The sequence below is a fragment of the Panicum virgatum genome, chromosome 1N (genome assembly GCF_016808335.1).
Source record: "Panicum virgatum strain AP13 chromosome 1N, P.virgatum_v5, whole genome shotgun sequence".
Lineage (NCBI taxonomy): Eukaryota > Viridiplantae > Streptophyta > Magnoliopsida > Poales > Poaceae > Panicum > Panicum virgatum.
Genome location: NC_053145.1, coordinates 63,373,125 through 63,441,790, shown reverse-complemented (window position 1 = coordinate 63,441,790; position 68,666 = coordinate 63,373,125). Strand labels below are relative to the sequence as shown.

General features: G+C 50.1%; 3 protein-coding genes and 1 long non-coding RNA gene across 5 annotated transcripts; all 4 read left to right on the top strand.

Moving 5' to 3' along the window:
* Positions 1-15,134: 15,134 nt before the first annotated feature.
* Positions 15,135-17,159, top strand: LOC120657362. Its single transcript, XR_005668143.1, has 3 exons — positions 15,135-15,600; positions 15,965-16,584; positions 16,909-17,159. It is a non-coding gene; the product is annotated as an uncharacterized LOC120657362 (long non-coding RNA).
* A 7,981-nt stretch (positions 17,160-25,140) lies between these two features.
* On the top strand, positions 25,141-39,117 carry LOC120657360. The gene is made up of 20 exons (XM_039935662.1): positions 25,141-25,399; positions 26,203-26,514; positions 26,923-27,114; positions 27,227-27,310; positions 28,629-28,688; positions 29,110-29,154; positions 29,224-29,423; positions 33,406-33,972; positions 34,352-34,478; positions 34,561-34,758; positions 34,881-34,970; positions 35,652-35,714; positions 36,004-36,078; positions 36,169-36,219; positions 36,401-36,478; positions 36,885-37,019; positions 37,404-37,511; positions 37,785-37,850; positions 38,159-38,266; positions 38,645-39,117. Exons 2-19 carry the CDS (start codon positions 26,212-26,214, stop codon positions 38,225-38,227), a joined length of 2,511 nt encoding a protein of 836 aa, XP_039791596.1. The 5' UTR covers positions 25,141-25,399; positions 26,203-26,211; the 3' UTR covers positions 38,228-38,266; positions 38,645-39,117.
* A 7,763-nt stretch (positions 39,118-46,880) lies between these two features.
* Positions 46,881-48,872, top strand: LOC120657359 (growth-regulating factor 1-like). The gene is made up of 3 exons (XM_039935661.1): positions 46,881-47,308; positions 47,418-48,344; positions 48,478-48,872. Exons 1-3 carry the CDS (start codon positions 47,092-47,094, stop codon positions 48,483-48,485), a joined length of 1,152 nt encoding a protein of 383 aa, XP_039791595.1. The 5' UTR covers positions 46,881-47,091; the 3' UTR covers positions 48,486-48,872.
* Positions 48,873-53,843: 4,971 nt separating this feature from the next.
* On the top strand, positions 53,844-56,164 carry LOC120657358 (ubiquitin-like protein ATG12). 2 transcript variants are annotated; one of them, XM_039935659.1, is made up of 5 exons: positions 53,844-53,964; positions 54,064-54,122; positions 55,059-55,127; positions 55,211-55,273; positions 55,818-56,164. In XM_039935659.1, the coding sequence occupies exons 1-5, from the start codon at positions 53,940-53,942 to the stop codon at positions 55,875-55,877; spliced, it is 276 nt and encodes a 91-aa protein (XP_039791593.1). In that variant the 5' UTR covers positions 53,844-53,939; the 3' UTR covers positions 55,878-56,164. The 2 variants fall into 2 exon arrangements, with proteins under 2 accessions (XP_039791593.1, XP_039791594.1); XM_039935660.1 differs by having other exon boundaries at positions 53,855-53,964; positions 55,813-56,162.
* Positions 56,165-68,666: the final 12,502 nt, after the last annotated feature.

Here is a 68,666-nt window from a genome sequence, read left to right as displayed (position 1 = left end):
TCTTGTTGTATCCTTTATAGCTTGTGTAGGTTGCTTAGTTAGCCAGTTGGTGAATTGAGACTAACTAGCATTGCATAGGTTAAGGTTGATCTATTTTGATTTAAAAATTTGAAAAAAGCCCAATTCACCACCTTTTAGTCATGGTCATGGATCCTTTACACCAGGGATTTAAATTAGTCCCGGGGTTTTTAGAAGCCAAACAAGATCCAGTCCCGGGGTTTTTAGAAGCCAAACAAGATCTTAGTCTCAAGAGAACCAGGTAAACTTTTTCATGATGGGCAGCCGGCGCAGCGTGAACATTGTGGTGAATTCCCTGACAGATGAAACAGTTTGCCTCTCCTGTAGGGTATCTTAGCAATATAAAACCAATCCGTCGGAGAGCAAATCAGCCGTGTTAGCTATATTTGAAGTACTAAATGAAGTTTATTTAGATTCGTCTAAAGGAAGGCCTTGTTTAGATGAAACGCAAAAAAAATTTGTGATGGAATCTTGCTAATTTAAAGTACTAAATAAAGTCTATTTACAAAACTTTTTGCACAGATGGATTGTAAATCGCGAGACGAATTTAATGATGCTAATTAATCATCTTGTCAGGCAGTACCATCATCTTCTGCAGTTCTCTTCCAGGCAGTAGCAGCAGCTCTATGGGTTCCAGTAGCGCGTGCAGAGGTACTCTCTCCGTCCTTTATTATTTGTCGTTTTGGGTGTGCATGTGACAAATTTGATTCGATTGGTAGAAAATATGTGCAATATTTGTATCTCCAAATAAATTTATTAAAAAACTAGATTAAAAGATCTATCCAATAGTATAAATTATGTATCATAAATATTAATATTTTTATATAAAATTAATTAAAATTATTTCTCGGGAAGCGAGAACAATAGTTATTTAGAGACGGATGGAGTATCTCTGAAGGTGCGTGACATGGGTGAAAAGAAGACCCAGCATGGGCTGTATTTAGATCCGTAAAATAGTGGTAAAAAAGGTCATATCGGACACTGTAGTACACTGTGGCACTTTTCGTTTGTTTGTGGTAATTGTTGTCATACTATGACCTAACTAGGCTCAAAAGATTCGTCTCGCCGTGTACATCAAAACTATGCAATTAATTTTTTTATTTACCTACATTTAATGTTTCATGTATGAGACAAAAAATTTGATGTAATAGGTGAATAGTGAAGTTTGGAGAGAGAAATTTTAGAACTAAACACAGGCATGGTAAGATTAACGAGCTGTCAGGTTTCATCTATCTTGCTTCGACGCCAGAGCAGCAGCCTTTTGCACTAGCATATGTTGTGCACTGTGGGGAACAGCTTATTAGCTTAAACGCTCAACATACAAATCTCAAAAAAAGACTCGCCGTGCAGACGTTCCACGGCTTAAAGATAGTGCGACAACCTCTCGCGAAGCCGAAGTCCAAGCGTGCCCTGTCGTCTAAAACGTCTGCAGACTCATTCGTGATCTTTCGGCTCATCTGAAGTTTTTAAGGGCACCAAACCTACTATTATCTTGCTAATGCTGGTGAACGAGTTCAGAACTTCTGTACCGTAACCTGATAACTTGGATACCTGAAACGAATCGTTTTCAGAATTTCAGGTCGACGCCTCCACCGTCCCTAGTCCCCGGAAACGGCATGGCATGCTTGAGCTTGGTGCTTGGACGTGGACCTGGAGATCGATAGCCCGCGCGCGTAAGACACTATACGGATGATTCGAGACGAGCAGGTTACATAGATGCGGGCACATGTACGTGTGTTCTGTTCATCAACTGAGCAGAAGTAGAAGGCACCGTTCCGTTCCGTTCATGCTCGCGGTAGCCAGTGTCACAGAACCGCCAAATTAAAACTCTAATTAAGCGTAATGGCCGTCATTTGAACACATCAGGCTCATTAGCTTAATGGCTTAATTTGGCGATCCTTTCGCAACCCACGCCCCGATCGAAACATCACCGATAGTCCCACGCGAAGGTGGGCGCAGATGGTACGAGCACGACACATAATTGAATATACAACAAATATACATAGAACTTGACCTTAAGTTTTACAAACCGAGTTTGAATAAATACATAATTCACAAACTTTTCAATACTGAAATCCTGGTTCGTCTAGAGGAACGGGGCCTACAGCTACCAAAAGTGAGCCCTAGAGAGATCCCTAACTAGACGTCCGGCTCCACGACCACCCATCCCTCTGCATCCCGGCGGATGAACTTGGCGCAGCAGGGACAGAAGTCTACATCTGCGTGCCCTGAAATAATGTTGGCAACAAACCCTGAGTATTCTAATACTCAGCAAGGCTTACCCGACCAGTGGGTATAACTTAGCCCACATAGCTAGACATGCAAGGCTTTTGGCTGGTGGTTATTTTGCAGAAAAAGCAACTAAAGTAATTCCTTACTTTCATTATTTTAGCTTCAGATTCTATAAAAATTAACTCTCATCTCATATTCGCGAAGACCTACTATAGCAATCATGGTGATGCAAGCAAAATAATTTGGTGAGCTCAATATTTTATATAAACATTCCTAACTCATATTCTACATTTTTGCTACGGTGTGACAAAGAGACCAAGGCCCTCATAACCGCGAGACACGGCGAATCGATCCGATTTAACCTTGCAAGGTGGACCTAACCAACACGGCACGTATTTGCCCCGTCGGACTATACATACCAACCATTCCCCTCCCCGCCTCGAACTACAGGAACCAGCCCAACGACATATGGTCAGCCGAGCTCAACGTGAGACCACCAAAAGTAAACACATGCATCCCAATTCTCCGCGACTACTCGACTCGCCCCAGGAGTTGGGTGCGGGTTCCTGTACTTTCGAAGCAAGGCAGTACTCGGCTTACCGGTTTCGACTACCTCCTACTCCCGGCATGCGGTTAGTACAGTTCAATCCCCGATCAGCACTGCCACATCCACCGGTCCTTAATCGACACAGACGGGGCTAAGACACCCAGGAACCCTGTCCTGCTGCCATACCTATCCATCATCCCCGCCCGGTCTCACATTTCCATGTTCATTTCAAAACCAATCTCACATACTGAATCATATAAAGATAATAACGTATCTCGCGAGTAACCGGAAATTACTCGACTCCTAACATTCTACATCTCGCGAGTGCAGGAGACCACTCGTCTTCTACCGGTAACGCTAAGCTTAGCACAACTATCGTCCTATACATGCTAGTATAACTCCGGGAATCCTAAGAATCATGCAACTAGGGTTCCAAACAATTCCTGAACTTAATGCACAAGTAGTAGAAACATACATAGGTGTCTTAATTTAAAATACTAGGATGTGCACCGGGGCTTGCCTTGCGCCTGCTGCTCAACACTGGGGCCAGACGGGCCTTGGGCCGGGTGCTCACACCTCTCCTCTTGGGCTTGCGTCGTTTGCTCTTGTGGTGCCGCGATCGCCTCAAAGACGGCTCCCTCAGATGCGGATGCTACACGTATGCATATGTATTAAATGAGTGCAGCCCAAGAATTGTAACTAGTTTACTTTAACTAAAATACCCTGCGGACTGTCCGCGCCCGAGTGGCGGACTGTCCGCCGCACTATCCTACCAACCCAGCAGAGGCAACAACGTCTCTGGAACTTTTTCCCATTTTACCTGCGGACTGTCCGGCCACCCCTGGCGGACCGTCCGCAGTTCAAGTACTCAACCCACCAGAGACGAAAACGTCTCTGGACAATTTCCTAGACTCTACTGCGGACTGTCCGCGCCCTAGTAGCGGACCGTCCGCAGTTCACCCCTGCGAACCTCCAGAGACGACATCGTTTCTGGAACAAATTTGAGCCTCAATGGCGGACCGTCCGCTCCCCGATAGCGGACTGTCCGCAATCAATCTTGCAAAAACAACCAGAGGCAACATCGTCTCTGGACAAAACTAACCTGACCTGCGGACCGTCCGCGCCCCCCAGGCGGACCGTCCGCGATAACTAATTCCTGACCCTCGCCCTAGGCGGCAGCAAGGGCGGCGGCGACGGCGGAGGCCGTGCTCCGGCGCCGGCGACACGCCATGGAAGGGGAAAAAGGCTGGGAAGCATAAGAAACTCACCACGACTCCATTCCCGCAGTCGGTTCGAGTGGAGGGCGACCGGAGAGGCGGATCGGCGGTGAAGCAAGCTTCAAGCACCCCCAATGGTGTCCGGCGGTGGTGGAAAGATTCCAGCCGGGGATAAGCCGGTTTAGGGGTTTGGGAAGGTGGAGGAGGTGACGAGGAAGGTTCCTGCGCGAGGAATCGAGGTCTGGTGGACGGAGGAGGGAGATCGAAGCAAGGGGCGACGATGGCGCGGGAGCTCGAGCTCCGCTCGGCTCTGGAAGGAAAGAGGAAGAAGAGAGGATTGACGAGTGGGTCCCACGCCCATCCAGATAAATATCTGGGCGACGCCTCGCGGACTGTCCGCCGTCACCTCGCGGACTGTCCGCGTGGTGGTTGTTACAATCCTACCCCCTAAAAGAAATCTCGCCCCGAGATTTAAGGAATAGCTAAAGGGAGAGTTATAAATTGGGGTGTACCTTGGTAGACTTGTAGTAATTCCGGACATTTAGTCCGAACAAATTCCTCCGTCTCCCAAGTAGCTTCCCGCTCAGAGTGATTGCTCCATTGCACTTTATAGAATTCACTGGTTTGATTCCGAGTGACCCTGGTTTTGTGATCAACAATTTTGATTGGGTATTCGGGATAGACAAGATCGGGTTCCACTTGTAGTTTCTCAATGTCAAGCACCTTCTCCGGAACACGGAGGCATTTCCTGAGCTGAGATACGTGGAATATATTATGAACCGCGGATAGGTGGGCAGGAAGCTCCAAACGGTATGCCACTGGCCCACATTGCTCAACAATAAGAAAAGGCCCAACATAGCGAGGTGCGAGCTTTCCCTTCACCCCGAACCGTTGAACCCCTTTCATTGGAGATACCCGCAGATAGACATGATCCCCTACTTGAAACAGGGTGAATTGACGCTTCTTGTCCGCATAACTCTTTTGTCGGGATTGGGCAATCTTCAAATTTTCCTGAATGACCCGAACCTGCTCTTCTGCTTCATTCACCATATCGGGCCCAAAGAAAGTTCTCTCCCCCGCTTCTGACCAATTCAAAGGCGTTCTGCATTTCCGTCCATACAAGGCCGCAAATGGAGCCATCTTGATGCTTTCTTGATAACTGTTGTTATAAGCAAACTCGGCCAATGGCAAGCACTCATCCCATTTCTGACTGTAGGTGAGCACGCAAGCTCTAAGCATGTCCTCTAATATTTGGTTTATTCTCTCTGTCTGACCGTCAGTCTGGGGATGATAAGCTGAGCTGCGGAGGAGCCGAGTGCCGAGGGCGGCATGAAAGTGCTCCCAGAACCGGGCAATGAACTGAGCACCCCGGTCCGAAATGATTGTTTTTGGAATTCCATGAAGACTCACAATGCGATCTATATATAGCTGAGCGTATTGCTTCGCCGCATGTGTGGTCTTTACCGGTAGAAAATGGGCCGACTTGGTGAGACGATCTACAATAACCCATATCGAGTCATACCCCTTGGAAGTTTTGGGTAGACCGACGATGAAATCCATACTAATGTCTTCCCACTTCCAGGATGGAATACTCAATGGCTGCAAGGGGCCGGCTGATCTCAAGTGGCTAGCCTTAACCCTCCGACAGGTGTCACATTCTGACACATAACTTGCGATTTCCCGCTTCATCCTTGTCCACCAAAACCGCTGTTTCAGATCCTGATACATCTTGTTGCTGCCAGGATGAATAGAATACCTAGAGAGGTGAGCCTCATCAAGAATTTGTTTCCGGAGTTCTAAATCCTTAGGTACCACCAGCCGGTTCTTAAACCATAACACACCCTCGCCATCTAGCTGAAAACATGCCACACGAGGGTCACTTTCCATGAGCCTCTGCCTAATCCTTTCCATGCCAATATTATCTCTTTGAGCGGCAATAATTTGATCCCGCAGTGTTGGAGGGAGGGTAATATGAGTAAGTGTACCCTCAGCTACTATAGCCAAATTCAACTTCTCCATCTCTTGGCATAGAGTTGCATGCATAGGGGTTACTGAGATACAATTGCAACTTGCCTTTCTGCTCAACGCATCTGCTACCACATTAGCTTTGCCCGGGTGAAAGTGGATTTCCAGATCATAATCCTTAATCAATTCCAACCACCGTCTCTGGCGCAAGTTTAGCTCATTCTGAGTAAAAATATACTTTAGACTCTTGTGGTCGGAGTATATATGCACAGGATTACCCAGAAGATAATGACGCCAAATCTTCAGCGCATGCACCACTGCTGCCAATTCCAAATCATGAGTGGCATAGTTCTCTTCGTGTCGCCTAAGTGCTCTGGAAGCATAAGCTATCACCCGCTGATCTTGCATAAGGACGCAGCCAAGGCCCGTTCCTAATGCATCACATACAAACATCAAGGCCAGAATCATACCTGGCTAAGTCAAAGGCGGAAATGAGAATGCGGCCAAAACTCATACCTGATGCATCACAATAAACATCAAATGGTCGAGTGATATCTGGCTGAGCCAGGACAGGAGCAGACGTCAGAAGTCTTCTCAAGGTCTGGAAAGCCTGCTCACAATTGTTGCCCCAACTAAATCTCACTCCTTTCTTGAGTAATTCGGTCATGGGCCTAGCAATTTTTGAGAACTCCGGTACAAACCGGCGATAATATCCTGCTAGCCCAAGAAAACTTCGAATCTCAGGAACAGAGGTAGGAGCCTGCCAATCCAGGACATCCTGAATCTTGCTAGGATCAACCGAAATCCCTTTGTCCGAGATGATGTGGCCCAAGAACTGGACTTCCTTGAGCCAAAAATCGCATTTGCTAAATTTGGCATACAGCTTGTGCTCCCGCAGGCGCTGAAGCACAATGCGGAGATGCTCTGCATGCTCTTCTTCATTCTTGGAAAATATAAGAATGTCGTCGATGAAAACAACGACAAACTTATCTAGCTCGGGCATGAATACCGAGTTCATGAGGTACATGAAATGAGCAGGGGCATTGGTTAGCCCGAAAGACATGACCAGATATTCAAAAAGTCCGTATCTGGTGGAAAAAGCTGTCTTGGGAATATCCTCAGCTCTAATCTTTATCTGATAATAGCCAGAGCGGAGATCAATCTTGGAAAATACTTTGGCCCCGAATAGCTGATCAAACAGAATATCAATCCGGGGAAGGGGATATTTATTTTTGATTGTGACGGCATTCAGAAGTCTATAATCCACACACAGCCTGAGGCTCTCATCTTTCTTTTTCACAAAGAGTGCAGGACAGCCCCAAGGTGACTTGCTAGGACGGATATAGCCCTTATCAAGCAATTCCTGTAATTGTTTCTTTAACTCCGCCAGCTCATTGGGTGGCATCCGGTAAGGCCTCCTAGAAATCGGTGCCGTACCCGGTTGCAATTCAATGGTAAACTCCACGTCACGATCAGGCGGCATTCCAGGCAAATCATCCGGAAAGACGTCCGGATATTTACACACCACTGGTATGTCCTCTAGCTTCTTGCCCTCGGCGTGGTGCACCGCATGAGTCAAAGACGCTGGATCCCTCAAATTTAAAGTCATACTACCATGAATAGAGGAGTTGATGTGCACAGATTGTGAGGTCGTGTCCAGGGTAACTCCCTGACCCTCCATCCAGTTCATACCCAATATAATATCTATCCTTTGGGTTGGTAACATTATCAGGGCCATAGGGAAAATTTTTCCTTGCAACTGTAGGGGTACTTGCTTAACAAACTGATTGGTGATTAACTTCCCCCCAGGCGAATGAATGTGGTATGGCTTGGGCATGCTTTCAGTTTTTAATCCCAGTCTAACAATACACCCCTTGCTAATAAAGGTATGAGACGCCCCTGAATCAAATAATACTGTAACGGGTTGTTCATTTACTGAGAACGTACCCGCCATCACTGGAGCTCCCTCAGGAATACCCTCGAGGGTGGTGTAGTGCACTTGCCCCGGCTTGAAGTGGGCCACTTGCTGCTTCTGACCCTGCTGGCTCGACTGCTGGCCTTGCTTGGGTGGCATTGGGCAATTCCGTGCAAAGTGACCCGGCTGCCCGCAGTTGTAGCACGGAAACAGATTGGGGCGCACCCCCGGCTGCTGCACCCAGACCTTCTGCTCATTCTGCTGAGGAGCAGGAGGCCTGACCGTCCCCTGTGGCTGAGTGTACTGAGGGGGCCTGTATCCCCACTGCTGCTGTGGCTGGTGCTGAAAAGGAGCTCGCTGTGGGCCCGACTGCACCAAGCGAAACCTCTGAGGGGCACTGCTAGAGGACCCCGCTGCCGGCGCCTTTCTCTTCTTTTCTGCCTTGTGAGCTAGGTGGGCGTCCTCCTGTATGATAGCCCCGTTGACTAGCTCACTGAAACTGTCGAACCTGACCATCGCCAAGCGATCCTGGAGCTTGGTACTGAGCCCCTGCCTGAAACAGGCCTGCTTCTTCTCGTCAGTGTCCACATGGTACCCAGCATACTGTGAGAGAGTGTTGAATGCTTGGGAGTACTGTAGTACACTGTTATTGCCCTGCTTCAGGGCCAAGAACTCGGTGAGCTTCCTTCTAATCACCCCCGCTGGAATGTGATGTGCCCTGAAGGCTTCCCGGAACTGTGCCCAAGTGAAATGGGTGTCCGCAGGGAACATTGCCACATGATTGTCCCACCATGTGCGTGCTGGGCCCCTAAGCTGCTGAGCGGCAAATCCTGCCTTGTCCCCATCATTGTACTGGTGTAGGGTGAATTTGGACTCGATAGTCCGAAGCCAGCTGTCTGCCTCCAGCGGTTCATCCGCTTTATGGAAGAGCGGTGGTTGAGTAGCCAGAAACTCTGGATATCCAGGAGCAGGCGGCTGATGGTGAGGTCCAGGCTGCGGCACTCTGCCCTGCGCCACGAGCTCACGGAGGAGTGCCGTCTGCTCATCGCGCCCAGTGAGCATGGCCGCAATGGCCTGGGCCAACTCAGGAGGGTTCGGTGGTTCTCCCATTCTGCATTCAACCATGACGAGGTTAGTTCCCTCATCCAGATAAATCAAGACAAAACCGATAGCAAATTAATCCTTGCAAGTCATGGCACAATGCCTAAGGTAGGGCTTCAAAACAATTCTGAAGGATACTAGCAGGCGGGGCCAGGCGATCGATCGGCGCCACCAATTGGTCTGACCGAGCTGCCCTGGTCCAGCCGAAATTAGTACGGCGGACCGTCCGCAGTACATGGGCGGACCGTCCGCTTCCCAAAATCCTAGTCGACCGGACTGTCCGCGGAGAGTCTGCGGACCGTCCGCCGTGCGCACTGTCAACCAGATTCAGTTCCACCCGGCTCTGGTAAATTTTTCTCAAGGTCTGGCGGACCGTCCGCGGGTCCTAACCGGACTGTCCGCTGAACATGCCTCGCGACAGTGCCTCCGGTTCGACCGACGATACTCTCGCAACCTTTTACGCCCCCCTACCAACCCTCTCGATCCGTACGTCATCTACAAAGGTCCTTAGGATCGTAGACTCACACCCCCACCAACTCCCACAGAAAAACCCCAAAAACCCTCCAAAAATGAGATGCATGCTCGCCCTACGCACAAAATCCATTTTTATATTTTTAGAAAAACTCGAAATTTAGTCATGCCTGTACCACCCTCGGTGCGTTTCGGCTCTGATACCAGCTGTCACAGAACCGCCAAATTAAAACTCTAATTAAGCGTAATGGCCGTCATTTGAACACATCAGGCTCATTAGCTTAATGGCTTAATTTGGCGATCCTTTCGCAACCCACGTCCCGATCGAAACATCACCGATAGTCCCACGCGAAGGTGGGCGCAGATGGTACGAGCACGACACATAATTGAATATACAACAAATATACATAGAACTTGACCTTAAGTTTTACAAACCGAGTTTGAATAAATACATAATTCACAAACTTTTCAATACTGAAATCCTGGTTCGTCTAGAGGAACGGGGCCTACAGCTACCAAAAGTGAGCCCTAGAGAGATCCCTAACTAGACGTCCGGCTCCACGACCACCCATCCCTCTGCATCCCGGCGGATGAACTTGGCGCAGCAGGGACAGAAGTCTACATCTGCGTGCCCTGAAATAATGTTGGCAACAAACCCTGAGTATTCTAATACTCAGCAAGGCTTACCCGACCAGTGGGTATAACTTAGCCCACATAGCTAGACATGCAAGGCTTTTGGCTGGTGGTTATTTTGCAGAAAAAGCAACTAAAGTAATTCCTTACTTTCATTATTTTAGCTTCAGATTCTATAAAAATTAACTCTCATCTCATATTCGCGAAGACCTACTATAGCAATCATGGTGATGCAAGCAAAATAATTTGGTGAGCTCAATATTTTATATAAACATTCCTAACTCATATTCTACATTTTTGCTACGGTGTGACAAAGAGACCAAGGCCCTCATAACCGCGAGACACGGCGAATCGATCCGATTTAACCTTGCAAGGTGGACCTAACCAACACGGCACGTATTTGCCCCGTCGGACTATACATACCAACCATTCCCCTCCCCGCCTCGAACTACAGGAACCAGCCCAACGACATATGGTCAGCCGAGCTCAACGTGAGACCACCAAAAGTAAACACATGCATCCCAATTCTCCGCGACTACTCGACTCGCCCCAGGAGTTGGGTGCGGGTTCCTGTACTTTCGAAGCAAGGCAGTACTCGGCTTACCGGTTTCGACTACCTCCTACTCCCGGCATGCGGTTAGTACAGTTCAATCCCCGATCAGCACTGCCACATCCACCGGTCCTTAATCGACACAGACGGGGCTAAGACACCCAGGAACCCTGTCCTGCTGCCATACCTATCCATCATCCCCGCCCGGTCTCACATTTCCATGTTCATTTCAAAACCAATCTCACATACTGAATCATATAAAGATAATAACGTATCTCGCGAGTAACCGGAAATTACTCGACTCCTAACATTCTACATCTCGCGAGTGCAGGAGACCACTCGTCTTCTACCGGTAACGCTAAGCTTAGCACAACTATCGTCCTATACATGCTAGTATAACTCCGGGAATCCTAAGAATCATGCAACTAGGGTTCCAAACAATTCCTGAACTTAATGCACAAGTAGTAGAAACATACATAGGTGTCTTAATTTAAAATACTAGGATGTGCACCGGGGCTTGCCTTGCGCCTGCTGCTCAACACTGGGGCCAGACGGGCCTTGGGCCGGGTGCTCACACCTCTCCTCTTGGGCTTGCGTCGTTTGCTCTTGTGGTGCCGCGATCGCCTCAAAGACGGCTCCCTCAGATGCGGATGCTACACGTATGCATATGTATTAAATGAGTGCAGCCCAAGAATTGTAACTAGTTTACTTTAACTAAAATACCCTGCGGACTGTCCGCGCCCGAGTGGCGGACTGTCCGCCGCACTATCCTACCAACCCAGCAGAGGCAACAACGTCTCTGGAACTTTTTCCCATTTTACCTGCGGACTGTCCGGCCACCCCTGGCGGACCGTCCGCAGTTCAAGTACTCAACCCACCAGAGACGAAAACGTCTCTGGACAATTTCCTAGACTCTACTGCGGACTGTCCGCGCCCTAGTAGCGGACCGTCCGCAGTTCACCCCTGCGAACCTCCAGAGACGACATCGTTTCTGGAACAAATTTGAGCCTCAATGGCGGACCGTCCGCTCCCCGATAGCGGACTGTCCGCAATCAATCTTGCAAAAACAACCAGAGGCAACATCGTCTCTGGACAAAACTAACCTGACCTGCGGACCGTCCGCGCCCCCCAGGCGGACCGTCCGCGATAACTAATTCCTGACCCTCGCCCTAGGCGGCAGCAAGGGCGGCGGCGACGGCGGAGGCCGTGCTCCGGCGCCGGCGACACGCCATGGAAGGGGAAAAAGGCTGGGAAGCATAAGAAACTCACCACGACTCCATTCCCGCAGTCGGTTCGAGTGGAGGGCGACCGGAGAGGCGGATCGGCGGTGAAGCAAGCTTCAAGCACCCCCAATGGTGTCCGGCGGTGGTGGAAAGATTCCAGCCGGGGATAAGCCGGTTTAGGGGTTTGGGAAGGTGGAGGAGGTGACGAGGAAGGTTCCTGCGCGAGGAATCGAGGTCTGGTGGACGGAGGAGGGAGATCGAAGCAAGGGGCGACGATGGCGCGGGAGCTCGAGCTCCGCTCGGCTCTGGAAGGAAAGAGGAAGAAGAGAGGATTGACGAGTGGGTCCCACACCCATCCAGATAAATATCTGGGCGACGCCTCGCGGACTGTCCGCCGTCACCTCGCGGACTGTCCGCGTGGTGGTTGTTACAGCCAGTCGGTACGTACGTAGACGACTGGTACCATACCACCACACATGTCCCGTGTACGTTCCACGCCCTCGCTGAAGATGACAAGATTCCGGTCAAGTCTCGCACTACACACAAGTGTTAATCGAGGCTACCAACTACAGTGCCGTACCTGGACCGACTGACCGTATTGGTAGATGCGCCGCCTTCACCAGTAAAACACAAGACTGGATCCGGTACACGTACGTCAGGACTGTTTTTTTACCGTGCATGCAACTTACGCAGTGTACAGGTGCGACTCGATCTCCGTACGTATTGACCGATCTGAATCTTGTACTACCCCGCGGCCGACACTACAAGAAATATGGTGATCTATGACGAAAGTTTTATGACATTTTTAAACAGCGTCACAATTGCACACAATCCATGACAATTTTCAGATTTTCGTCATGAATTTAAAGGTATGGGCCCTAGGCCCAAAACTTAGTGACGTTTTATTGAATTCGTCATGGTTGAGCCCACAAAATATGACGTTTTAATATTAATGTCATAGAAATCGTCAAAGTTATTTTGACTATATATTTTGACATGCATCATTTTTTTTTCAAGTTTTTGCTTCTCTTATTTGATGCTTATTCAAGCTATGCGTTATTTTATGAATCATATTCATATGGCATCATTTCTCAATAAAGGTTAAAGAGGAATCAGCCTATAAATTGGACGCTGAAATGTTGAAGGCAAAAATATGTGGACACAGGAGTGTTGAAGACAAGAAAGACCAAAATAAAATTTGGACACATAAATATTCAAGTAAAAAAACTGCATGCCCAAGATTCGATCTTTAGACCCACCATGCTCATTTTCTAGATGCACTACCATCACACCAAGTGTTTACATGTGGTAATCAGGGGTAACCAATTTTATTTATATGTTTCATCTCGCCCACAAAACCATCAAAAAAATTGAGGCAGAGGAGGGTTCGAACCATGAACACGAGACCTTGAGTGAAACGCATCTCCCATTCGGCTGGCAGTCCACTTGTGTTAGGCTAGAGCAATAGGATATTTAGTACAAATGGTTGTTGTTTTTATGGAAAATAAAAACAAAACTTGCTATCCCGAGGAATCGAACCTGTGACCTGGCTATGGTAAAGACAGAGCACTACCACCGTGCTACACGCTTTGTTTGTGATTGTTGGGCATTACAAATATTTTAGTCTAGTGCCACGTGGGCGATGTGAAGAACACAACTATGATTGATATTTTTCTTTTTAATTCAGGATTAAAATTCGTAACTGGTATTTCTCCCTCGTATGAATTCCAAATTTGATTGTTCTTTTTCCTAAATTTTTCTAAAATTATGTTCTTTCGTGTAATTGCATTTTTTTAAGTCAATTATGATTTCTTTAATCTTCTTCATATAGCTTGTTTTCTTTCATTTAAGCATAGAATAGAAAAAATGGCGCAAGTAGAGGGGTTCAAAACTGACTTCGGAGCAGACACCAGTACGCCTTACCACTGGGCTACGTTAGCCGCTGTATTTGCTTTTAGCATTTTAAGTCTTTTGTATATTTAAAAGTAGGTCCAATCATTTTGCAAACAATGTGTACCCTAATTTTTGCAAAATCTAATGAAACTTTTATTTCAAACTTAAACATCCATAAAAATATTATATGGAAATTTTCAAAATTTTTGGAGAAGTTTTAGATATTACTATCATTATTTTATATTAAGGTTGCATGTAGAAGTTTGAATTATCCCTAACAAATATTTACAATCTTCTTCCATTTTTAAGATATGAGCTATAATAGAACGGAGACACTTAAAATATATTTTTTGGGATTTTTTTAGGTATTATTTGAGATACTTGTAGTTCAAATAGTAATTACTTTCAATAAGCATGCAAAAATTCATTTAAATGGTAGAAAATACTAAATCTGTTCAAAAATTCTTGAAACTTCTACATGACAACTTAGATGTTGTCTAGTACATGTAAAAATATAATCAGGTGTATATAAAGTAATTATCTTATAAGTTAGTTCACAAGGGTGTATTAATTAGTTAGTTAAAAAATAGAAAAAAAACTTTTTTGCACCGAAAGTGGCCATATATATCTACAAATGTTAACAAGAACGTAAAGGTGAGGTTGTGTCCAAAATTGAGGTGTATATGAGAAATATAGGACTTGAGTTGTATGAAACTTCAAAGTTTGAATTGAGTTATAGGAAACTATAAGAGAGATGTATCAATTTGTGAACAATGTATAGTGCCACTTTATTAGAATCATATGAAATTTTTTTGACAAGCTTATGGGCCTAAAATGTAATGGAATATCAATTTGTAGAATTTTCTAACCGAATTTGGATATTATTAATTTTATTTTCAATAAATTTGTGCATAGAAGTTTAAATTATCCCTCACAAACATTTGAATCATTCATCTATTTTTGCGATATGAGCTATAATAGAACAGAGGTACTTAAAATATATTTTTGAGGGATTTTTTAGATATTATTTGCAATACATATAGTTCGATCCATAATTACTTTTGATAAACTCACAGAAATTCATTTAAACTATTAAAAATAGCAAATGAGTTTTAAAATTATTGAAACTTGTACGAGAAAACATATATATAGAATCTACTATATATAAAAAATATATTGGTGTGCATAAGATAATTATGTTTATGTGTTACTTCACAATGGTGCAATAAAATAAAAAGAAAAAAGAAAAATATTAAGCAAGGAAGAAATGAACTAGGCCCATTTTGGCCCAACAATTTATAACCGTCCATCGCTGATCGAACGGATCTCATCGCATCCCCATTCTATAAAACCTCTCTCAGAAACCCTAGCAACTCCAATCCCTCACACCCGGCGCCCGGCCGCCCCCTTCCCCCGCGTCAAGCTCCCTCCTCTCTCCCTCCCCCTCAGTCCGCCTCCCTTCACACCGACGCATCCTCCCGGCGGCCACCAGATCCACCACCCGCCGGCCACCAGATCTACCACCCGCCGGAGGCGACCTCTAGCCCGCGACGCGACGACGCCTCCTCCCGGCTGCGGATCCGCGTGTGGATCCAGAGGAGGCACGGCCCAAGGCGCGGAGCACAGAATCGAGGGCTGGCGGCGCTTCTTCCTCTCCGCTCGGCGCGGATCGAGTCCGCGGGTTCGGCTTCCTCCACCGGCAGCAGTGCGGGCTTCCTCCAACGGCGGCGGCACGGTTCGTCGCGGGCTCGCTGGATCTGCTCAGCTGGGTTCGACCGTCGTTGGCCGCCGCCACCGCAACTTTCTCCGGAACGCGCGCTTCTATTCAGATCCATGTATGCTCTGCTCCCCCATTTGGATGCCAGCCCTCCTGTTATTATCTCCCCTTCCCTTGCTTGTGCGCCCGCCGCCGGGCATCCTCGCCTGCTGCGGCGGCGGCGCCTTGGCATCGAGTGCGACTCGATGATCCTGCCGTCTGCTGCTTGCATCGAGCGCGCCGTGGATCCACTGCTCGTTTGTCCCATCCGTCGGTTTCTGATGAGATTCTCATGCCGTCGGTTTCTGATCTGCATCTGTAGCTCGGCATCTGCGTCAAACAGTTCCTCTCCATTTTTGCCTCCAAGAACTCCGACATTTTGCCTCCAAGTTACGGACTTGTCTACTTACCTTATGTATTTAAGGGTCTTCTGGGATGTGCAGGAATAGGGCATTCGCGTTCTTGTTCGCCGATGGCTCCAGCGAGGAACTGAGCTCGCTGCAGGCGGAGGAACTGGCTGGGCCGGTGCCCTTCGTCATGGCTGGCGTCAGCTAGGTGAATGAGATTCCTCTCCCCACGCACAGCATTATCACTAAGGCACTAACCCAATGGCGTGTGCAAATTTTGCATCCTTAACAAAATTTGCTTGTTACATTCTTAGTCTTACAGAAGGTTAAAAAAAAGGTCTTAACTGTTAGCTTATGTATCTAGAGACGGAGTATGTTAGCTTCTTCTATAGGTGTAGCTACATCAATTATTCTTGGATTCGTGAATGCAATGCAAATTAAATATGCAAAACTGTCTTGTAACTGGCATGTGCTAACTATAAATTATTTATGCAACACATGTGCTTTTGCTAATTTCTGTTGATGCCTTTATATTAATAAAGACTAAGCAAAGTCTTGCTAAGGAAAGTACTGCACCATGGTGCCCAGCATCTGCTATATCTGATGTGCCTTCTTTTGTTACAATATGCTATGCTACTTCAATTGATATTGGTTTTCAGGTCCAGCCGCCCTGGATAGAAAGGTCAAATTCAACCTTGAAGTAGTAAGCAAATTCGGTATGATCCTTACAAAAAATTATATTTGTTCTCTTGTTATTGTGACTGCTTCATGTTCAAATTCCGTTTGCTGTACTCCATTGGAATTCAGACTTCATTGCATCTATTGATCTGATACAATTTACTAGTGCGACTTATGCTAAGTTTGAACTTGGCTTCCTTTATTACATGTTCAAAATCTAGAGGCAAAAAAAGAAATTATTGATGAATATCGCTAGCCTAAGTTGCATACTCTTGCTAGATTTATCTGTTCCTTTTTGTTCTGCATGGCAACAAGTTGCATACTCTTAAACACTGATATTACATTTGTTCTCTTAATTTCAGAAAAAAAAATGGAGAATTAGAGCAGAAGAAAGCCTTGGAATAGAATTAGTACAGAAGAAAATTGAGAATTCTCTGTTCCTTTTTGTTCTGCATGTCAACAAGTTGCTAAGAAAAACTCTTGGATGAAAACTTGTACGTGATGTGTCGGAAGAAACACTTTGTATTTGATGTAATATTGGATGAAAAGTTATTGTATTTGATGTAATACTGGATGAAAGTTATTGTATTTGATGTGATGCCAGTTCTGTTTATTTTTTTGGAAATGAGATCGATGGGTTGGAATTGGAATTCTGAAATGGGCTGAAAAAACTATTGAAATTTTATGGGCTGTGGGCTGGAAATGTGATGGCATCATCCACGTAGGCAGCCACGTCATCATCCATGGAGGCAGACACGTCATTGTCCATGGAGGCAGCAACACGTCATCAAGCCAGGTCATCATCCACGTAGCGATTATCCGTGACGTTTATTTTCGTCATAGAAAATGGGTTTGGGTTGGGCTTTGGGGGCCCGGGGACATTCTATGACGGTTTCAAAACGTCATGGATCAAGCAATCCATGACAAAATTTTAAGGAACGTCACGAGGTGTGATCTATGATGCTCAATACATGACGTTATTTGAGATCGTCATAGATACTGTTTTATGACGGTTTTTTAGTGATCTGTGACGAAATTCAATCGTCATGGATCAACAGATTTTTTGTAGTGCGAATACTAACTACCTGCCCGAGACAAAATTTCCACAGCGAGAACCGGACCAGATGAATGGGGGGCAGCCGGGGACGCCCCGACACGGCCCGGCCGGCGCAGCGAGGGCCATTACTCGCGCCGCGACGAGACCGCTCGGGCTCGAACTGGGCAGTGGCAGCTATAGCTAGTGGCTGGTCTTTCGCCGCGGCGAGCCCATGACCCCGTGCTCATCGTCGCCGCCGGCGCGGCAGGGAAGCCGGTCGAATCCTCCTAGCTGAGGAGTAACCCCGGCGGCATGGGGCGCGCCTCCGTGCGCGGACGCGGAGCGGCAGGAGCAGGATGTGGCTGGCCTGGATGGGTTGGAAGCGCATGCCCATCCCGCACGAGCAGCATGGGCCTGTGGAGTCTGTGCACAGTTCACACATGGCAAGCTGGGCAGCTGGCAACTCCTTGGCTGGTGGACGGGACAGATCTCCTTTTTCCCTTTTTGCGTCCGAGACCTTCTTGAGGTAGTCCTCTGCCTGCGTGTATTGTGCACCCTCCTGCCGTTCCCGTTGGGGCATGGATGCCGCCGTGAGCCAGCCGTACGCACGCCGCGCGCGTCACTGCCGCTTCTATTTTCGCCGAAATGGAAAAGGCGGAAATGAAGGCGCAACTGGAAATGACCAGCAGACGGTCCGCTTGGGATTGGGCTTTAAAAAAAACTGCTTGGGCTTGGGCTGGTTTTGCTAGTTTGGAAGCATTGGGCTGGTGCTGTACAATTACAACACTCGGCGGCCATTGGGTCTCGCGGACCTGATTTTGTAACCGGGCCGACCCGTTCAGTTTAGGCTTTTGATTGATTTTCAGAAAATCGATCAGGACGCATAGCTGGAGCAACTCCAAGAGAAGCTAAAATTTCTAGCTAAATGAGTAGCTAAATAACTAGGTAAACAAATAAAAAGCTAGTCAAAGGGTGAGAGATCCAACAACCTCTCCATTTATCCCTCTCCTCCACTCTAAAAACATGATCTGCCAAGTGGGGCCCACTCGTCATCCCCCTCCTCCTCTTCTTGCCCAGCTCGGCCCTGGTGGCTCCTGTCGGTCCGCGGCCCTCTCCGCCCCGACCCAGCGGTCATCTCCGCCCCCTCCCCGGCATGACTCGGGGTGGCGCAAGGACGGCGACCGCCGGTGAAGCCCGCCGCCCATCTTCCTATCCTCTAGCTCCCCGTCCCCATCTCCCTGCTCCTCGGCGGCGGGGGGCGGGCGGCGGGGGGCGGGCGGCGGAGGGCGCGACGGAGGTTGGGCGGCGGCATTGGAGCGCCCCTCACCGCCGGCTCGGGAGCCGAGCCCGCCGCCGGCCGCTTCCTCCCCGCCATGGCTCGCCGCTGCCCACCTCCGCGCCGAGCTCGCCGCCGCCGCCGCCGATTCGGCCCTACCGCCGCCTCCAGCTCCGGCGGCGGACGAGTAGGGACCCCTGCGCGCGGGATCCCGGCGGGCGAGGCCGGCACGCCGGCGGCGCTACCCCCGGCATGGCGTGCTCCCATCCATGGCATGCCGGGAGGGATGCGCGAGAGGGGGGAGCGTGAGGTGCGGGGGTGTTTGCGAGCCGAGCTAGCTCGCGAAAGGTGCCGAGCGAGGGGATGCTTTTTGCGATCCAGATAACGAACGGGAAAGATAGCTAGGCTGTTGGATGCAGGTTTTTGCTGTTTTTGTAAAAATTTACCTATCCAGAAGTTTTTAAAGAGTCTCTTGGTCTCTTGGAGATGCTCTAAACCCTATTAACGCTGCCGTAACTGAATCCACGGTCTTGTGATCACCCGGAAGATCCCAAGCAGAAGGTTTGCTCGCCGATGCTCCCGGTTTCTCTGCTAAGTTTCTTCAGTCCACTAGATGTTCATGCCTCGCCTTCCCTGCTGTCTCTATCCAAGCAAGGATCAGACGATGTTATCCAATCAGTGCATATCCAGTCTACACCGACCTACCGCGAGGAATCTCCCCTATTGGATCGGTACATCGACGCCTCTATTTTTTCTTCTGCTCCTGAAGTGGTTGGGCGTTGAACCTTGGGAGAAGAAGAGCGGAAGTATTCAAAGAATCGCGACGGCGGCCGTATTCAACTGGGAGTTCGGAACATACCAACCCCTGCTTGTGCAGGTGCTCAACGACCGTGGACAAAATTAGCTGTTTGGTGGAGCATCAGTGTCTGACATCGCGATTGAGCAGGCAACAGCAGTGCCCTGGCCTGAAGACCTGGATGAAGTGTCAGTCTTGTTGCTTTGCTCTGCCAGACCTGCTAACATCAGGATATATACAACAACCATCTTTTAAGGCAGAGCGTGAGAGAGCGAAGAGTTGGTTAGATGCTGAAGGATGCTTATTGAGAAATGGTAAAATGGATTGCGGAGAAGCCAAAATATTGGCAGGCTATAATCTCGTTGGCTTAGACTGATTAAAGTTTGAAGAAACCCATTTTATCCGATCATAGTTGTCAGGCTGATACAGACATATATAGATCAAAGTTAGGAAGCAGTCATGTTCTTTGCATCTGCTAGGCGTAGCCTAATCATGTCAACTGATGGAGGATGACACGGCACTCTTTTTCAGCCCGGAGGCCTTGATAAGGCAACGTCTGATTGGGGATACACGCAGGCCAGGCGAGATGGACTACACAACTCCGAGACTGTGGTTGATAGCTATGCCAGGTCATCGACGATCATGACGCTGGCCGTTCGTGACGAATAAATAAAAATAAAGCAGATCCTTTTCATCAGAAAAAAGGTCCCGATATTCTTGTTTCAAATTGGACAGTGATCGTAAAAGCTAGACTAGGGCGTGGTGCTTAACTCTATCCAATTGTTTGGTCATGCCCCGTTCCTTCGTTCCTCCTTTTTGCAACAAAATCAAAATTAATCGCCTTGGCGTGTATCGTCACCGTAAAGGAGTTCTCTTCTATTGCTCTGCCCTCTCACATGGTTTTGGTGTTCACTTCATTCTGCTGAAGCTGCATGTGCCAGAAGCAAACGTGCACGCATCATGTCGAGTTCCCTGTATGCACACCAGCCCATCAAATGCAGTTGTTGTTCTGAACTTGAGAGAAGGCACGAACTAGGAAGAAAACTCCTTTCCAAGAGCAGAGAGGTGTCGTGAGCGTGGGTCTCAGCTTACGTTTGGCAGTTTGGCTTGGAAAACTGGCAATCGGGATTCAGAACGTGTGCTCGGCAGTCGGCACATGCCATTTTCCGTGCGTGTTACCCATGTCCGCTCCGGCGCCATTCAGGCATGGGCTACCTCAACTGACACGGCGACATCCAGCCGGCAGCCGCCCAGAAACGCGCTAGGGTCCAAAAGCGTCAACTGCTTGCCATCATCGATCAAATCCAAGAAAGCACTGTGGCAGGTCAGATGCAATGCTCGGAGTCCACAGGAATAGGAGCTTTTCTTTTTTCACGAGAAATGGAGTCCCAGCTCTCAACATTAGAACGGAAAAAATCTGAGTTGTTCAATATGATGAATGAAAATTGAAAATAATTGTAATATTAGAACTGCAAATATTGATGATGCGATATCTGACAAAACGATGGCCGAATGGAGCATGGTCGTATCAGCTGCTTCGAGTCTTTGGCTTCTGCGATGTCTCTGTTCCATCTTTCAACGTATTCTGGTTCAAGCTCGAGGTGTTATTCTTCAGACTTCATCAGACTGTATGGCGCTGCGAAATCTAGATGAAGCGGTGCGCATAACAAATTAACAATTTTCTTCCACCCCGGTTCGGCCCGTAGTGGGCCCGTGTATGACGCCCGGGGCGGCGGGCCCAGGCGGCGGCGTGGGCGTGGCCCAGAGAAAACGAAAAAAGAAAGAGAGAAATCGGAGCGAGGAAGGGACATCCGGTGGCCACCCGTATCGCTGTCGCCGTCCATGGCGTGATCATTTGTGCCATTTTGTCCTCCCAAAAGCAAAAAAATGTGCCCGACTCGCCGTGCTCGCATGTGCACGCTGTACGCCTCCTGTTTGAAGCTCCGAATCGATCCGTGTGTCCCGGGGAAAGACAGAGGACCAGATGCACAAGTGACATCCTGACATATAGTACTCCAGTTCCGGTGCTCGTATCAGGGTGTGTTTAGTTGGTGAAAAAATTTGAGTTTCGGTACTGTAGTATTTTTTTTTATTTGATAAATAATATCTAATTATGAATTAATTATGTTTAAAAGATTCAGATTGTGCTAATCAGTTAGACTATTTAATTAGTTATTTTTTCAACTGCATTTAATATTCCATACATGTGTCCGAAGATTTGATATGACAGGTTCTGTGCAAATTTTTTTGGGAACTAAACAGGACCTCAGTCTCTCTCGCTGGTGAAATACTGATACGGTACTCCGTATCTTCTTGGATGGATCCAGCTTCTGAACGTAGGGTAACGGTCTAACGGCTCTGCACAGCTAGTTTGCTAACTTGTCAAAGTGGAGGACTTATGGCACGAGGATCTGGCCTCGAACTCGGTGTGATAATCAAGTTATGTATGATCAGAGGAACACGGTGTTAGGTCAAAAGTTCGATCTGACGTACCCCTCAATCCTTAAAAGTGCCGGCCCTTAAATTACAGTCAATCCGTTTGATTTCTTGACGCTCCATTATATATTTCCACTGGATCACTTTTGGACTTTCTTTAAAAAGAGAAAGAAAAAAAGACAATCTTCTTTAGCAACATGATTCTCGCATGTTTAGGCATTCGCGCACAGCTGTAGGGTACAATAGTTCGTTGATGGCTGCTTAAACAACCGCTGCAATAGCATCACTAGCAGTACTTTGCAGAATTGTGCTACTATATATAGCCAGTGCTCTTTTGCACAGTGTAGAGTTGAACCTGAACTTTTGTAGACACGAGAAACACACCTCCCGTTCGTGCGTGCACGGTTAGATGATATGGTCACCAGAAAACGGAAAGATTTCAAGGTGCTAGCTAGGGCCCATGTCGATATACTGAGTCGTGCACGTGCACCGTATGAATCAACGTTGCCATCAATAGATCAACTATTTCCGGTTCATAGGCTCTTCAGAGCCGGATTGACCGTTCTCCCTCGATCGGTCTTTGCCGCGCTGGAAATCCACATGGACTTGTATTGCGTGCATTACTCGTTTGACAAGTTGACATGTCCTGCTTCCTTGATGTATTGGCCTGTACTGCAGTACAGTACAGAGAAGACGAGTGTGGACGACCAAGGACTGAGTCTGAGACCATTAAGCTGAAGGTAACCTGACACGCAGTGGCGCCATAGGCTGTGTTCACTTCTAAAATTTTTCTCTCCAAACTTCACTATTCACCTATCACATCAAATCTTTTACCTCATACATGGAGTATTAAATGTAGATAAATAAAAAACTAATTGTATAGTTTTGATGTACACGACGAGACGAATCTTTTGAGCATAGTTAGGTCATGATAGGACAACAATTACCACAAATAAATGATGCTACAGTGTGTCACAGTGTCCGATGTGACCCTTTTTACCACTATTTTACGGATCTAAACACGACCATAGAGATAATCGCCACTTACCAAAATCGTTTTGTCTTCTCGACTCTGAAAGAAGAAAGCCAACAGTTTGATGCATGAAGACAGGAAGCATCTGCTCAATCAAGCACACAGAGATACATATCCACAAGGCACTTTGCCGGTCTTGCCCACCCAGAATCCAAAACACAGCTATTGCCGGGCTCGGTAGAAGCCAAGCAGAAAACGACTGGAAAACCGGTATCATACTATCTTGATAAAAAAAACAGCCCGTCCGCGTCGCTCCCGGGGGCGACTCGGGCGGAACCAGCCCGAGCGCCGCCGCCTCCGAGGTAGCGCACCTGCCGGTCTCGCCGCCGCCGGAAGCCCGTGCGGCTGCAAAGAAGGCGGCGGCGGGGCTCCTCCTTCCCCTTGCCCTCTCTTGGTTGCTCGCCGTCCATGGCGATGGTGGCCGGCTCCGGCGTTCCGCGGCCGGCTCCGGCGTTCGGCGGCCGGCTTCGCCTCCCGAGCGGCTGGATCCGCGCTCTACGCCGCCGGATCCGTGCCCTACACAGCCGGATCTACTTCCTCGGGCCTCGGCGCGACGGGGGGCGGCGGTGCCCGCGTGGTGAGCGCGGCGGAGCGTGTTGGCGGCGCCGGCCGCAGCCTGTGATGGGGCGGCGGCGGCACCTCCCGTTGCCGGCCCGCCAGCATCGTGTTGCTGCGGCGGCGGCGACTCCTGCGCTGTTGGGGGACGGCGGTGCTGGCGGCGCCGGCGTCTGGTGCGCGGCGGTGCCGGTGGCACTGGCGTCCGGTGAGCGGCGGCGACGCCGACCGCGGCCTGTGCGTGCCGTGACGCGGCGGCGACAGCGGCACCTTCCGTGTGGCGGCTCCGGCGGTAATGTGCCGTTTTTGCCCTCTTGCGGCGTTTGGTCAACCTGCATTGCGGGGCAGCGCCGTGGTGGTGTGTACCCAGAGCGGTTTGCTCGAGCTTGCCAGCGTCGCCTTGGTGGCGTCGTTGGCTTGCGACCGTGCGATGCTTCAACAGTTACACCATGGTGGTGGGGCTGGTGATGGCGGCCGTCTTTTTTCATCGGAGTTTCGATGTGTGTGAAAATCCATCCCTTCTTGTGACGACATTGATGGCGCCATCGGCGTCATTTCCTTCCTGAAGGCGATGTCGTGCATCTCTGGTTCTGAATTAATTAATGTCCGGCATGGTGGCTTTCTTGGCGTTGGCGGCTTTCAAAGGGGCTTTCTTCTCTTTTTTCTTCCTTTCTCTATTTTTTTGGGTTGTGGGGGCTTGTGTCGATGTCCCAATCCGACCGGAATGAGTTTGTGGCGGCTCGGGTCGATGTCTCAATCCGACCGGGCAGAGTGTAGGTTGTGGTGGCTCGTGTTGATGTCCCAATCCGACCGGGTGTTGTGTAGGTTGTGGTGGCTCGGGTCAAGGTCCCAATCCGATCAGCCAGAGTTGAGTGAGTTCCGGGTGATGTCCTAATTCAACCGGCCGGTGTTGTAGTGGTGGGTTTTGTAGTTACTCTGTGCGGTTTTTAGGCTCGATTTACATATAAATAGAGTTAATTCTCTTCTTCTTATTAATATACGCCGAACCGCAAGGTTTTGGATCTTTCGAAAAAAAATACTATCTTGATCAAGCAATATAATGAACAAAAGAGAACAAAGTTGATCGCTGGAACTAGGCTAATTGGACTCTTCCTACGTACCTTTATGCCCGACTAGTAAAAAATTTCAAAAACCCACACAATTATTTGGATGAAATAAGTTTCGTGCCTGCCCGGCCGCCGCCGTGTACATCGTAGCAAAAAAAAAATGACGAGGCGCCACGCTGGCTCCAGCCAGAGCCGTCCACGCGTCGGAAGACGTGGCGGCGAGCGCACCCGGCCACACAGGAAGCCACACAGTCTGGGTCAACTGTAGAACCCTGCTTCCTCACAGTGGGCCCGCATACGAGGGTTCCCGCACGGCCCCACGCGCAGCGGCAGCAGATCGAGTCCTGGTTCCAGCAGAGTCCCACTCCGCCACGAAAAAAAATCCGCCAAAATCTATCCTCATTTGTCCAAACCGAACCAAATCGCCACCGCTTAAATCTGCTCGATTCATAACGAATCGTCATAGTTAATCGAAGCATTAAACCAGGGAAAAAAAAGAGGGGAGCAGGCGCAAGGACGAGGGAGGGAGGCCATACCATTCGCGGGCTGGTTCGGGTCCATTTGGGCGGCGCCGCACACGCAGCAGGCAGAGATCAGCGTGGGGGCGAAGCGTCAAACCCATCTCCTCCGCCGCCACCGTCGCGGGCACCACTGGTAAGCGATTTGTTTTGGTGTTTTTGCCGATTTTTTTCCCCACCCGGCGGCTCGTCGATCGGAGGAGGCCGCGGCTAGCTTTGATTCCTGCGTCGCCTGTCGCTGATGTTATTTTTTTGAGACATCTGGTGGCTTGGAGTGTGCGGATTTCCCTCCCTCCCCGTTTGAACAGTGCTATTGATGGATTATGGAGTAGTCAACTAGCAATTCCGACGGAGTTTTTCGACCCCTCTGCGCGATTTTGTTAGATTCCCCTCCCGAGGGAGCGGGGTGTGAATAGGCTTATGTGCATCTCCCGTTCTCCACCAGAGATGGTCCCTGTCACTCCTCGAGCTGGGAATGTAAAAATAGTGTAGGATTATGTGGTTTCATTTGATTTGATGTTACTTTTATGAGTGATTCTCTGCGTGCTTAGTGGGGGTCTTTTAGTTTTGTAAAGTACATGCAGTTGGTTGTTTGGTGGCTTTCTGGCTGGAGCCGGATATTAGATTGAGATATAAGCTTGTTTCATGCTGTTCTGTACTTCTGTTGCCTGTTAGCTGCCAATGTTTTGCTGTTTTTAGAAGTGAAATTCTTAAGGTTGTGTGGATGACTGGAGTTTTATTCGATTGAGAATAGGTAATCCAAAGCTGATACTGATAGCATGTCCTACAGTTTACTTGTTGGGTACAACTGGATCATGAACGCCACCTTGGAATTATTTCATGATAGTTTCAATTCCAGTTTCTGTATGGCTATAACTAATACCTGAGCGCTGGGTTACACCACTGAAATGGCAATCTCCTTGCTTGCATATTTATCAGGCATTTAGGATGGTGGACAAGAATGATGGGTCAGAGGGTCTTAAATTCAATACATCACATCTGATTCAAACAACCGAAGAGGTTGCAAGAGCATTTATCGCTGCAGCTTCAGCTGCCACTGCACAGTCTGCACGGCCATCTGTTGTGTATTCTTCCAAAGATGAGAGTGGCAGCCCAATGCAGAAGCTTCATCAGCAATTTTCAAAAATCATGAAGGGTTTTTCATCCTCACCAGACCTGTCCGGACCTTACAATCCGGAAGTGCTCACAACGCAGAAAAGGCAGTGGTCGAGGTTCCAGCTGAAGTCATTGGTGCGCATCTCACTCTACCTATGTTGCATTCCTTGTCAATTTGTTGTTGTACATCCTATGCAAAATAACTAAGGTTATTTAGAGCTGTAAGCTACAATTCATTTATGTGAAGCCCTGCTATTTTATTTACTAGGAAGGAATGAAACATAATTAAATTGGACATCATTTTGAAATTAGTTATTTATTTAACGATTCATAAACTGGAAATTTCTTCATTCCCTATTGTTATCATAGCTCCTAGGCTTTTCAATTCATCGTAGGAATGCTAATGCTATGTTCTTTCTTATCTTTACTCTGCAGTGAGTTCGTATAGGATAGGTCTACAGTGGGTCATTACGCAATAATGATTTGAATGCCAATGTTGTTATGTTTGGAGTACACTCCTTTTAAAGTTGTTTATTGGAACAGGGTAATAGGTGCATCAGAGAACCATCACATCTGTTTGAGAGCATAGTGATTGTTGGGCTTCCACCTCAGGCAGATATCCATGAGCTGGAAAACATTGCACTAGGGACAAATGATGAGGATGGAAAGAGACCAAGAAATTTATTTGGCAATAACCACCACCAAGTTCATGCAATATCAAATTTGGAACCACAGGTTATCATTCATCTTACCTACTGTTTGATGCTGTTTGATTTGATGAATATACTGCATACTGTTGTTTATTAAAAAAAAAGTCCTTGTGTTGATGTCATTTGTTTTCCGTTAGGTTCTTTTTGCATACCCTCCAGAGAAGCCTCTTCCACTCAAGTACAAGGATACCCTCTCTTTCTGCCTTCCCGGAGGTGTACAGGTCTGCCATATCCAAACTACATGCAACTTTAGTTTTGATTCCCTCATGATAACAGAGTGCAATTGGTATTCAAGTCTTCCTTTCTTGTTCGTAGGAAAGCACATGAGTGCTTATCACCTTGTAGTGCTATATTTATCCACCATTGTGCATTGGGTTTTTGATTCTCGATACAACTTCAGTTTATCCTATGTTATTACCTGCCTGCATTTTCTGGCAGTAAGGACTTGATGCTGCTTTTTCCATGAGTTTCGTGATTCCCATTCCCTTGAACCATTATGTAATTTATTTACGGTACTGCAATTTCCTCTGACCAGTTTGATTCAGATCATAATGTTAGAGTTTGCCAATTGTTTAAGGTTATCATATGTGCGGCAATGGGTGACATAATATAAGCCATTTATGACAGTGCTTATGAGTAAAAAGACAAAGTAGGCAAATATTGTGCTTATATGGAAATGTGAAAACCTTTTGAAGATATAAAGGTTGGTCAATGAGCATAAATAAGAACTCTTGATGTTTTCTTATAGTTATTGAGTATGTTGGAAACCAATCCCTGACTTTCAAGGTGTTTATCATAAACACACTAGCATTTCTTCTCTGGTGGCACATAGCACATACACAAGAACATAACAAAAGCACAACTATTTTTGTTGATGTGGCCACTCTAGCTCTCATCGTTTTCTCACATTCATATAGCAGATATAAGGCTTCACACCTGCCCATGATATCCTCCTAATTAATGCAGTCAATGCCATATGATCTGCATGTTATTAAATTTCAGGCTGGGGTTAAAAAATCCCCTCGCCTGCCTACACGCCAAAGCACATGGAAAATAGGTCCCACCCTGCCCCGGCCCGCTCTCACACGGGTTACGGTACGGGCAACGGCGCCCCTGTGTAAGGGTGGGGCAGGGGTTCGGGGATTTTCTTGGCCTGCGTGAGAAGGTCTTCTTAGTCAGTGCCCGGGGGCCGTCAAACCCCCCTCAGGTCAAGTTTTTTTTGTTATATTTCTCTTTAACTATAAGCTGAAATCTAGTTTGCACTAATATGAATAAACCTAGAAAGTAGCTGGACCTGGACACAGTCTAGTAACAAGATTAATGGTAGCAGAATACTATAGATGGGAGTCATGTTTTCAGTGTGTCTTTCTTTTTAATGAAGTGGTTAACGGCAAGTAGCTATGTTATCAGAATCAGCAGTACCGGGGAGTTATCAACAACTCAATGAGTGTATTTAGTTTCCTGTTCTCCATACATCTTTTTAATCATACCTTTCTTGTTAAGCGATCGGCAATTTATCAATGTTTATATTTGCTCTAGGTTCATGCTGTCGAACGGACTCCTTCATTTAGTGAGCTGAATGAAATTCTCCTGGGTCAGGTGATTGCTACTCATCTATGTTTGTGACTTTGTTTTGCTTCAATCAGCAGATATCTCTTTACCTGACAAATTCATCACTTCTGAGACATAGTCAAGGTTTTAAAAAACGCTAGACGCTAGGTGAACGCTAGCCTATGGTTTAGAGTTTTTTGTGATTAAACGTAGATTAAACGTCTTTTGTGATTAAACGACACTGTGATTAAACGCAACGCTAGGACAAAGTTTAGAGTTTAATCAAGATTAAACGTAGTTTTAAAACGTTTTTTAAAACAGGGGACATAGTATACCACAAACTCAGTAGACAAATAACCTCTGTCATAGAACTCTTCACATTTCACGAATTCTACTTGCAAGTACCATTATCTAGTCTTTTTGATTTTTTTTGGGTTGCGAGTCTTATAATCTTTGTTACCCATTTCAGGAACAGCTTAAAGAAAGCAACCAATCATTTGTGTTCCGCTTACAGGTATACATATGCCTTTCAGTACTGCATCCTTTTTGGTGTACCAGGTGTCTGATAATTGAGATACTGCAGGTTGCTGATGACTCTACATTATATGGATGTTGTGTGCTAGTTGAAGAGATCGTACAGAGACCATCAAAGCTGCTATCGATGCTCATGAATGAAAAACCCATCTTTCCACGCCGGAGTCGCTATGTGATAACTACACCCCGGTGTTATTGCATCCTGTCCAGGCTTCCGTTCTTTGAACTGCATTTTGGGGTGTTGCAGAGGTACCCTCTCCCTCTCCCTCTCTCTCTCTCTCTGAAACCATCATATCTTTAACATGTATTTGTTGTATCCGAATTCTGACACCTGTACAAATCATCTACTTTGTATTTTTATTTAGGCTAGTGTCGTGGAGCTGCAAACCACGGCCGGGTGGCGGAAGGCACCCGCCCTAGCCCAGAGGGTGTGTACTCAGGGGGTAGCTAGTCTTAGATCGATCTCCCTTCAGAACACAAGAAACACAGCAGGATTTAGAGTGGTTCGGGCCGCCGGAGCGTAATACCCTACGTCCACTGTGTGTTGTATTGCCTTCCCACGAGAGTGAGAAGGTGCGAGAGCTTGAGTCTGGATTGTGGAGATGATGTGTGAACCTCCTGTGTTCTAGCGGCCGTGCTCTCCCTTTTATATGTCCAAGGGGAGCACGTACACTGAGCGGGGCCCCGACATGTGGACCCGGCGATGTATTATAAACTACACTTTGGCCTTCAATGGCTCAGATCCGGAGATCTTGTCGTCGGCTTCTGTGCGTAGCTTCTGACCAGGGATGGTCTTGAGTTGTCCTGTCAGAGTAGAGTCTAGCCTTTGCAGTCGCGCGTCGAGGTCACGATGAAGCGCCGAACTACTGACTCAGTCTACTGTAGCAGCGTGCACTGTTGCTTCAGTCAGTAGCTGGTCATCATGACTCGTCGCTCATGCGCGCAGCGCTGAGTCTTTAATGCTTGTCTCGGTATCTGGCGATCCACAATGTGGACTGACAAAAGCTGCCCCGTGCCCAGAGGCAGCAGATCCCGCCTCAACCACTCGCACTTAATGCGGGTGGGTGAGGGAGCTTCCAGCGGAAGGCTGGCGCCCGCGCCCGCGTCTGCGTGACACGTGGCGGCTCCGGACCCCACCCGAGCAGCTTGCTGAGCCGAGAGCTCACGGGGGTCCGGGTAGGCACGTGGAGGTCCCGGACCTGCCTGCGGGAGTCCGGATGGCACGTGGAGGTCCCGGACCCGCCTGCGGGGGTCCGGGTCCGCGGCCACAGGTGCTGAGCATTTCCACCTCTGGGACACGTGGTGACACCGGACCCGTCCCCAAACGGGAAGCGGGTCCGGCACCGCTGGTCCGGTGAGATGGAGTCGGAACCCAGGAGTCCGGCTGCTCAGCTCCTTAGGGCGTAGTTACGGATAACTACGCGAGTCTTGGCACAGTAGGAGTGGGTACCCCAGTTGTAGGGTACCGACAGTGGCCCCCGGGCCCGCCTCGGGAGAGGCAACGAACCCGCAGGTGGGGCCACTACTGTGAGCGACTTGGCTGCTTCTGGCACCCAGCGGTGCGCGCCGCAAGGGTCTTGCCCTGCATCGTCCATCCCTTGGGTCACCTGCTGCATCATCACGTTTGGACCTGCACATGACTCAAGGTAGATGCTTAGTAGCGTGCCCACGGGTCCCAAATCCTGTTGGCTGTAATCCTTTGAGATGGATAGCTAGGTTCAGTGAACGAAGCTCAAGGGGCCGGCCTTTAGGTTAAGAGAAAGTCCGGACCTCCAGGTTCCCAGTCCTAGGTACTACGGCACTCATTCACAGGAGGTGGTGCGTGCAGGCTTAGGGTACGGAACCAGGCTAAGCGGCTACACGGCTCCGGACCTCCCCGGAGAATGAGTGCGCTTCCCTGAACCTGCAGGTTCCCAGGGGTCCGAACCCCTCTCTTCCATGAGGGGTCTCGAGCTAAGTCACTAACTAGCCAACTCAATTCGGACCACAATCACCGCACAAGAGTAAGAAGCCACGTGGGGGTTAGCGCAAACAGAATGCGTAGATCGAAATTGGAATGTAACATCCTTAGAGGCGAACTGAGAATAAACTTTTCCTTTATAACTAGATGTACATGAGATGTGCGATGTAAGCCAGAACACGGGTTTATGAGGCCGGAGCTGTCCGGACCTCCGGGCCCCCAGTCTTAGGTACTACGGTACTCACCCTAGGGAGGTAGAGCATGCAGGCTTAGGGTACGGAACCAGGCTAAGCGGCTACACGGCTCCGGACCTCCCCGGAGGGTGAATACGCTTCCCTGAACCTGGTTCGCAGAGGTCCGGACCCCTCCACGGGGGAGGCTCACCGGACTGGACCACACGGAAGTACTACATAGTTACAAAGGAAAAGATTTTATTCCCTGCTGGGCCTCTAAGAGTAGGACTTACAGAGATGTAGAGTCGGGGGTACGACCGGAGTCGGCTTTCCGCCGGAGAGAGCCACTAGAGCCGGCTTTCCGCCGGAGCGGGCTTGGTGCGACCGGAGTCGGCTTTCCGCCGGAGCGGCTTTGTGCGACCGGAGTCGGCTTTCCGCCGGAGCGGGCTTGGTGCGACCGGAGTCGGCAGTCCGCCGGAGCGGGCTTGGTGCGACCGGAGTCGGCTTTCCGCCGGAGCGGGCTTCCTCTCATGAGTGAGGTATGCTGTGAGCTGGGATTTGTCGCTCCGCCGCTCGCAGCTTGTGAGGGGGGCCTTGACGGGCGCCCTGACTCTTGCCGATGTGCAGCGCGCGCCGCTGCCGACGGTGGCTGCTCCACGGGCACGGCTGCCCCTGGCGCAGGAAGGCGAGAGGCGTGTGATGCGGATGACGCCACACCCTCCGTCATCTCCAAATGTCGTCGAGGTGGGAGTGCTCAACCATCCGAGCCATGGAGATGAGCAAGAGATGAACTAAAACTAGCTAAAGCGCCCCTACCTGGCGCGCCAAATGTCGTGGAGCTGCAAACCACGGCCGGGTGGCGGAAGGCACCCGCCCTAGCCCAGAGGGTGTGTACTCAGGGGGTAGCTAGTCTTAGATCGATCTCCCTTCAGAACACAAGAAACACAGCAGGATTTAGAGTGGTTCGGGCCGCCGGAGCGTAATACCCTACGTCCACTGTGTGTTGTATTGCCTTCCCACGAGAGTGAGAAGGTGCGAGAGCTTGAGTCTGGATTGTGGAGATGATGTGTGAACCTCCTGTGTTCTAGCGGCCGTGCTCTCCCTTTTATATGTCCAAGGGGAGCACGTACACTGAGCGGGGCCCCGACATGTGGACCCGGCGATGTATTATAAACTACACTTTGGCCTTCAATGGCTCAGATCCGGAGATCTTGTCGTCGGCTTCTGTGCGTAGCTTCTGACCAGGGATGGTCTTGAGTTGTCCTGTCAGAGTAGAGTCTAGCCTTTGCAGTCGCGCGTCGAGGTCACGATGAAGCGCCGAACTACTGACTCAGTCTACTGTAGCAGCGTGCACTGTTGCTTCAGTCAGTAGCTGGTCATCATGACTCGTCGCTCATGCGCGCAGCGCTGAGTCTTTAATGCTTGTCTCGGTATCTGGCGATCCACAATGTGGACTGACAAAAGCTGCCCCGTGCCCAGAGGCAGCAGATCCCGCCTCAACCACTCGCACTTAATGCGGGTGGGTGAGGGAGCTTCCAGCGGAAGGCTGGCGCCCGCGCCCGCGTCTGCGTGACACGTGGCGGCTCCGGACCCCACCCGAGCAGCTTGCTGAGCCGAGAGCTCACGGGGGTCCGGGTAGGCACGTGGAGGTCCCGGACCTGCCTGCGGGAGTCCGGATGGCACGTGGAGGTCCCGGACCCGCCTGCGGGGGTCCGGGTCCGCGGCCACAGGTGCTGAGCATTTCCACCTCTGGGACACGTGGTGACACCGGACCCGTCCCCAAACGGGAAGCGGGTCCGGCACCGCTGGTCCGGTGAGATGGAGTCGGAACCCAGGAGTCCGGCTGCTCAGCTCCTTAGGGCGTAGTTACGGATAACTACGCGAGTCTTGGCACAGTAGGAGTGGGTACCCCAGTTGTAGGGTACCGACAGCTAGTGTACTGTGCACTGAATACTGATGTTTATATTTTCTTTTAGTTGCATAGCAATTGCATGGTAATCCAGGAAGTTTTGATAGTACCACTCTCAATATTGATATTCGACTTGATTTATTTCTTTTACATATCACTTTCATAAGTAGCTTTTATATTCTTATGCAGTATTCTCATGGAAGAACGGCTCGAATGGCTCACAGATGGTGTTAGCATGCTAACTTCATTATCGCTTGAGGAAGCCTGTGAGGAGAATGATATCTGTGAAGGAACTGAAGATACAGTACAGAAACAGTACTTAGATGGTAGCACGACTGAGGTGGACAAATCATCTGAATCAAGCACGGGAGTTTCGTCAAAGGAGCTGTCTGACACTGACAGCAGTTCTGGGTGTAAGGAGACCCAACTTGACTATGTTTCTAAAGAAGGCCAAGGGCAAGATAGTTCTTGTGCTAAAGAACAGAGTGATGTTGAAATGGAAACTGTCACTCATTGTGATTCCCCTAAAGTGTCTGACCATTGTGTTCCAGAAGATATATCATTGGATCAATCTGGAGTTAAGCATCATGAACTTGATGCACCTGATATCCAGCAGAACGAATCTTGTGCAAGGAAGAATTGCGATGATTCTCCACAGGGAAATGTGGATGATGAGCAGCTTGATCTCTTTATTACTGATACTATTTTACCACTTATGCGATCTCGCCTTTGTGAAGATTGTGAATCATCCCCAAGGTATATACCCACAAATGAGTCACTAGTATGCTGCTTTGTTGACTTCAGCACAGTAGAATATGAATCTTATTACTGTTGAGTTTTTTTTTATTCCTGTTTGTGAGAAGTTCTTATTCCCCACCGAAGTACCTGGTGTTCCGTGAACATTGAATTCTCTCTTTTTCCTCTTTTTTAAATGGAAGTGTACATACAATCTTTAATCACATAGAGGTTGGAATATCAATGAAGGTTGATAGAGAGCTGTGAGCTTCTTCTGATTGAAAACATCCTTCTACTCTTGCTATTGACTGTTGACACCTAATATCATTTGCAATGCTTACTTTACATGATCACCAATTAATATTTGGAGTCACCAAGTAATTACCGTTTTTTGCTGCAGTTCACAGGATTCTCCTTCTGAAAGCAGAAATCTCAGAAGTGACACCCAGGAATCGGATTCAGAGGAGCCATCTTCCATTGGACATGGGGACTTAGTTAGACACAACAACATACTGCAGTGGGCTAAGGTTTATGCACGGACTGAGGCACAACTGTTTCCATTGTCTTCATTTTATGTGTTTGTTTTGTTAACTTAGACGTTTTCTCCAGGCAAAAAAATATGGTTCTCTGCAAGTTGTCTGTCAGTACTACCAGCTGCAGTGTCCTGCCAGGGGTTCATCACTTAATTTTCATCCATTGGAGCATTTGCATCCTTTGAGTTTTCACCGTCCAGGTGAAACAGTTCTTCATATTGCTGGTTCCACTATTGAGCTTAGGTCACGGGATACAAGCTTGGAGGTTGCTGAGGTATTTGATGCATTTGTGGATTGACCTATTTTGTGTAATGAATCTATGATATATTGATATATATATGTATAGCGTCTTGGAATGTAAGACCATTATACCTTAATGTCACATCCATTTTCTAGATGCGTAATGCACTTTTTGCTGAGGAGGAATCAACTGCTTTATCCACATGGGCAGTGGCATCCATATGTGGATGCCTCAGGTTAGAACATGTAAGTATCAGGTTATTCCATGATATAATTCTTTCTTAGCACCTCATTGGTTGTTTTGTCGCTCTTGCTTGAAACTGTTGTTATAAGATGGAAATCTTTTGAATAAGCAAGCATTCATGTCCAATAAATCAACCTTTTTGTTTTTAAATAAAATTGGAAGTCTAGTGCAAATTATTGCAAGTGGGTTATCTGCATCTTTGATCTACAAGTCCACCAAAAAGGACTTCAATGCAATACATTGTCAATTGCATAAACTCGATAAAAGCTTTTGAGTTATAGGTTTATTCTGTTCTAAGAACGTGCTATTAACCTTGTTAATTGTTACTGCATAACCTTTTTCTTTTCTGCTCTTTTAATTGATGTAACAAGGTGTATTTCCAATTGGCTTCTGTGTATCTGTAGCACATGGGTTGTGTAATGCCTTTTCTTTTCTTTGCCTTCTTGTTCACTGGTAGCAATTCTTTAACAAAAATATGCGCTAGTTGCTAGCCCTGGATCATTTTGTCTTTTTTCTTAAAAAAAATATAATCACTAATCAGTGATCTAGCCTTCGATGTTGTTGTGAATGTGCTTTATCTGTTTCGGGAAAAAAAGTAAAGTAGATTACTTGACATTTATCCATTTTCCAAAGAAAAAATATATTACACTGTTGTACAGTTTTAAAACAAATAGTTTTGGCAGGTAATGACACTTTTTGCTGCTGCGCTCCTGGAGAAGCAGATTGTTATTGTCTGTTCTAATCTGGTATGGTTCCAGGCCTTATAAATTTTGGCATTTAAGCATTGAGTATTGTGGGCGCATCCTGCATAATGTTCCTTTCATGAGTTTATCTATTATATATAATAGAGGAATGTTAGGAAGGAAGATTGATATAGGTGATTTCTTTGAAAATAAAGTATATAGGTGATTGAACAATTATTCTTATATTCCTGCAAATCATATGTTTTTTCACACAGAAGATTTTGGTTCTCTCTCTACTGATGAAACCATTGAAAGTTGGCACTAACATGCTCTGGCAATTTCTAATGACCAGGGAATGCTATCGGCTTCAATTTTGTCCATCATACCTCTAATACGACCGTATCAGTGGCAGAGTCTGCTAATGCCGGTACTTCTATTTTTTGTGTTTTGTCGAATTTGGACTTCATGTCAGGTACACAGTTACCTTAACCTTCATATATTCTGTTTCTTTTTTCAGATTTTGCCTATTGACATGATGGATTTTCTCGATGCTCCTGTTCCTTACATAGTGAGTTCCCGATCTATTATTTGTTTTATCCAATGTATGTAGTGGCAACAAGGAAAATAGGGTAGGGAGTCAGGGGTCTGCATGCACACATAGTGTGGGGGTGGGGGTGCTTTTGAAATGAGCTTTGCATTGGGTTTATTTCCATTTTCGATGAAGCATTAACAGCTGTTGCCATCTTTAGGTTGGTGTACAGAACAAGACATCTGATGTGCTCAACAGACTATCAAATGCTGTAGTCATTGACGCCAACAGGAATCAGGTACCTGAACAGTCCCTTTACCTACTAATTGCTGCTTTTGCTTTATTGAGTTCAATTATTTGAGCTACTGTAGATAAATTTTTAGTTATTAGAAATTGTTACGAGAAATAAGTCGTAACTTTGTTGACTTTGCGTTGAATTTGAAGGCTGGGCTAGTTATCTTAACTTCTTAAGTCTCTATATGTTGAAAGAAACTTTTCATAACAGGAGATGGTTAGCAGTTATGGTGCGTACATTTCTGAGTAGCAATTTAACTTCACTTCTGCGAACCTGATTTGGAGGTCTCTGTTAATGATTGTGTTCTCTTGGCCATTTAATTGTTTTCTTAAGAACACATTGCTGTAGCATGATTGATCACTGGATGCTAAGGGTTTCTGCTGACACATGAATTCCTTGTGGTGTTCAGATTAAGTCTTCTTCAGTCCCACAACTACCGCAGCACAGAGAGTTGCTTTCTTCATTGCGTCCATACCATTCCATACTTGTTGGAGAAAGTTATCTTGCAAGAAAGCGTCCTGTTTATGAATGCACGGATGCCCAGGTAGTGTCTTGGCTGGCGCTTCATAATCTGTCATCTATTTACGTACGCACAATTAAGATGTCTGCTTCGCTGTGATTCCCATTTTATTGCCTTCAACTTCCTCTGAATTCTCTTGGACTGAGAGTGATCAAATGGACATATAAAATATCCGCCTTATTTCCCTTTGTTTCTGCTTTGTCTTGCAAGTATAGAATCACTAGCCCTATATTCTATTTGTTTCCAACAAAATTTAGAGTTGCTCAGAGCAGTTTATATTCACTGCAGTTTCTGATATTTTTTTTGCTGTTAAAGCATATTGGTGTCTTATATTCCGTGAAGGCTTTTAAATTGTATCTACTCACCTTGTTTGTTTTGATATATGTATCTAATCTTTTAAGCATGCAGGTGGAAGCGGCCAAAGGTTTCTTGGCAGTTCTTAGAGACTACCTTGATACACTGTGCTCGAACTTGAGATCCCATACAATTACCAATGTGCAATCTAACAATGACAAGGTCTGTCCTCCTGCCCTTATATATTTTCTGGCTGCCGTTAGTTCCTTTATATATATATATATATATATATATATATATATATATATATATATATATATATATATATATATATATATGAGAATTATTATTGGTATGAAATCTGGATCCTTTTCTTGTCACTGTTTTTGTTGGATGAAAAGACCTTGCCATGCAGTGTAGTATCACTAGGAAGGCTTTTTTGTTTGGCATGTTTATACAATGAAGGATGTTGGTTGCTAATGTTCATTTGCACAGGTTTCCTTACTTTTAAGAGAGAGCTTTATTGGTTCATTCCCGAGCCGGGATAGGCCCTTCATGAAGGTATTAAATTGCATTCTTTACTTCCCTAGAATTTCTGTGGTTGGTTTGCATAGAAGTAAGTCATGCTAGTTTTGCTACCTCGTTAATTTTCATCAAATTGAACACTGAAGAAGTAGCGACATAGAATCCAGTGATATTTGAATAACATTTTCAATGCCAGATGCTCCTTTCTTTTCTTGACTCAGCTGTATCTTCTTTGGGGATCAAATTTGCATGCTCAAGTCCATGGACTCTCTGGACATGTCTCCTGTGAGAGAGTTATCCACTGCACAGACCGATTGACCTTGTGCTTTGTTTTTTGTTGACAGCTTTTTGTGGACACACAACTGTTCTCGGTACACACAGACCTAGTTCTCTCCTTTTATCAAAAGGACTAAGTGTCTGTTACAGACTTGAATGTCTGTCTCATTGGCAAGGTGAGACACTGCATACCATTATGTTCTTTAATTTTCATCTTGATTATTTCCTGACTTCTGGAACCGAGAATTGTTTGTTTACAAAATAAAAGGCAAAAAAATGTCACGAGCAGTTGCTTCTTTCCTGTTAAGTTTCCAACGGCACAGTCCAGCACAGTGACTCTACTACCGGTCTCGTAGCTTCGTTTGTATACCCTTGATATTCTCCAGAAACAAAGTTTTCTTGTCAGATACCTCGAAGAAAAGCCCTGTGATATCCTCACTGTCAGCTTTAGTGCCTTTCTTTAATTTCATCTTTAGTTAGCACTCTTTACTGAGAGTTAAAGATTTTACTGAATCCATGATCATGTTGTGTTCTGATGTCTATTTTCGCCGCAGTCTTTAGGTGCTGAGCTTAACTGTACATATCGGTTTAGAAGAATGAGCTGCCTTCATCACTTTGGCAGCTCAGAGATGGGTTAAGAGCTGCAACGGACGACTCATATACTGTCTGAAAGATGTTAGATTCTCAGGATCCAGTTATGGATACTGAAGAAAAATGTCCCTATAGGTGTTGTAAATTAGTCTTGTGTGGTGATCGGCCATCTAAGATTTTGTAGGCAGCAGTAGGTGCCCATATGAAGCCTCCTATGGACTGTTCCTACAATGCCTGCTGCAAAAACTCCAGGCGCAAATATGTTCGTTTGGCAATTAATCCAGCATGCAACGCTTCATAACTTATGCTGTAATTTGAAGAATGTCAAGAATCCCAAGACAGTTTCCAAAGTGCAGCTTGTATCTCGTTTAGCTTGATCTGTAATTTAACGTGCGCTATTTTTCTTCTAAGCATCAGTGGCAAAGTGCATCTTGTATCTCGTTTTCTTAAATGTGATGCAATGTTTGGCCTCAATCTACATGAGGTAATTTGGTATTTCCACTAAGCATCACTGTAATGTTCCGGTTTCGCTGAGCAGCAACGTAACGTGAGTGATGTGGTAAACTCCAACCATACCGTATCGCGCTAGGCGCTAGTGCCTTTGTTTCATCTAGTTATTGTAAGTAGTGTTGCTGTTTGAACGCACTCGTATCCCAGGGAAGCTCTAACCCCCTTTTAGATTGCAACACTAGCGCCCTGACCGTTCATAGTATGAAAGTGAGGCGAGGAAGCATCGAAAGATTTTGAGCCTGCCTGGTTCGCGTATAGTGTTTGACTGCCTCGAGTTTGCTCACGGCAAATGCTGGACTGATCCAGACAGAAAGCCAAAACTGGACGTGTCATCTACCCCGGCGTATCATCCACCAAAGCCTGTTGTTTCTTCAGCACTCGAGCAGCAGCAGCAGCAGCCATGCTTTTTCCTACGGAATGGCACTTTTGACCGGGGGATTTTGGAGTCTGCAACGCGACGCGGCCACGCGGGAGCTGGGGAGCTTGCCACAGTGCGCCATCGTGCGTGCGCACAGGAAAAGGGAGCCCGCCGCGTGGGGCGGTGGCAGGTGCGCAGTGAATGTGCCTGCCACAAGTACCGGCACCACCCAGTGCTTTCCACCGGTGGTCGTCACACTGTCCCTTGCCTGCTTGCAGGCAGCAGGCTGCAGCGTTGCCTCCAGTCTTTCTGGCCGCCCCTCCCCGCTCAGCCGCTGCATGTGCCGCTAGCCAGGGTCGCCATGCCGCAGACCGCGCTGGCTGGCTCGCTGGCTAGTGGCTACAAAGCGGGTGGCACGTCGTCACCCGTGTCCGTGCGTGTACCGTCCGGCTCACTCGGAGTGGCGGGGGAAAGAGAAAGATGCCGCGCCGTGCCACTGCCAACCTGTGACGGAGGGAACGGTAGCTAGCTGCGCTTGAAAGGCGCTGCTAGCGCTGCCCTGCCTGCCTGACATGACTGCCTCCTGATGCTGCTGCCGCGCTGCGGCTCGCTCCCCTCTCTCCGGGCAGGCGTGACAGGAACCACGGTGGCAGGCAACGATGACCGCGGATCTTTTGTGGTAGCCTGGTAGGGCTGTGGCGGTGTACAGCGTCCAATATCCTGCACTCCAGCGGCGCGGCCGCCGCGAATCAGCTGCTTGGATCACGGCTTCCTCCTTTTCTACGGAGGGTGGAGCGCGCGCGCCGTGGTCCTTGGCCATGGATATGGTCCTGATGATGCAGTAGTAGCCGAGCGAGCAGCAGCAGCCAGTGGCTGATACGGAGAGTGATCAGTGATGCCATGGTCCCTGCTCCTGGGTTACCGGCAAGAGCCCGTTCGAGGTAGCCAGAAACTCATGGCCGCCGCCTGCGCACCGGCCCACACGGAGCTATTTTCCGCGGGAAGGTGACGTGGCAGTAGTTCAAAAATCCAAATCGTCGCCCACGGTATCCCATTCCCAGCTGCTGCGCTGCTGCGCCCGGGCCCCCAACTCCCCTGGCTCACCAACCATGGCATCTCCATTTACCGCTGGGCAGTGGGCACTGACACGCCTGGCTCACCTCATCGCTCCGAGCCTGCGCCGCACTGACCGCGGCAGCGAAAGCGGAATGGGAACGTCTCGTCTCTGACGAGAAGCCAGCGAGTCCGTCCACCCATCCGTGCATGACAAGCAGCATGCCCACTGGCTGAGGCTGACCTGGCCTGACCCGACCGGCGACCGGCTGGGAGCGTGCGTGCATGCATGCGCGGTGCGCGCAGCGCAGGCAGCGAGTGACCGGTCCTGTCCTCCGGGTACGTGCCTGCCGCGCAGGCAGAGGCCACGGGCCAGAGCCCAGACTGGCGGCAGGCTGGCTAGCGGCGGCGGTCGGCGAGGCGACTGCAAGGGCGAAGGGTAGGCTCGGCGGCGTGAACAAGCAGATAGGAAGGCCTGCGCCCCATATGCGTGGCGTGACCGCTTCTTTGACTCATCATGGAAGGGAGAGGCGCGCGACTGGATGCCTCCTGCCTTCAGCTGCGACCTGCGAGACAGCAAGAGGCCCTCCAGTCCAGCCTTCACTACTCTCCTGACACAGCGCGCAGGTGGGTGAGGGACAGAACATGTGCTCTGACTGTGACGGAGTCAGAAGTGTGTGCTACAACTGTTGTAGGGTGTGTTTAGATGCCCCAAAACCCCCCAAAATCTAAATTTTCCATCACATCGAAACATTAAATATAGCAAATGATTCATATATGAAGTACTAAATGTAGGTAAATAAAAAACTAATTGCATAATATTGATGTACGTTGCGAGACGAATCTTTTGAGCCTAGTTAGATCATGGTAGGACAATATTTACCACAAACAAACGAAAAGTGCTACAGTGTCCGATGCAATTTTTTCTCCCGCTTTTCCAGAGATCTAAACACAGCCGCAGTGTTGTTTCAGCGTTGGAGAGTGAGTGGAAACCGAGGTCAAGATGAGGGCAGTATAGGTCATTGTAGAGTGGGTTGGGCACGCACTCATTGGGGATACGGTAAGTCATTGGTGTCTGCAATTTTTTCTCACTTTTCGCAGGAAGATGGTTTGATTTCTTCGGATGGGCAACGTGTAGTGGCTCCTTTTTTGGCAACATGATGAATTCTGGCATGCTTGAATCCGAATTCAGGCATGCTTGAATCATAGGTACCAGAACATGTGCTTCCAAGAAGAAACATGCACCTCTACTGTTGAGTCTTGACCAATCACGTAGCCGACCAAAAAGACCACGGGTCGGCATTACTAGCTGTATTTGAGACAAAACGAACGAAGTTCGGTAGCTGAATTGGACTCCAAATCTACTTTTTTGGTAGATTTTTGCTACTAGTATGACACATAGTCAAAGCAGCAGAGAAAGACTGGGAGAACCCTGTGCTTGTGATTGCAGTGTGCATCCCCTGCGTGACAGCGTGGGCCAAAAGAGTGCCGTTTCTGCCTGCCCACTGCCCTGTGGGCCAACAGCTGTCAGCAATCACTTCCCTTCTCAGCCTGCTCTGCTCCAGCCACCTCCGCACGACCACACTTGCTGATGTACAACTTCCATGCTGTCCTAAAATATAAGCATTTATTGACTTTCGTGATTCACGTTTGACCATTCGTCTTATTCGAAAAATTTGTGAAAATATTATTTATTTTGTTTTGACATGTTTTATCATCGTATATATTTTAAGTATATCATACTTGTTTTTATATTTTTATAAATTTTTTAAATAAAACGAATGGTCAAATGTGATCATCAAAAGTCAACAAATAATTATATTCTGAGACGGAGGGAGTACTCGTAACCAACCACCATCAAGTGAAAAAGGCGACGCAGAAGAAATACTGTAGTATTTTTTCAGATTATACCTTCTCTGCATAGTCAAGCCACATCATCATTATGGCGGTGTCATGCCCATTCATCGCTCTCAGCGGACAGTGGTTGGCTTATCTGAGCCCAAAAGTGGCCCACGGTTGCAGGCCCATGGGCCCCATCCGTTGGTGTCAGCGAGCATGCTCCCCCTTTCTCCCTCTACTTTGACCAGTCAAGTACAGTAGTATTTGATGCCTAATTATTGTGCGTAACTCTACCGTGCGGGAGAGAAAGCTCAATAATGACGCTAAGCTGATCTTTGTTCCTAGAACAACACCTTTTTCTCCAGTGTTGGTGTGCTTAAGATGGCTGCCACAATGCTTCATTCGAAAGCCTTTTTAGGCACTGTGCTGCTGCTCCAAGTTTGGATCCTTTTCAGAGCATCGGAGTAGCCCATGATGGTCCGCTAATGCTTGGAATTTATATACAGTTTTATTTATTGCCATGTTACTTGCTAATGGTATTTTTTGGTAAGGGGCAAATGAGGAAAAAAGTTATTACTGGCCTCGATCAAACCATCATCACATCAGAAGTCAGACAGCGTGGGCAACAGCAAACCGTTGCTTGTGGCATCGCTGTATTCGCTTTGCTGTGGCTGATGATAGTGCTGATTTGTTATGAGAGAACAGTACTGCTGACTGGTTGTTAGCTGATGGCTGGTGCTGATTTAGTATGCGAGAACAATACTGCTGTCTGGTTGGCTGACAAGCCAAGCGAACACAGCGAATCTTTGAACGCATGCATGAAGTATTACATGCACTCAAAATTCTTAAAACTTTACAAGATTTCACATCACATCGAATCTTTGAACACATACATGAAGTATTAAATATAGCTAAATAAAATAACGAATTATATAATTTGACTATAATTTGCGAGACGAATCTTTTGAGCATAATTAACCCATAATGGAACAATAAGTATCAAATACAATCGAAAGTACTATAATACTTTACACCAAAATTTTTCACATCTAAACACAAGGCCATAGCCATTTTCTTCTGTCCAGGAGAAACGAGGCGTTCACAATGTTCAGTCCAGCAAGCCCCCAGTATATTTTTTTTGAACATATCAAGCCAACGATGATTGCGACGAGCCATGAGCCATCACATCTGTCGGAGAAAGAACGAAAGAAAACACTTTCGGCTTTCGCCTGCAGGAACGAATCAGAGGCCCCTGAAAAGCTCGCAGCCTATCGCCTGCTCCTGCCTGCACTTTCGGCTTTACTTTTATCGGCAACGAACATCTACTACTACTACTACTATTTTTGTGCATTTAGTTTTACATCGTCATCTTCAGTTTTATTGAACGAAACAAATAGGAGTACAAACGTAGATCTTCAGTCGTCATGAGAAAACATTCAAAGAAAAAAAGGTTTTGATAAGTAAACACTCTGAAACCTGAATGCTTCGTCACGCCTTCAGCTAGACAGCTTCTCCAGAGGAAATAGGAGTAGTTGAAACGCGACGGCGCATGGTGGAGCAATTGAGCAAATCGGCAGCTACCGCATCCACGAACAGGGGGCGAAAGCCTGCGCGGCGTGTGAGAGCGTACGGTGCAAGCTGCCTGGGCTCTGATCGCGCGACATCTTTACGTCTCCTCCGGTCCTCCCATGGCTACTAGTACGTAGGAGTACTCGTATGCTACGAGTAATCGTCTTGCTGTCTTCTTTACCACTTGCTTTCTTTTGATTTGCGCGGGCCAGGCAGGGAGCTGCGGCGCAGTTGAACAACACACATGCACTGTACAAGACCAGAGGTGGGAGACGCAGAGAGAGAGATGCACGGCACCTCGCTGCGCTTGGGCAGGCGCCAGGCAGGCCTTTCCCCTGTTTAGTTGCAAAGTTTAAAATTCCAAAATTTATTTCCAGCACCTACATGAAGATTTAAATCTAGACGAAATAAAAAATACATTGCACAATTTGCCTGTAAATCGCGAGACGAATCTAATGAATCTAATCAGGGTATAATTAGACGCTAAATCGCTACAGTAATGCTACAGTAAACAACATCTAATGATGGATAATTAGGCTCATTAGATTCGTCTCACGATTTACAGACGAGTTCTGTAATTTATTTTGTGATTAGTTTATATTTAGTATTTCAAATATAGAAAAATACCCTTTAAAAAATTTTACACAGAGCAACTAAACAAATCCTTTGTTTATGAGTTTCCGTAAAGCAGTCAGAGACAGCAGCAACAAAAGGCAGAAGAGCACAGCAGCCATGCGGCCATGCCTGCAGGCTTCAGAGATGAGTCCTCAGGTCCTGTCCCCCACGCCCATCCATATAGTAGATTTGTAAATCTGAAACAGTTCCGATTAGGCTTTGTGTAAGCGCTGAGTACATGTTTCACTGTATTATACGGTAATACGGACTATAGTTGTTCAGGAGGGCTTGGCTCAAAAGCTGAAATCTTCCGCTACAAACAGGCATCTGACCCTAGGATAGCTGGTTCTTGCATGATGGGTACGAGCCTGATACTGTAGCAGAGGAGTCACTGGCGACTTGGTGCGCAACAGTACAGATTTCTGGAGTAGGCGTACTCCTCCCGGTACACGTATCGGTGGTGGAGTGGGAGTTAAGAGAGAGAAACGGTCGTTGGGTTGGGTTGGGTCGATGCAGGCTACTGTATCTGCGTAGGGTGTCGGAGTCTGGCCGTCTCCACTGACCACTGCCGCCTGCAGCCTGCAGGGTTGCAGTCAATAAACAAGGAGCATGACAATGAATGGGGCCACCAGGTGGCGCTGCTGCCATGGAGAATGGGATGGCACCGCGGATCTCCTCCGTCCACCCGCCGGGAGTGTACACCAACCAGCTTTGCCACAAATAACGGCTTGTTTTCTCTTGGTTTCTCGATTTATTTCGGTTTATTTCCTCTCATAAAATATTATTTATTCTACTAGCTCTATATTATTTATGCGGTGAGCCGATCAGACAAACTAGTGCTGGCGGTAGGAATTCTCACGGGACCGTGCCGTTCACACGCACAGGTAGCAGAAAAAACTGGTTGCCAATACTGTTAGCACGGTAACAATGATGGTCGGGTGCAGAAGAACGGCTTCGCATCATCGCATGGTCCCTCCTGCCCTCTTTGTAAACCCGTGTAATGTGAGCAACACCATCATTCTCTGAAACTATTCGGGACGGATATGGGATCCACAGCCGATAACAACGGCGGGAGCGCCGTTGAGGACTACGCGAAGAGCGGCAAAGCCCACGGCCCAGCGCTTACACGAGCCATGCGCGGCGCGCCAACGCCGTCGGCCGTCGCCGTTGCCGACGGCGGCGTCGCAGTTGGCAAGCCCAGGCTGTGTTTAGTTCGGATGGGATCACGTCTGATAATGGCAGCCTGGCACTGGCAGGGAGCGAGTCGTCCGAGTCTGGGCTCTGGGGGGGGGGGGGGGGGGGGGGGCAGGGAACGCAGGCTTGCAGCCGCTGCGCCCCTGCGCACAGCAGATTCTGCAGCGCGCACCCTGTCTCGAGTCTTGACTGATCTGATGAATGACATGGGCTCTGTACCCCACACCATGAAATTTTTTGAAGCAACCGTCCAGGATACTGACCGGTCGCGTTGGGCGCCTGCTCCCTCTCGCTTGGGTCACGCGTACGGGCCGGGGGCGCACGCACGCACAGGTTGAACGGCATGGGCCCGTCTGCTCCTGCTTACGAGATGCTGGGTGGTAATAGATCATGGCCCGAATGCTCTTTTCACCATCTTAGTTGGCTCTTAATTTTTTAACTCAAAATTGATTAAAATTATAGCTTGATTCTTTTAGGATCCAGTCCTCAGATTATTTAGGCAAAAAATTATGGCCCTTTACCACCCAGGACGCTACCGACCGAGAACAGGTACAAAACGAGACAGGTTAACGTAAGCACTCAATCAGATGGTGTCATGCATTTTGTTAGTGAAGCAAAAAGGAGATTGTACGTGTCATGCCGCCGGCCCTTGGATCGGAGCATACGTGCGGGTTGGATGATCGCAAACTGCCGTGGAATAGCTATGAAGCCCTTGTTTTGTTGCAAAAACTTTTGGAATTTTGACACTATAGCACTTTTGTTCGTATTTGGTAATTATTATCCGATCATAGGTTAACTAGGCTCAAAAAGTTCGTCTCGCAAATTACAGACAAACTGTGTAATTAATTATTTTATTTAGCTACATTTAATACTTCATGCATACGTTTAAAGATTCGATGTGATAGGAAATCTTATAAAATTTTAAAATTTTAGATGCAACTAAACAATCAAGTGGCCCAAAACTCTTGCAGCCCAAAACCGGACGCCGACGCCTCCTTTTGAACGCGGCGCTGCAGCCACCCACGGAACCCCTCTCGCCGAGCCCTCCCTACAAAACCCCTTCCACCTCTACCTGACCCATTGCTCACTCACGCCACTCGCCGTTCCGCCTCCACCCTGCTGCCCCTCGGCATCTCGCTGACACCACCACGACTGCAACCGCCGCACCGCGCTCCGATCGCCTCCTGCGTTTCCCGCCGGCGGTGTGCGTTCCGATAGAGATCTTCGCTGGTAGCTTAATCTAGCCCGGGAGAGAAGCCGCCGGCCGCGGAGATGATGATGATGAGCGGTCGTGCGGGCGGCGGGGCCGGCGCGGGGCGGTATCCGTTCACGGCGTCGCAGTGGCAGGAGCTGGAGCACCAGGCGCTCATCTACAAGTGCCTGGCGTCCGGCAAGCCCATCCCGTCCTACCTCATGCCGCCGCTCCGCCGCATCCTCGACTCCGCCCTCGCCACCTCCCCCTCCCTCGCCTTCCCGCCGCAACCCTCGCGTACGTTTCCTTCCCTTCTCTTTTTTCCCCCTCTCTTGTTGTTTCCGTTCACGTATGCATTGGCACTGGGCCACTGGCTGATCTGAATCAAGTTTCCTTGTGCATGCAGTGGGGTGGGGCTGCTTCGGGATGGGGTTCAGCAGGAAGCCCGACGAGGATCCGGAGCCCGGGCGGTGCCGGCGGACGGACGGCAAGAAGTGGCGCTGCTCCAAGGAGGCCTACCCGGACTCCAAGTACTGCGAGAAGCACATGCACCGCGGCAAGAACCGTTCAAGAAAGCCTGTGGAAATGTCCCTTGCCACGCCGGCGCCGTCCTCCAACGCCACCTCCGCCAACAGCGCCACCGCCAACACCACCACGACCTCGTCCCCCGCGCCCACCTACCACCGCCCGGCCCCCGCCGCCGCGCACGACGCGGCGCCCTACCACGCGCTGTACGGTGGCAGCCCATACGCGGCGGCCTCCACCCGCCCCGCCAGCGCGTACCACGCGTCGGCGCAGGTGAGCCCGTTCCACCTCCACCTCGATACCACCCACCCGCACCCGCCGCCGTCGTACTACTCCGTGGACCAGAGGGACTACGCCTACGGGCACGCCGCCAAGGAGGTCGGCGAGCACGCCTTCTTCTCCGACGGCACGACCGAGAGGGACCGCCAGGCCGCGGGTCAGTGGCAGTTCAAGAATCTCGGCGTGGAGCCGAAGCCGAGCGCCGCGTCGCTGTTCTCGGTCGGCGGGTACGGGAACGCCGCGGCGACGGCGTACGCCGCTGATCTGAGCAAGGAAGAGGACGAGGAGGAGCGGCGGCGCCAGCAGCAGCAGCACTGCTTCGTGCTGGGAGCCGACCTGCGGCTGGAGAGGCCGTCGGGCCACGACGCCGCCCCCGCGCAGAAGCCGCTCCGGCCCTTCTTCGACGAGTGGCCGCACGAGAAGGCAAACAAGGGCGGCTCCTGGATGGGGTTCGACGGCGAGACGCAGCTTTCCATGTCCATCCCCATGGCGACCAACGACCTCCCCATCACCTCCCGCTACCGTAATGGTGCGTACCCAGTTTTTTTTTCCGTTAAACTCATTCCCGTAATGGCTCTTGGCTGATCTCCGCAACTTGTTGCATGCTTTTCAAGGTCTTGTTCTGATCATAGTTTCGTTATTTGTGTTTTTACAATCTGCAGATGAGTAAGACCAGCTTGTGTGATTGCTGCTAGACGAGAGGCTGAGCCGCTGAGGCCAGATCAACCTGGAACACAACTACGGGTGCCTTCCAGGGATATGTACGGTTCTGCTCAAGGCCGGTACAGTTCCTGAAGTTGAAAGACCTGAACCTCCTAAGAATGAATTTTCCTTTTTCTCCATTTTTTTTCCTCTTAAGCGACGTTGCCTGTAGTGTTACACTTCACTGTAATGCTAATGCTTCTTATGTTAGTTGTGATGAGGTTAGTAGGAGTGGAGGCCTTTCGGATTTCTGAAGCGTTTTGCCTCTGTTCTGTTCTTGTCAGTGCTATGTAATATCTTGTGAGCGAGCTCAGGCCCCGTTCAATTCCCAAAAAAATTGCTACAGTAACCGTCACATCGAATTTTTGGTCACATGTATAAAGTATTAAATGTAAATAAAAAAATAACTAATTACACAGTCTAACTGATTACCACTAGATGAATTTTTTAGGTCTAATTAGTTCATAATTAGATATTATTTGTCAAGTAATAACGAAGGGCCTTCCTACGGTACTCCAATTACCTCATAGGAGGTAAGAGCTTCAATAAATCTAGACCCTTGAATTTTAGAAGAGACAAGCCAATTAATTAAATGTAAAAAAGATATTACATGCTATTTCGGTTATCATGCATGCAGCCATGCATGCAGGTGGAATTTGGCGTGGATTGCTCCCCTTGTTTGCTCGGAGGTTGTTGAATGGAATCTACACGTAGTATGTCACATTTATTTGTTGCCGGTTGGAAAAATAAAAAGTGTACAAACATATTATGTTTCAGTTAGATCTAAATCTAATCTGGCTGTAGGTTTCGAGCAAAATCAGATAGTTGATTCCATGTATGTGTACCTTTCAAAAAGTAACAAATTATTTATATCTTTCAAAACAATTGTCACGTGTATACGGGTCACATATATCTTAAAAATGTAACATTCATATGCCATATTTTTCTTTTTTTGAATCATGTTATAAAAACAGGGTCACATGCATAATGCATAACACGTTAAGTATCTATTATTTTCTTGATCAAACACTGGGTTAGTACTCATGTCACATGTTATTATATCGCATTACAAAAAACATATTATAACACACTCATGTCACGCTAGGAAAAATTGTTACAACTCACCCATATCATGTTAGGAACAAAATGTTACAACACACCCATGTCACATTAGGGAAAGGATATTACAACTCACCTATTATTTTATTTTCCTCTAAAGTGTCAAGTGTCTATTTTATTTTCCTCTAAAGTGTCAAGTATCAACCCATGTCAATGCATTCACGTTAAACAAAAAACAATGAAAAAATATATAAACGGCCATCATGCACATATGTACGTGTTACATTTGCATAGCTAATAATCCAAATTGTGATCACTCCGCAGGCGGCTACTCAGCTAGAGATGCAATGGCCGCTTCAATTCTAAACATGATAGTAATGCCGATGGCTCTTCCTGCACAAATTAATTTGTCACATGCACATATGAATGTGTCACGTGGAAACAGTCACGGTATATGGTATATGATTTTGGAGGTTAGATCCAATAGGAAGTTAGTTCCTATATTTTTTCTACTTTTATAATTAAAAATATATAAATACTATTACCTCCTAGGAGGTAATAGTTCATTCTAACCATCAAGATCTACGGTCCACAGTCATTTCGGAGTACCGTAGCAAAGCCCAATAACGAAATGTGTTATATTAATTTTTCACCCCAAAATCGCGAACTGAACGGGGCCTCAGATCTTCCTTTTCCCGCTGTCGGATTCGGCTGCCTGTGATAGTTTGTCACATCTGTGGATTCTGCTCAAAGCTCTCCAGTTGCCCATCTGCTCCACGGTTTACTTTATACTTTGAGCTCAGAGACTGCAACGAATACAAAAGAGTAACCACCATGCTTGATCAGATATACTCGATCATTAGGATAATGGTAATGACGGAATGGCTTCTACGGAGTAGTTGCATGCATATCTTTGACTGATAGTAGGGGCGAGCCAGCTAGGGACCCTAGTGCGGCTTTTCCCTGTCCATAGTTTGACTGTAAGGTTTCTCGGCGCTCAGGCTTCTCTAACCCGTTCCCATTGAGCCCAACGGAACTGGGCAGAGATGCAGGATTACAGTCCAGCATGACCTGCACCTGCAGAGAGCGCCGAGCTGACTGATCCCTTGTTTGGCAACGCTAGAATTCTAGTACGCACACATCCCGAAAAAAAAATCTCGCATACATGAAGCACTAAATGAAGTCTATTTGCAAAACCTTTTTAGGGATGTGTGTAACTTTTCGCGACGAATCTAATGATGGTAATTAATCAATAATTAGCTATAGCGATGCTACAGTAACCATACTCTAATCGCGCGGTCAAAGACCTCATTAGATTCTTCAGGGTCACTAGCGCGGGGTTCTGAAGTTGGTTTTGTAAACTGGCTTTATTTGACACCGTAATTAGCGGTCAAAGTTTACTATTTATTACCCTGCTACAAAACCAAACAAGGCGTAGCTGACGGTGTCAGGTGTGGCGTCTACTAGACTACTACTTCTGCGCAACCGGCGTTGCTGTCCCCTGCTGCTGCATCTGCATGCATCCATATTGCATACTGTACTGTGCAGTGCTCTGCCTGGCGACTGGCGAGGTCGCTACGCTACTGTAGAGGTAACCTGTACTCCTCCAACTCCTGACCAGCGTAGCAGGCTAGCAGCAGCCTTCAAAGCCTGCACTTGCTGTCTGCCCGGCGCCGGGCCTGCTTGCCAGTCTCGCGAGTCATGGGCGCAAGTACCGGTAGCTGCGCCCGCCCAAAGCAAAGCCGGGCCGTGTTTAAGAATCTTGGCTGTGTTTGGTTAAGGTTGAAAAAAATTTCGCGAAAATTTTTTAGTTCTTTGACCACTAATTTAGAGTATTAAATGAAGTCTAATTACAAAACCACCTCCACAACCCCTTGTAAATCGCGAGACGAATCTAATGAGGCCTTTGACCGCGTGATTAGTGGATGGTTACTGTAGCATCACTGTACCAAATCATCAATTAATTACCATCATTAGATTCGTCTCGAAATGTTATACTCATTTCTAAAATTTTTTTACAAATAGACCTTATTTAATACTCCATGCGGAAGTTCGCCTTTTTGTGAAATCCTGATTTGACAGGAAACCAAACGCGGCCCTTACCAATTCAAAGTAATAAATGAAGTCTATTTATAATTTTTTTGCACAGATGGATTGTATATCACGAGACGAATCTAATGATGCTAATTAATTCATGATTAATTAATAATTAGCGGATGGTTACCGTAGCATCACTGGTGCAACTCATGGATTAAGTAGGCTCATTATATTCGTCTCGCGATTTACAGTCCATCAATGCAAAAAGTTTTGTAAATAGACTTTATTTAGTACTTTAAATTAGCAAGATTCATTCGAATTTTTTTGTGTTTTTGTGTTTACTGGATGGGAGGGCCCTAGCAGCAGCAGTACGTGCTCCTATGGTGGTGTACTGATAGCAGCTTGCCGGACGGTCCTAAACCTGGTCTTGTCTCCTGTCATTGTCACTCCAGATATTACACTAGTCCCATGTTAAAACCCAGGGTTTATCTCCATTTACACTCACAGAGTCACAGTGATATCGTCTCACAGGATCTTGCCGAGTAAAGGAAAAGCCATGAGCCAATGCCCGCTCGACACGGCCGCGCACGGCGCCAATCTGCACGCCACGGAGTGCGGCCAGAAAGCCGAACGCCTCCGGCCTCCTCTGCCGCCCGCGCCAGTGCGGCATTGCCAGTGCCAGAAAACCACCACGCCACCATCGGCAAGGCGATGGCCAGGCGCACGCGCGCCCCGGAGTGGCCTGTTCCTTCGCTCGCGCAGCAGCGCCAGCGCGTGCTCGATCGCGTCGTCGTCCAGGCATCCGCACGTGAGGCGCTGAGCGCCGCGTGAGCCCCGCCACGAACGGGGTGGCAGTGGCAGGGCCTTCTCGATGGGTTTGCCATCCCTCGCGTGTCTCGTGCCAGCATTATTGCGGGCGAAAAGTTGCTTACTACTGCTACAGTCGCGGCGGCAAGATAAGGGCACCCCCACTGCAATACTATTCTGCCGGCAGTGTTCCCCACCCTGGGCGAGAGAGCCTGACCTAACCTGGCCTGACCAGTGACCATTTCCGTGTACGCTTTGCATGTGGCGCCTGACCTGATCCCGTGGCACGTTGCGGCGCGCGGTGGATATCTATCTAGATGGGTTTGCCAGTTTTGAGAAAGAGGCTGCTGCTGCAGGCTCACTGGGTTGCCCCGGCACGTATTCCCTCATTCCTGCTGTTCACGGCACGACGGCAATGGTGAGAACTGAAAAGCAGGCGATCGAAAAGCATGTCCGGGTCTCGTTGCCTCGATCGAGTCCTCGACCACGGGACGAAGCCTGATGATGGAGAAGGTTGCAGTAATAAACTGCATCCAGTGCACGGAACAAGACGGGGTAACACAGCTCATGATCATGTGTGTCCACGGAGCAGCACACGTGGAAAACCTAGGAATCCGGGTATCTCTGCAGAGGCAAAGTGGTTAAACTACTGTCACGCGCAGCCTGACGCCCGGACATGTTAATTGCCCGATTATTCGCGGTTCAGTGCCCGTGCTTTGACGAGGCACACCCTCTGACACGACGCCTCGGGATAAGCGGCCCTGCAACGTGGCCGCGGGCGTACGAGCGCGGCTAAACAAACCGGGCGGCGGGGGAGGAGGTCGGTGTAGATTCTCGCGGCAGGCTGCGGGTTGATTAGTTTAACGAAGCGCCCGTTTTGTGTGGTACAGTACTCGTAGTAGAGCATTTCTGCTGCCAGGGGGATCCGATGCAGGGATGTAGCGGCGGCCTGATTTTCTTTTCTGTGTTTGGCAATGTCAGATCCCGCGACAGCATTTCTCGTGCCAGGTGTTTAACTAACCCCCTCGATCTACCGGGTCAGGTGAGCATCACATACGAGTATGCTACTACTTGCACAGTGTCAGGCAGGCCTGCCACCGCGTCAGAGATGCACACGCTTCAGTTTGCTGGTGAAAGATTCCGTCAGCGAAGCGACCAATCGATACGACGGAGCAAGGCACAGATGTTCGATTTGCCGCTATCTGGCTGGCCTGATTGATTTTCTGCTAATCATCGAGACACAACTCCCTGGTCTATGGCGGAATTGCCGCGCTCGGATTGCCTCGGCGGCGCTCCTGAACGCAAGTCTACATTGAGCCCATGGCCCGCTGCTCGGTTTCCGAGTCACCTTGAGCCTAAATGGGCCGAGATCGATCAGTGAAGGCCTTATTAGGCCCAAAACTCCAAACCGAGTCCCGATAGACTCGAGACAAATCATACGGTGTCAAGTGAAATTTCCTTCCCGAGTTTCTTGCGATTTCCCTATCGAGCTGTGTCGCAGTCGCCGTTGCCGTCGACGATGGCAGCGGAGGTGGATCAGAAAGGTTTTTGCAACTCCGGCCGCCGTTCTATGTCTCGCGAGTTGCTATCTTCTTCTTCCCCTTCTCATCTTTCCTGACCCCTCTGCTGCTACGGGATTGCAGTGGTGGTGCATGTGCGGTCGACGGGTGATGCCCCGATACTGAAGCAATCCAAATTCAAGGTGCGAATTTCATCTCCTCGTCATCCCTCCCGTCTCCTCGTCATCCCTCCCCTTAATTCGCTTGCAGTTCAACATCTGTTCTACTCCCGGTATAGCTGGAAGTTAGGGTTTCATGCTTTCGTCTCTAGATCCCGACTTCAGAATCGGGGACTTCTCTGTCTAACGGAAACTTACATGCGGAAACTTACATGCGGACTTCGGATATGGTTGCCATGCACTTGACTTGGTGACTCTTTGTGCCGATGGTGAATTCGGACAGAGTTGTGTTTCAGTTTATCAAGGGATATCCCCAATGCCCCTGTTCAGTTTGATAAGAAACTGGACAGTATTCTCCGATATATAGAAACATGTAGACTGAACTGACTGACAACACAGATTAGATGGTTTGGTTGTGCTGTTTGCTCACTTTATTAGTAATAAAAGAGAAAACAAATGGGAATGTAGTGTCCAGGAGGTTTGCTGGATCTCAAATATGTGGGAGACTGAGGAAGTTGTACACGTTTCGCTAATTTTATCTTGGTAAAATTAGAGAGAGGGAAAGTGTTGTTAGAAATTTGAGTGCTTGTCCTAATTTAAATCTAAATCCTAACCCATTTGATATTGTGAGAAGGGTAGAATGCTAGATCGATATATTTCGTGCAGTGCTTGTGAAGTACTTGCAACACAGTTGCTTCCATGCTGCATATTGATATCATTTATTTTTCTGCTTTCTGAAATAGTTAAATCAATATTTCTCGGTCGTAGTTCTATAGATGCATTTTCTTCCCTCATTTAACTTAGGAAACCTTTGGCACAATGATAGTTCGTGTGGTTGATTCATTAAGTCCTACCATCGTTTGCTATTGCTGTGGACTGTCCCTGAAATTGGCTTAAGGGGTTCTCCTTATTTTTCATACAATGAACTTAATTAGTCTGTTATTTGTGTATCCCTACCAGATTTCGGGACGAGATAAATTTTTGAAGGTCATTGAGTTTCTTCGCCGACAACTTCATCAGGATACACTGGTTGGAACAAGACTGTTAGTTATTTGGGAATTTAGTCTGTGACACGCTGGAATTTTACTAACTGTTGCATGTGTTGCCAACAGTTTGTCTATATCAACAGTGCATTTTCGCCAAACCCAGACGAACTGGTAATTGACTTGTATAATGTAAGTTTCTTACTGAAAATGTACTTACACCAATTTTTCTTGAATCTTTACTGGAGGATTGATGTCTCTGCATATGTTCTGTTCGAGAGACTGGCTCCATATGTTTTTGTATCACTTTGTTACAACATCTAATAGTTCGTGAGTTTCTTTTAGTAGTTTGTTTCCATATATGTTCAAAGGTTGATGTATATCAGAACTTAATCACATGAGTTTTCATCTAGAAACATTGGCGACTATAGAGTCCTGGTATTATGCATTCCTGCCAACATGTCTATCAGAACAACTTGATCACGTAAGTTTTCATCTAGAAACATTGATGACCATAGAGTCCTGGCATTATGCATTCCTGCCTGCTAGATTGATGCCTATCACAATTACCGAATGATTTCATGATTTCGGATAGATTACTTCTGCAGACAATGACCACTGGCCACCATAAAGTGCCAGCCTTGATTGTACTTACTATTTCTTAGATTTCTTCTGACCATGTGACATACAGAGCAGGAAAAAAAGGGTGGCTAACTTCTTATTTTTGACACTGCAGAACTTTGGAATTGATGGGAAACTGGTGGTAAATTATGCTTTATCAGCAGCATGGGGCTAAAGTTGCTGCTGCAGCAATGAGATAATAGAGACCCTGACAATTCCTCATGGCGATTGTAAATTACATCTAGTTTTAGTGCTAATGAGACTGTATATCTAATTTGTAAAGGTTATTATACATATTTCACAATCACCCAAATGTATTTCTCCTGTAAAGAATTCCACCCCTACTGTTCATCACGCTGCACCACAGCCCCGTGCTCGTGCATGTGGCTTTCTGGATTGTGTAATGCACCAGTGCAGGTGGTGGATTTTAAGGACTGCTTTAACGACTTCATTGTGTTGACCCCATTTGTCCATGAAATGTGGTGGTTGTTTCTGAAGCTGGGGCTTTATGGTTCTGGGGGTGTTAAGTTGATGAAAATTTTTGGTACAAAGGTGTCGGTACCCTATAGCAGGGATACCCACTCTTACTGCAGCAAGGCAAGACGCACGTAATCATCCGTAACTACGCCATAAGGGGCAGAGCAACCGGGCCCCACGGGTCAGGCGCTTACCTCATCGGGCCAATGGCCCCGGACCCGCTCCGGGACGGGTCCGGTGACGCCACGTGACCCTGGGGAAGGGAAGCTCCGAACCAACAGCCGAAGTCGCGGACCCCCCTAGGGGTCCGGGACCTCCCGCGTCCATCCGGACCTCCCACGCGGGTAGAACCAACATACCACCGGCACGGGCGCGCGTCTTCCGCTGGAAGACTCGCCCACCCACCGCATTCAATGCGGGTGGTTGAGGCGTGCTCTGCCGCCGCGGCACGCGGGGCAGTCTTTGTCAGGCCTCACTGTAGACCGCGTTTTACCGAGGTACACAGTGCAGCCGCCTGCGCAGAACCCGTCTGCCACATTAACTGGATACAACGGCACGACACTTTTCCATCATGCCGCCTACGCCGCAAGTTACACGGCCCGTTCAGCTACACTGTAGGCGACGCCGCAAGCTACACCTGGCGCCGTTTCGACAAGACAGCGCCTGGACATGCTGAACGGAGGATTCTAGGAGCAGGCAAGGGAATCCAGGAATGAGATTTCCTTCGTCTGCAACGCCATAATGTATGAACAATACGTTATTTTATACTACATCGTTTGGGCCCACCTGTCGGGGACCCAACGGCCATGTACGCGCCTCCCTTGAGATATAAAAGGGAGGCACTCTCTGTACACGGGGAAGCTCTCTCGAGCACACACTGGGTTCAGCACCAAGCTCACCCAGACTCAAGCAATACAGCACACAGTGGACGTAGGATATTACGCTCCGGCGGCCCGAACCACTCTAAATCGGAGGTGTTCACCGTGTTCTTCCAAGAGATCGAACTAGTCCTAGCTAACCCCCGAGTACACACCCTCTGGGCTTAGGCGGGTGCATTCCGCCACCCGGCTGTGGTTTGCCACACCACGACATTTGGCGCGCCAGGTAGGGGCAGGCTTAGCTGGTTTTAGTTCATCTCTTGGTCGTCTCCATGGTTCGGGTGGACGACGTGAAGATGATGGAGGGTGTGGCGTCATCCGCGCCACACGCCTCTCGCCTTCCTGCGCCAGGGGCAACCGTGCCCGCAACCGTGCCCGTGGAGCAGCCACCGTCGGCGGCAGCGCACGCTACTCGCCGGCAAGAGTCAGGGCGCCCGTCAAGGGCCCCATCACAAGCTGCGAGCGGTGGAGCACTGGCGGCGGCTAGGGAGTTGCTTCGCAACCCTCCGACTGCTGTAGCCTCGCCAGATGACCTGAGACAGTGGCGGGACGACGTTGACCGTCTCCTCCATCTGGCTCAGGCCTCCCCCAGTTCCGCAAGGACTGGGCAACGACCTCCGCCTGGCAATGTGGTGGTACCCTACCACCGGCGCCAGGGCGGTGCATCGGCATCCGTGCGCTCCCCCATAATGAGGGGTGCACGAACAGAAGACTTGCGGGTGGAGCTCAACCGCAGGCGTGCGGGTGAGGACGCCCGCATCTCCGTGGAGAGGGCGCGAGAGCGCCGTCTCAACATCGAGGGCCGCAACCTCAACGCCGACTTGGACGTGGCGGCGCCCAAGCCCCCGGTGAACACCCGGATACAGGTGGGCACCCCGGTGGCTGGGGTAGGCTGCGCTGCGCTGGCGGAGCACCTCCGCGCGGTGGCATGGCCGTCCAAGTTCCGCCCGCACCTGCAGGAGAAGTACAATGGTACCACTAACCCGTCGGAATTCCTACAGGTGTACGTTACCACCATCACAGCAGCTGGTGGTAACAACGCCGTCATGGCGAGCTACTTTCATGTAGCCTTGACCGGGCCAGCCCGGACTTGGATCATGAACCTTACTCCTGGGATGATTCAGTCCTGGGAGGAGCTCTGTGCGAGGTTCACTGCGAACTTCACCAGTGCATACCAGCAGCATGGTGTGGAGGCTCACCTCCATGCCGTGAGGCAGAAACCCGGGGAGACGCTCCGGGCATTCATCTCGCGCTTCACCAAGGTACGAGGTACCATTCCTTGTATCTCTGACGCGTCTATTATCACTGCTTTCCGTCAGGGGGTACGTGATGAGAAGATGCTCGAGAAGCTGGCGACGCATGAGGTGGAAAGCGTTACCACGCTTTTCTCCCTGGCAGACAAGTGTGCCAGGGCCACGCATGGCACTCAGCCCCCCAAGACGGAGACACCAAAGCTGGTGGCTCTGGTGCTACCGCCCAGGGCGGTGGCAAGAATAAGAAGAATAAGAACCGGAGTCGCGGGGAGCAGCAACCTGGCGGTCCAGCCATTGCAGCAGCAGCAGCACCAGCTACAGCATCAGCGGCTGGGGGCCAGAATGCGCATGGCAAATGCACGCGCCCGCAAAGGTGGCAGCGGAGGTTCATGCCCAGTGCATCCCACCGCTCGGCACAGCGCCGCTGACTGCCGCGAGATCCAGATGCTCGCGAAGCGGGTCAGTGGGCGGCGTGAGCAGTCCTCCAAGGACAGCTCACCCCCTCCTCGCCAGCGGCCTGGTAAGGAGAAGGCCTCCGACAGCGGGACCGCAGCCGGGGAGGAGGTGCTGGGGTACCAATCCCCCGCTCGGGAGCTGAAGGGCGTGTACCACGACGACAACTCCGACTCCGACAACGACGACCGCCACAAGAAACTATACGTAATGTACGGCAGGAGCTGGGAGCTTGTCTCCCGGTGGGACGTGAAGACCCTTCGCCGAGAGGTCCTTTCGGTGAAGCCAGGGGTCCCGAAGGCGGCGCCGCATCACAAGTGGATGAACACCACCATCTCTTTCGGGCCATCCGACTACCCGGAGAATATGGCTGGGGCTGGTGTACTACCTCTAGTCACCGCCCCTGTCATATCCAACGTTAGGCTCTATCACATGCTGATCGACGGTGGGGCTGGCCTCAACGTCATCAGCTATGCAGCGTTCAAGCAGCTGCAGATCCCGGAGTCCAAGCTGACTCCCTCTCGCCCATTCTTCGGAGTGGACCCACATCCGGTGTTCCCTCTAGGGAGCATCACTCTGCCGGTCACGTTCGGGACCGAGGAGAACTTCTACACAGAGAGCGTCCAATTCGATGTTGCGGAGGTAAACCTCCCGTCCAATGCCTTCATTGGCCGGCTGGCTCTCTACCGCTTCATGGCCATTGCCCATTATGGGTATTTGGTCCTAAAGATGCCTTCCCCTGCCGGTGTCCTCACCGTGCGGGGTGACCGCACCGCTGCCGTCGCTGCAGTTGAGAGACTGTATGCTCTGGCGGTAGAGGCTGCACGTTCCGAGGAGGACCCATCTACCTCGCAACCCAGGGCGCCTGCAAAGGCACCTAAGGTTCAACCGTCAGATCCGGACGATGTTCCCGTGAAGACGGTGCAGATCGGAGCGGACTCCTCCAGGACCACCCCCATCGCGGGAAACCTGGAGGAGAAATAGGAAGACGCACTCATCACTTTCCTCCAGGCAAATGTGGACGTGTTCGCCTGGGAACCGTCACAGATGCCCGGGATCCCCAGGGAAGTGATCGAGCACAATCTGAGGATCTACCCCGACGCCACGCCAGTGCGCCAAAAGCCTCGGAAGCAGTCCGTGGAGCGGCAGAACTTCATCCGTGAAGAAGTCCGCAAGCTCCTACACGCTGGCTTCATCGAGGAGGTCCACCACCCCGAGTGGTTGGCCAACCCGGTCGTCGTCCCAAAGGCCAACGGGAAGCTTCGGATGTGCATCGACTACACCAGCCTCAACAAGGCATGTCCTAGAGACCCCTATCCTCTTCCACATATCGATCAAATCGTGGACTCCACCTCCGGGTGCGACCTTTTGTCTTCCCTAGATGCATACTCTGGTTTCCACCAGATTCAGATGTCTAGAGAGGATACGAAGCATACTGCTTTTGTAACAGTGGATGGGCTTTATTGCTATATTGTTATGCCATATGGTCTACGGAATGCCTTACCCACGTTTGTACGAGCTATGAACAAAACCTTCTGTAATCTAATTAGAGATATCGTTGAGGTGTATGTTGATGACATTGTGGTCAAGACTAAGGTAGGGTCAACACTAGTTGAGGACCTGTCCCTCGTCTTCGACCGGCTACGCGCCACGCGCACGAAGCTGAATCCCGAGAAGTGCATCTCGGCAGGGAAGCTGCTGGGTTTCCTGGTCTCACATCGAGGCATCGAGGCAAACCCAGCCAAGATCAAGGCGATCGAGGTGATGAGGCCTCCTGACCGCATCAAGGATGTCCAGAAGCTTACTAGATCTCTCGCCGCTCTTAGCCGCTTCATATCGAGGCTGGCCGAGAGGGCCCTCCCCTTCTTCAAGATATTGAGGAGGTCCGGTCCATTCTCTTGGACCGAAGGGGCTGAACAAGCCTTCCAGGAACTGAAGCAGCATCTCACCTCACTATCAATATTGGTGGCCCCAGAGCCAGGTGAGGCATTGTTTCTGTATCTAGCTGCGTCTGCAGAGGCGGTCAGCATGGTACTGGTCGCCGAGAGGACGGAGCAAGCTCGCCAGGGGGACACCAGGGTCTCCCCGGCCAAGGATGGTGAGCCGGACCCCGCACATGGGGGTCCGGTGGCCACTCCTCTGTCTGAACGTCCGGACCCCGAACAAGGGGGTCCGGAGGAGCCTCGCCCCAGAGGGAACCCAGAACCGCTGGGGGCCCAAGGACCTGACGTGGTGGAAAAAGGTGAACCGGACCCGGTCGCCAGGGTCCGGACCATCTAGAAGCCAGTCTACTATGTCAACGAAGTCCTCCATGAGGCAAAGGCCAGGTATCTTGAGATGCATAAGCTTATCTATGACATACTTATTGCGTCCAGGAAACTGCGCCATTACTTTCAGGTACACCGAGTTGTCGTAGTGACCTCTTACCCGCTAAGAGCGATCCTGCACAACTCCAACGCCACGGGCAACATCGCCAAGTGGGCAGCAGAGTTGGCTGAGTTCCAACTGGACTTCCAGCCTCGCCATGCAGTCAAGAGCCAAATCCTGGCTGATTTCACAGCGGAATGGACTCCTTCCCCAAGCAATTCTGGGGGTCCGGACCTCAACGCCGGACCCCCCGGAGCCGAAAACCAGGACACCAGTCTTCACCGAGCCCCACTGGACACTCTTCTTCAACGGGTCCGTCCGCAAGAAGTGGGCTGGAACTGGTGTGGTCCTCATCGACCCAAACGGAGATAAGTTGAAGTACATGGTGCACCTTGAGTTCAAGGTCACCACCAACATGGCGGAGTACGAAGCTCTGATCTTTGGCCGGACACAAGCCCTGTCTCTGGGGGTCCGGCAGCTTCTGGTGAAGGGGGACTCTCAGCTAATCATCAAGCAGGTCCGAGGGGATTGCAGCTGCAACAATCCCCAGCTCGCGGCATACCTCATCCACGTGAGGAAGCTCGAGAAGGACTTCAACGCCTTGGAACTACAACATGTTCCCCGCGAACTCAACTCAGCAGCAGATGATCTCTCCGCGAGAGCATCTACCTGGCATCCGTGCCCGAGGGCGTCTTCGAAAGACAGTTGCTGAGACCTACCGCCCAGCCTGCCGAGCTGGGTGAAGGGGATCAAGCTAGCACCTCGAAGCTAGCGGTCCCGGCGGCATTCCACCTGTGTTGCCCGCCCTAGGTTATGAGCTCTGTTGAGGATCCTGGAGACCTCATAGAGCCACTCCCACCTGCTTAGGGAGCTTCCGATGCATGGATCTCCGAGATCCGGGACTACCTGAAAGACAATACCCTTCCTGATGACGATGTGTCCGCAGAGCGCATAGTACGATTGGCTAAACACTACGCGGTGGTAGAAGGGGATCTCTACCACTGTGGGGCCAATGGTATCCTCATGCGGTGCATTTCCCAGGGAGAGTGCCGCGAGTTGCTCGCGGAGATCCATGGAGGCGAGTGTGGAAGTCATTCCTCATCTCGCACGCTTGTTGGTAAGGCCTTTCGGCATGGCTTCTACTGGCCGACAGCACTCCAGGATGCGGCTGAGCTGGTAAAGTCCTGCAAAGCATGCCAGTTTCATGCAAAGCAAATACACACACCGGCTCATGCTCTGCAAATGATTCCGCCCTCATGGCCATTCGCCGTATGGGGCGTGGATATCCTGGGGCCGTTCCCCCGGGCCGTCGGCGGGTACCGGTTCCTCTACGTCGCCATCGACAAGTTCACAAAGTGACCGGAGATTACCCCTGTGGTGAACATCACTAAAAAATCAGCAGTCGCATTCCTCAAGTCCATTGTGTGCAGATTTGGCATCCCAAACCGCATCATCGCCGACAACGGGACCCAATTCAAAAGCAGACTCTTCCAAGAGTACTGCGAGGACATCGGCATCCAGCTATGCTTTGCGTCCGTGGCACATCCCCACAGCAATGGACAGGTTGAGAGAGCGAATGCAGAGATCCTCAGGGGACTCAAGACCCGCACCTACAACTCCTTGAAGAAGCACGGTGCCAAATGGGTTGATGAGCTTCCGTGCGTATTATGGGGGAACTGGACCACACCCAGCCGAGCCACCGGGGAGACTCCATTCTTCCTGGTCTACGGGGCTGAAGCATGCCTTCCCCCAGAAATTCAACTGGGCTCACCACGGGTCCAGGCCTTTGACGAGTCCATGCAGGAACAGTTGTGGCGTGACGATGTGGACTTCGTTGACGAACGAAGGTGGCGAGTAGCAATCCGAAATGCACGCTACAACCAAGCGCTCAGGCGCTATCATCAACGGTTCTTGCACAATAGGGAGCTCCGGGCTGGCGACCTCGTCCTGAGGCGGATCTTGAACCGAGCAGGGCTCCACAAACTCTCCCCCAGTTGGGAGGGGCACTTCAAGGTTATAGAAGTATGCCAGCCCGGTGCGTTCCCCTTGCCACAGAAGATGGAGTGCCGCTGCCCAACCCATGGAACATAGAGCATCTGCGTAAGTTTTACACTTAGGCAGAGTAGGGAAATGAAATTTTCCTTTGTAATAAGATAGAATTAGCGTGCGGCCAGAGCGGTTGGGGTCCGCCCTTGTAAACCCGGCCTCTGGCATCCATCGCACCATCGGCTAGCATTAACGCGCGGACCAGAGCGGTAGAGGTCCGCCCTCGTAAACCCGGCCTCTGGCATCCATCGCGCAAGCCATGTATATCAAGTTGCAAAGGAAAGATTTGCCCCGGTTCTGTCTTTGTGCCAAAATTTTATTTCGCATTTCGATTCTTAAGATTTTACTTTTATAACCCCCGCGCGGACTTCCACTCTGGTCGCTACAACTAAGATCTGTATTGAGTTACTGGACTACCGTACAGGTCCGGACCCCCTTTGCTGCTGGGAGAGGGGTCCGGACCCCTAGGGACCTACTCTGGAGAGGGGGTGCTTGTTTACTGGGTGGTCCGGAGTCCTGTGTAGCCGCTTAGCCGGTTCCGTACACAAAGCCTACACACTCCACCACACTGCAACGAGTACTCTAGTACCCGGAGCTGGGTAATTTGGGGTCCGGACCTCGTTCTAAGCTCAAGGGTTGGCTTCCTAAGTCCTACACGGCAGGTCCAGCTCCATGTCTCAAAGGATCGAGTACGATAGAATGACCTCACCCACTACTAGGAGGGGTCTGGAGCGTCAGAGCCAGGTCCGGTAAAGTCGTGTTTGTTTCCTGGAATGGTCCGGAGCCCTGTGTAGCACCTTAGCCTGGTTCTGCACCCTAAGCCTACACACTCCACCACTCTGTAACAAGCATTGAACTGCTTGGACCTGTGTATCCGGAGCTCCGGACCTCGTACTAGCCTGGTGGCCGGTCCAGAATAAGTCCCGCGGGCCTGCTACTAAGCTGTGACTTTGAAGTGATATGCAGGTTTAGCCTTGACTGGTGGTAGCTAGCCTCAAACCATTGGGCCTACCTACCAGGGGGTCCCGGCATCCGCTTTAAAGGTTTCATGCAGATCGAGGTCCCGTCTCGGTGGTAGACAGACTCAAAACAACTGAGCCTATCTCCCAGGGGGCCCAGAGCATTCGCTTTGAGCCAGACATCACGAATCGATTCTGCATGCGTCAAACAGCTAAGTTGCAGTATCATTACTACCATATAAGCGAGTTTGATTCTCCTCTCTGTAGTTCTTTCTGCTACACAGGGAAGAAGACACTCGTTCGACTTGCAATCTATGCTGCACCTATGCCCAAGGATGCTTGCTCAACCTCATACGGGGATCCGGAGTGTCTTCTTCGGCTCGGGTGGCGGATAGGTCCAAACAACTGAACCTATCTGCCAGGGGGCTAGGGCGCCGGGGTGCTGCATACCGCAAACCAGCAATTGACAACCAGCTAAGTTGAAGTGTTCTTCTATTAAGTTTCAACAAGTACAATGTTTTATTACATAACTCAAAAAACAAAACGAAAGTACAATGTCCAGCTCAGGAGTCTGCAGGCTCCCGCTTGAAGTAGGCGGCGACGAAGTCGACGACGTCCTGCACACCTTCCCGGGCGGCGGCCTCTGTCTCCGCCACTGGACCATCGACCACGGGCGCTAGCGAGATGGCCGGATTGTGGCTCCGGAGGCAGGTCAGAATGTGCTCCGCCACCATCCGGATCAGCTCGCGGCCCTCGGCTTCAAGCTAGCCAGCAAGGACCGGCTCCAGACGCCGGAGCTTATACGAAGTGGAGTTCTGCACTGGGAGGGCGTTAGCAATCGAAACTGGCGGCTCCGCCACTTGGATTGGGCTCATTCTAAGTGGCACCAGCGCTAAGCTCGCCTCGCTCGCCCAGTCGACGATTCGCTGGGCCCCCATGCGCTGGTCCTCCTGCAGCTTCTGGACTGCCTCCTGGACCGCCTCCTGCACCCGGGTGTCCAGTGCTGCCTTGGTCGCCTCCACCTTGTGGGTCCTCTCCTCGAGCTCGGCCTTCTTCTTCGCCGCCGACTCCTTCAGCTTCTTGAGGGACTCGCGCTGGCGCTCGAGCTGGAGCTCTATGTTGGCAGTAAGGGATTCCCACCTCGCGAGGGACTTCCTATCCTCCTCAAGCTCCAACTCAGCAACAGCCTGCTTCCTGGCGGTCCAGCTCCTGCTTGCGGATCTCGAGACCCTGGCAGCGAGTCTCAAGCTCGGACCGCTGGGCCGCGAGGCGAGTCTCAAGTTCGGACCGCTGAACCGCGAGACTGGCCACCTCCTTGCCAAAAGCCTCCTCCCGCAGTGCCAGGGCCTTTTCCCGGCTCGCTACCGCAACCTCCCGGTCGAACACCTTCCGGAGATTGGCTCGGTAGGCCTCTTGGTCGGCCTTGAGCTTGGACCGAGCATGTGCAGCATGGGAGGCTTCGGCCTTCGTGTGCGCCTCCAGGCGGGTGTGCCAGTCAAAGAGGCGCTGGCGTTCGCTCTCCAGAGCAGCCCACTCCCGCCGGAAGGCCGCCTTGGCGGAAGAGGTTGCCTCCTCTATCGACTGCCAGACCCGGACCAGCACCCGGGGGAGGGGAGCCGCTTCCTCCACCGGAGGACCCTGCAGGAGCCGCCTGCCGGAGACCTCCTCCAGCTCTTCCTCTGCCGCAGGTTGAGCACTGGGGGAGGGGACGTCCAGTACAGGCGTCGGGACCTCAGGAACCGAGGAGCACGCCGTTGCCGCACCTGCTGCCGCAGTGCTCGCCGTTGTCGCGCCCGTCGCCGCTGCGCTCACCGACGCCAAGTCAGGTGTCGGCGCGGCTGTCACCGTAGCCGAGGCCTCGGGGGCCACCGCGTCGGGTGTGGCTGCGCCCGGCACAGGCGCGCCCGCCGCCACCGCGTCGGGTGTGGCTGCGCCCGGCACTGGCGCGCCCGCCGCCACCGCGTCGGGTGTGGCTGCGCCCGGCACTGGCGCGCCCGCCGCCACCGCGTCGGGTGTGGCTGTGCCCGGCACTGGCGCGCCCGCCGCCACCTCGTCGGGTGTGGCAGCACCTGGCACTGGCGCATCCGCAGCCACCACGTCGGGTGTGGCTGCGCTCGGCACTGGCGCATCCGCCGCCGCTGTGTCGGGCGTTGCTGTGCCTAACGCTGGCACACCCGCCACCGCCGCGTTGGGCGCCACCGGATTAGCGGAGGTCGCCGCACCTGAGCTCCCTGCACCCGCCGTCGCTCCCGCCGTCGCCACCGAGGCCCCTGTCGCCTGGACCCCCACTGACGAGCCAGCGGTGGGGGAAGAACTGCTTGGGCGAGAAGCCCTATAAAACAAAGAGAAGAAGCCTTCAGCAAAAAGCGGAGCACCGAGAATAAGGGGAGTGAAAAGAATAACACTAACCCTGAAGCGCCGGGTCTCCAGCGTCCACGGAGGCTCGACGACTGCTTCCGCTGCTGCTGCTGCTCCCGTGGCGGCGACGGAGGCGCAACCCGAGGCTGCTCCTGCTGTTGTTGCTGTTGCTGCTGCTCCCGCGGCGGCGGCGGAGGCGCACCCCGCACCTGCTGCCGCCGCCGCCGCCGCCGCCGCCGCTCCCGTGGCTGCCGCTGCTGCTGTTGTTGCCGGGGGGAGGTATCTCTCGGCGGTGATGGCGACGGCACGGCAGCTCCGGAGGTCCCGTGAGGTTCTGGGGCCCGGGAACTACCCTGGCCCGCGTCCTCGGCGGTCCTCTGATGCTTCACGGCGGGCTCCACAACTGGGGTTTCGTCGCCCCGGTGCAACCTGCGCCGGCCCGCTTCCCCCGACGACGTGCCGGAGCTGCTCCGGGCTTGGCTGGGACCGCTCGTGGTGGCGCTGCAAGCCACGTCCTACTTGCCCTTGGCAGTGGGGCCGGACCCCGGGATGCTCGGCACGGCTTGTTCCCCGGACGCACCAGGGATCTGGAGCCCACGGTCCGGGTCACGTCCAGTCTGGCGCGCTGCCAGCCCACCGTCGTCGAGGGTCGGCAGGGTGGCCAGCACCGCAGTCCTCAGGCGTGAGTCCTTGCAGAGGGGGACGACACCCTGAGGGAGGATCAGGTGCTCCGGGATGAAGATTTCCCCCGTCACCGCCTGCACCAGGACCTCCAGGGCTTCCTGGGTCACGTCGCTCCCCTCTCCGCGGTGGGTCCAGCTGCAGTCGTTGGTGCCGGTGAAGCTCCAAGCATGACGCGGCCGCTGCTTGGGGGGGTGATTCGGCGCTTCAGAAAGTCCCCGAGCACGTGCAGCGAGGTGAGGCCGCTCTCTGCCAGCGACCTGATCTTGATCAGCACGGAGTCGAAATCCGGCGGCAGGGACGGCTTGGCCCTCCAGGACAGACGGTCGGAGGCGGGTCCCCCGGTCGGCATGACCAGACGCTCGTTGGCTTCGGTGGTGGCGATCGCCCACTCCCTGCGCCACTCCTCCCACTTCCCACCAGTGAGCCCGGGGATGTACGGCAACCGCAGGTCGCTCCTCGTTTGGAAATAGTACGCCCCCACTTCATCTTTGCCCTTCCCGGACTTCACCAAGACGAAGAAGTGGCGGAAGAGGAGGACACAGGGCTGCACCCCCACGAACATCTCGCACAGGTGCACGAAGATGGCCGTCAGGACGATGGAGTGCAGCGTGAGGTGTTGAAGCTGAAGGCCGAAATCTTCCAGCAGTAGCAGAAAGAATGAGGAGATCGGCAGCCCCAAGCCGGTGGAGATGTGCGAGATGAACAGCACAAACTCCCCGGCGCGCAGGCTGCCGAGGAGAAGCGAGCCTGCTCGAATCCCCCAAGCAGTCTCCTGTGCACTCCACCCAAGCAAGCAGCGCACTGTGTTCATGTAACACCCCTGTGTTAAGCGTCTCTCTAATCATGAGTTAACTCGCTAAGTGTGGACTCAAATTCGTCGTTAACGCTAATCGTGTTTGCATAGTAAACATCTACTTAGCTGTGTTCGATCTCGTTTTTGTCCTTGATCCGAGCTCCAAATCAACTTTCGCCCAAAACGAAAGTTGTAGATCTTCTTTTTCTCTACAACTTTTATTTTGGCCAAATTTCATATTCCCATATGAAAATTTGAGATTCAACTGGTCAAACTCGAGCAAAAATCATTTAAACGAAGAAACAGTGCAGCTCCTGCTCGGCACTGTGCGGCTCGCCGGCCATACCGGCGACTGTGCTCGTCGGCGCCGCCTCCACGCGTCGGCAATCGCGCCCGACCTCGGCATCGGCGCCCTTATCCTCGTGGACGCTCGAAGCTTCCCGTTCCGTTCCCCATTCTCCTTCCTCGAAGCTAGGTCGAGCTCAAGCGGGCAGAACCGAGCAGAGTCGCCGCCGTTCGTCGCGCCGGCCACGGCTCGCCGCCCCGCCTCGATTCGTCGCACCCCGAGCTGCGCAACCTCGCCCCGACCCCACTCCGCCCCATCCCGTGCCTGCTCGAGTCGTTCCCCGGCCGAATCGGGCGTTTCCGTCGCGGCCACCATTGTTGTACTCGTCGAGCTCCGCCCCCTCACCGTCG

Bases quoted from the DNA above. Each gene is read 5' to 3' on its own strand.
- LOC120657360 (XM_039935662.1), top strand. From the start codon at position 26,212: ATGGTGGACAAGAATGATGGGTCAGAGGGTCTTAAATTCAATACATCA. The intron at 34,479-34,560 runs GTTTATGCACGG...CGTTTTCTCCAG, and splicing joins ACATACTGCAGTGGGCTAAG to GCAAAAAAATATGGTTCTCT. The intron at 34,971-35,651 runs GTAAGTATCAGG...TAGTTTTGGCAG, and splicing joins GATGCCTCAGGTTAGAACAT to GTAATGACACTTTTTGCTGC.
- LOC120657358 (XM_039935659.1), top strand. From the start codon at position 53,940: ATGGCAGCGGAGGTGGATCAGAAAG. The intron at 54,123-55,058 runs GTGCGAATTTCA...TATCCCTACCAG, and splicing joins TGAAGCAATCCAAATTCAAG to ATTTCGGGACGAGATAAATT. The intron at 55,274-55,817 runs GTAAGTTTCTTA...TTGACACTGCAG, and splicing joins TGGTAATTGACTTGTATAAT to AACTTTGGAATTGATGGGAA.
- LOC120657359 (XM_039935661.1), top strand. From the start codon at position 47,092: ATGATGATGATGAGCGGTCGTGCGGGCGGCGGGGCCGGCGCGGGGCGG. The intron at 47,309-47,417 runs GTACGTTTCCTT...TTGTGCATGCAG, and splicing joins CTTCCCGCCGCAACCCTCGC to TGGGGTGGGGCTGCTTCGGG.